The sequence below is a fragment of the Phaethon aethereus genome (genome assembly GCF_964289735.1).
Source record: "Phaethon aethereus genome assembly, chromosome: 3".
Taxonomy (NCBI): domain Eukaryota; kingdom Metazoa; phylum Chordata; class Aves; order Phaethontiformes; family Phaethontidae; genus Phaethon; species Phaethon aethereus.
The window spans coordinates 46,773,087-46,845,175 of record NC_138576.1 but is presented as its reverse complement, the minus strand read 5'-3'; the positions used below and the strand labels follow the sequence as shown (position 1 = coordinate 46,845,175).

The following is a 72,089-nucleotide window of genomic DNA, read 5'->3' as shown; positions in this document are numbered from 1 at the left end:
GTGGAAAAGGAATTATTTTTAAATGAAGCCTAGTTTTTCTTGTTTGGGAACAGCTAACATTTACTCCCACTTCCCTGTATTTCTCCCTGGCAATGCTGCACGGAGAACTTAGATGTAGATGTCCTGCCCATTACGATTCCTCTGCGTATTAGTATGACACTATGTTGCTTGATACTGCTGCCTGTTCACACTCTCTCTGTCAATATTACCTAGAATGCAAACCTACTTCATCAACTATGGAAACCAGTCAAATTCCTGCAAGAAAATGTAATTTCAAAAGTTAAAACATGCAAAATAGAAGGGAGCTAGCTAAATAAACTAAGACCCAAGGTTTGGAGAACTGCTTGTAACTAACAGCTCCCTGTTTTCTAACTGGCTATAAGATGCAAATAGAGCATTCAGCTCACTAAGGTAGAAACTCCAGTATACTTAGTAGATAAGAATGAAAAAAACCCTGGATTCTTGGCTTTTATATTCTGATTGTTTGAATGCCAACATGGTACCCATACTTCAGAAGTGACTTAGACCAGTTGTTATATCGCTGTAGCAAATTCATTCCTAAACAGGGAACGGTTGGGTCAGACATCTGGTTGTGTTGTTTTGTATTTGCACCGTATCCATACTTAACGGACTTTCACAAATTAAGGAGATCAAAACCACTTCCTGCAATGGGGGCAGGTTGTGGTGTGTACATAGGCATATTACAAATGTGCATACACAGTGTAACTTCTAGCTGTTGGTATAGCAGGGAAAGTAAGGTGGCTACAAGCTTCCTGTTAGAAGCTGAAGGTCATTAAGTCTTTCCTGAATTTGGCTGCTAAAAGCTTATATATTTAGGGAGGTGACAGTCTCTTTCCTCACACTTTATCTGCTGGAAACAAAAAGCAGAAAGAACACAACTAGAGACTTCTTGCAAGTTTTACACACCTGCCCTAGCAATATGAGCCCTCTTTCTCAACCCATTCTCCTAGTTTGCTCTATATTCTGGAAAAATGCTTGAACAAACAACTCAGCTGGATGACCTGAAGCCTTTATCCTCAACTCTGGGAGGACTGAGCTTCTGCTGATGAACAGACCTTATCTCTTTGAGAAGATAGGTTCCTTTTTTGTGCCCTTGCTTGCTGAAGAGGACTCATTAGGTTAACCAAGAGGTCATTAACTGCCCAAGTTATGGTAGATTTCCCATGACTTTTTAGGGCTTATATACACTCCCAGACTTTCCCTCACTAAAATTCAGGAATAATTTGTTTTAGAAGAAGCCAACAAAATAAGATGCTAAATTTCTAATAAGATTCTGAAAACTCTTCCATCACAGAATAAGCTTTGCAATGTGCTTTGTATGTTTCCTCTCCCTTTTTTTTTTAATGAAACACAAAAAGCAGTAAAGCCTCCTTAATTTTTTGGGGTAAATCTTCTTATACTGTCTTTTAATACATCACTTTTACTTCTTGTACTTGTATGATATCTTTAGGAGTGGAGAAAGGTACTAAATAAGCTTATGGTTTTACTGTTGGCATATTTACATGGCTGAAAGGTTTCCTGCATGCAGTGGATGCACATGCTATGTCTGAAAGAAAACTTTTGCACATCAGATCCATCGTGCTGGAAGCCTAAGACATCAGTTGCAAAGCATCACCAACAACTTCTCCACTCACTGTCATTGATAACAATGCTCATATTGATCTGATTGGAACAGTGATATGAACTTCACAGTACTTTTCATAGTTTTCCAGGTTTCTAACCCTTGGGTGGAATCATCTTACTGTTTAGCATCTGTAAGTCTTCAGCTCTGCTGAGCTCCGATTTGACTGATCATACTATTGTGAAATGTGGCAGCAGTGGATGAGCCACAGGCAGCTTTGTAGCCATGGAACACAACTGACCTATAAAAATATCTCTGGTCATATGAACATATTATAAAAGTTTTAAAATAGTTATGTGATGCTTGATGAGAGGCTAACAATGTCTTTTTGTGAGGCTAAATGACATATCTCTGTTGAAATCAATATGGCTCAGATCTGCAAACACTGAAGTACTGCACTGCAGCTGTATCTATTCCCTTGGGTTTGTGCTAAAAAATGCACAGTGTGGACATTACACGCATCTATCTCAAAACTACCAGTCATCTGCTCCTTGCTGCCAGTCAGTTCATACGGCCATTATGCAAGAAAATATGAAATGGCTGATATATTTCTAAAGAAAAAGTACTGTCATGACAAAGGAAACTGATTAACAATTACTACGAATCAACATTATAAGCCTGATAAAACACAGAGTCCCACTAATTATTAGAACTTTCCTTTCATCATGAAATTACAATAAGACCTTGTTCAAATGTACCTTGCAGCTCTCAAGCTGTTATGAAGAAGGAATCAATTGTCCCTGTTCCTTGAGCATACATGCCTGTGATACTCTTCTGCACTCCTAGCAGGCTGCAAGGAAAGCCTAGAGACTAGAAGCAGCCGACAGTGCACCAGAAGTGCACTTAGCTTTAGAAATCTGACATTCAGAATGTTAAAGCAATGGGTCTGGTTTGAAGAAAGTAAGTGCTTTGCCAGAACTGCCTCTGGGAAAGTTTTTATGGCATAGACACCTAGGGCATTTACTTGTCTGCTGGAATAGAAAAATGGCGGTAGCCCAAGGGCTAAGGGAATTTCCTACTTATTCTTTCAATTGTTATTCAGGTTTCAATGTTACTGTATATCTTGCTAAAATGTTATACAGGTTTTACATTCCCACTCCTAAATTTCAATTGAATGCAGTAACAAGCTGTGCACTGTCAACACAAAAGCTTAATAAGATTGTATCTATCTCTGTCTCTTTAGATCCCTATATGAAGCCTATTGCTGGTTAAAATAATTAGCATATTATCCTTACTGGATCCTACTGCTGCTGACAAAGGATTCTGATTTAAAACTTGTCTGAAGGCTCTTGCACAACAACCTCCTTGTATACAGTAGATTTTACTATCTCAGATTCCCTAATCCTCATTAAAAACCTCACGAAGACTTCAGTCAGCACATCCTTTCCAGGCTTTAGGATTATTGCTCATATTTCTGCAGAAGGACAAAAAGGAAAGAGGAAAGATTTTTAACAACGATATGTCCAGGTAATACTGTATTTTGATAAATGAGGATTTTCTCATTCTTTATGCTTTTTTCTTAAAGCTTAATTACAGATCATGCTGAATGCTTCCACAGTAAGGGCAGCGCTTAGCCATTCAAATGCTGAAACTGTTATTGTTATATAATTTGATCATGTATACTTGGTACTTCACAAGAGACACATCACCCTTGCTCCAGTGAGTCTATAGTCTACCTATAGAACCAGTGCCAAGCAGCAGAGACACAGATGAAATGATGCAGTAGTTTGTGTATAAAATTTAAGCACATACTTGTACTGTGGCACATTCTTCTCTTTTTCTTTTACTAAAAATACAGGAAAATAAAGATAAAATTTAGCAAATATGATTAACTATGCAATATGGCATTTTCATAGAGCACAGCAGAGAGAGGATGCCATGCAAAATATTGTTCCATGGAAAAAAACAAAAACCCAGAGGGAATAAAAAATTTCCTCCAGAGTTCAAGCTGACACAGAAACCAATGACTTGTTAGGCCTGGCTCATGGAAACACCTACAAACACGTTTAAATTTACTCAGTGAAGAGTCTCATTGACTTAGCGTACTTTCTCTTCCACTTCAAAGAATATATGTAATTTCACATATCAAAAAGCTGTAATGCTGGTCCAAGAGGCAGTGAGATGTTTCCCATGCCAGGTTAATATCCTGGGATGCAGAGGAAGCCAGAGAGAACAACTCACACCAATGACAATGGTGCTATGCGTACGCACTCGGTGCTGCTTTGCAGTTAACACTTGGCTAAGTTTGTTGTATTAAAAATAACTCACCGATTAAAATGATTTCATTATTTTTAAGGTTCAATTTAACACTTTAAAATACAAAGCTTTGCAAAGTGATAACAAAATTCAGATCAGTTTCCTGCTGGGAGCGGGAACTGGTGACTTATAAGCCAGGTAGTTTTTTGCATGATTTATTTACTTAAAAAATGTTTTCTCAACCTATATGTTAGAAATAGCAACACAGGCCTCTCTGTTTTTGCAAACTGAACTAAAGTGTTACCCTGTTTTCAGGAGGAGCTGTCTCCTAACTCTTTACCCAAGGCTGAGGTAAGCTTCATTGCTTAATGAGCAGATTCTTTGTTCTCGCTAAAAATCCCTTTGCTACACGTGCTTTCCCAAGGACCACCTTGCCTGGAAAAGTGGATCTGGACATCTTCTGGGAGTGCAGAACATAAAAGAGCAGTGGAGCTCCCACCACCACACACAATAGCTGATGTGGTGGGATCTTTACCTCCTCCTGTGGGAAGTTTCCCTCTGGACATTTTTATCAGTCACCACAATGGTCTCACTTGTGAGACAAGTGAGTTAAAGTACCTGACCGTGGATCCAAGACCCAGCCACATGTCTTGGGAGTCAAAAGTAATTGAAATGTCACCAGCCATATCATTCCCTTACGTGGCTTTGGTATAGACACAGACATAACTTGATCATATCTAACCACGCCAGTTATATGGTCTTTCCATTCTTTATAACTAATGTTGAAATAACAATATTCTTACTGACTTCAGTAAGATTTCCCCCTAATGAGCAAGCCATAGCACTGCTTACCCTATTGAGCAAAAGCTGAAAAAGCAGGATGCTGTTAAGACATGAATTTGGTGATTACAAACTTTGAACAACACACAGCAGGTAAGTCTCACTGTTACTTCACAAACAGGTTTCCTGTACTGTTCTACCAGTGTATTTCCTTTCAACACAGAGGATGATTTCTGGAACATTCTCTATGCCTACATTTACTGCTCATGTGTATATAGAAATTTGTATAAAGAGCTTATGTAGCATAGCTCAACGGAAATTACCTGTCCAGATGTGGATAACTGTCAAACAAAACCAGATCATCAACTGATTGTTACAAAGGCTATGGAATGACAATTTGACAGTGTCCTGGTTTCGGCCAGGATAGAGTTAATTTTATTCCTAGGATCTGGTACAATGCTGTGCTTCAGATTTAGTATGATAATAATGTTGATAACACACTAATGTTTTTAGTTGTTGCTAAGTAGTGCTAATACTAAGCCACGGACTTTTCAGCTTCCTATGTTCTGCCAGGGGTGAGGTAGGTGCACAAGAAGCTGGGAGGCTGCACAGCCAGGACAGCTGACCCAGACTGACCAAAGTGATATTCCATATCATATAACGTCATGCTAAGTATAAACTGGGGGGCGATTGATCGCTGCTCAGGGACAGGCTGGGCATCAGTCTTTTGGTGGTGAGCAATTGTTTTTCATTTGCATCACATGTCTTTCTTGGGTTTTATTTATCTCTCTTTTTTTTGTTATTTTCCTTTTCATAACAAGCTGTTGTTATTATTATTATTATTATTATTATACTGTGTTTTATTTCAATTATTAAACTGTCATCTCAACCCACAAGTTTTCTCATTTTTACTCTTCCGATTCTCTTGCCCATCCCACCGGGGGGGAGTGAGCGAGCAGCTGCATGGTGCTTAGCTCCCGGCTGGGGTTAAACCACGACAGACAGTAATTTGGAGCACATCTTGAATGCACATAGCTTGAATTTGAGACAGCAGCATAGACAAAGAGGACACTGTCACCCAATGTCCTCTGTCCCCTTCAATAAATACCAGTCTCTCTGCAGTTTTAAAATGCTACCTGCTGTTGGACAACCTCGGTGAATAACAATGAAGTAGTTCTGTAATTTGTCTACCTTGGTAAGGATGTGTTCGTACATAGCACATCATATTTGCTGTCTGAAAGCTTGGGTTGCTGTCTGTGCTAAGTGGAGAGATGTGTACCTCCAAATAGTGATATCTTCTGTGTATCTTAGGCATCTGTCATTGCAGTGAATGGGATAGGCTGGATCACCTGGAGGTATCCATGTCTCCCCATGGATTATAGAATAAGCCTAGCGGACTAGATCAAAGACATAACTTTTACAAACCTATATTTAAGTAAGATGAATCTGTGGTAATTCCAGCCTCTGTGAGCTGGCAGATGAGTGGACTGAGAGAAAAACTTTTCATATCTGTCTGTATTCTGCACTGATACAGAACTCAATCTCAATACAGTCTTAAAATAAACACAGGATAGGAATGATTTGGGCAAACATGGACCTCTGTACCGACATCTGAACTAGTTGCCTGCTTTTTCTTTGTAGCCAGTAGACAGAAATAGAAACATTTAGGTTCCTGTTCCTAGGTGATACATTTAGTGCTAAAGTAGAAGTCTTAAACAGGTTAGATAAATTGTGTCTTCCAAGCGCTCCCTTTCCCTTAATTTCATTCAGAGAGGATAGCATGATATGTACAAAACCTAAAATTAAAACAGTAACGTAAATAAAAGACAAAAATTCAGCTTCATGCCTAACCTATTTTCTGACTCACCAAACTTATTGACACAATATTTCTAATATTTTTTTGTATTAGGAATTCAAATTTTGAGTTGGCCACTGTCTGCAAAGGGGAGTATGGAAAGCACTTTTATAAGCACTCTGTAGCTAGCACCTGACTGCAGGGTAGGAGCAAGGCTAAATGACGCAGAAAGGCACACTACACTTCTGGCACTGGAACATGAAGAGCCTACCTTCCTCTTCTGTAGAAGTAATGCTTTAAAAGTTGGCACTTAAATTGATATTTTTAAATGGTACAATAGCATCTTACGTATATAAAATACGTATGCATGTATGTGCATTTACGTATGTGTGCATACACGTGTGTGCAGGTATGTGAATTGCCTATACGCTGGTCAACCTGGCATGTCTGCTTTTGTGGAAAGCAAGGCTGTGTATTGTAGGCCTGTCTGCCACTACAGTTAGCAGCAGAGAAGCACTCTATCCTAAATTTACAGATTTCTATATTTGGAATTTATGATAACTGTAGAGAATTTCTATTAAAGCTTTATATTAAAAAGTAGCTTAGATATCAAGTATTTTGAATATTTTCTGTATTTTTAGAAACTATATTTAGAACTATTTTTTGACTACCTAGTCAAAGTCAGCATCACTATGTTCTACGGTAACTGAACGGTCCCAGGTACCACGCGACGCGATGCATCTCCGGAGCCAGAAGGAGACTGGACGGGCTGACGGCAGTCTTGGCGGTGGTTGCAGCAGCTGGAATCTGAAGCGGCGGCTGAAGAGAGAAAGCGCAAGTGCTTGGGCATGCGTATCAAATTAAAGGATATGGAACCAAAACGTGACACTTCCTCCGCATTACGCCAGTTAGGGACCCGAGGGGCACTACAATTCGCTGGAGCAAGTACTCGTTAAGATCAGTTAAAATCAGGACTGCCCTTACGACACGCCGGGGAAACACAGCGCCGCGGTAAAAGCATGCCCCGGCTGGGCCGGGGCCGGCGCGAGGCTTACCAGCCGCCTGTTAAGGAGCTTTGGGAGAAACCAGGCTGGGCTTGCCACGGGCCGGCGGGCGCCCGCCTCACCGCGGCCTGTCGCGGCTGCAGAGGTCAAACGACAGAGCCAGAGAGGGCCTGAGTCACAAACCATAACAAGACAATAACCCTCCGCCGCCTTTTGCTTCATCTGGCGGTTAAAATAAAGGGACGCCGGGCCGAGCCTGCAGCTCTCCCCGGGGCCCGCCCCGCGCTGAGGCGCGGGCACGCGCACCTCGCCGCCCCGCAACGGCCCCTCACGGCCCGCCCCGCGCTGAGGCGCGTGCACGCGCAGCTCGCGGCCCCGCCCCCGCGGCCCCCCTCCTACCCCGCCGCCGCCGCGCCTCTTCCTCCGGCGCCCCGCCCCCGCCGCCACGCGGGGTTTCCGGCGGTGCCTGGCGCGGCGGCGGCGCGCGGCCCGGTCTGCTCCGCCCTCCGGACGGGGTAGGGTGACGGCTGCGCTCGGGCGGGGGGGCCGCGCTGCCGACCGGGGCCCCTCCCTCGGGACGCGGCCGGGGGAGGCGGGGGGGACTGCCTCGGCGGAGCGGCAGGTGCCAGACGCCCCCTTCCGCGCCCCCGCCCGGCCCGGCAGCGCCGCCAGCCCGCGGGGTAGCGCGGCGCCGGGCCCGGGAGCAGCCTGGTGCGGGTGCCGGTCCTGCGCGGCGGGTGCGGCCGGCCGCAGGTGTGTGCGTGGCCGCCCGGCGGAGGCGGGGGCCGGGCCGCACGGCTGCTCTCCGCGCGTCGGGGCGGGGAGTCGAGCGCCGTGGCGGCAGCAGGCGGCCCCGCCTGCTTCAGGGTGGGGGTGCCCCACCCGTGCCCGTGGGCCTCGGCGGGACCTACCCCCGGGGGAAGATCCCTGTTGGCAAAGAGCGGGGGTGCCCGAGGGCTTGCAGGGGCGAGGTGGAGGCCGGTGGGAGGAGCGGCGGCAGGAGTGGGCAGGACTGGGCACGGGCCGGGCACGGGCCGGGCACGGGCCGTGCGGCCGCTCTCCGCCGGCGCCTGGTCCCCGCCGCGTTACGCGGAGTTACGCCTTGTTACCCCGGCTGCGCGGTGACAGCGCAAGCGAAGCGGGGTGGGGGGGCCCAGCTAGCAATATGTGCTTTTTTATGCTTAGGTACGTGCTGCGGGGCGCTTCACGTGGCGTGGGGTGTTACTTAGTACCGGTGCAGGCCGGTGAACGGGCAGCGGGAGGTGGCCGCGTCGCTACGCTCAGTGCGGTGAGGAGGCAGCTGGCCAGCAAGTAGCTGACACGCTGAACGTGACATTGTGAAGAGAAAAACGTGCCTTGAATTGCTTATTGAGAGTAGCGCTGAACGGGGATTTTTTTTTTTATTATTTTTTTTTCCTCTGGCCTGAGGAGGAGAGTTTCACTGTAGCTGGAAGGGCAGTTGGTCAAAATGAAGTGGTGTAATGCTGGTGACTTTAGGCTTTTTGTAGAATGAGTCATTTTTAAAAGGGGATATTTGATAATTTACCCGTATTGAGAAACAGTATCTGTTACGTGTGAAGACAACCTCCAGAAGGCGGGGTGGTCACCTGGAGCATGTAATAGTTGCCTAAGGAACTTCTCTCTCCGTTTCACTGTGACACTAAAGCACGAAATGTGTTCTGGGCCTAGCAGGAAGCAACAGGCAATCAGTGAAGTAATCAAATTCTTGGGTTTTGCATGTTTTGATGCTCATGACAACAGCACAAGCAAGATTTTAAACAGATAGAATTGTTGTAATGTGCTGGTATTTTTCAAACTGTAAATTTATAAATTGCAAATGTATAAAATGGCTGTGTTTTTAGTGCCATAACACATTACAGGAAGAAACACAGCAAGTGGGGCCTGGGTTTAAAGTATGGTGTAAGAGCTTATTAATTTTTAATTAATATTAGCTTCTAGTTTCAACAAGTTGAGTGTAGTTGTTGGTATAATCTAGGTAATTAACAATGAGAGATGCTAACCTATGGTAAAAATACTCTGGTTTAGCCTGTAATGTCAGGATCCAGTATTCCCTCTGCGCATTAATGTACAAAGATAATTAAGAGATTTCCCACTTACCATCTTTTATCTAAGACGCGTATATTAAATAGCATTAATCTTTCTTCAGAGATAACACAATCTATTGGTTTTGTCATTTATAAGTTCTTTGCAATTTGTCAGTGTTCCTGTTTCTTTATAGTCAAATGGAAGAAAACTATACAGTAGTCCCAAGTGTGAGATTAGCAAAGCTGGTGTAAAAAGGAATTGTTATCTCTCCGGCTTTAAAAATCAAACCTGGTGTATACATGATTTTTATATAAAACATTTGCTTCTCTTGAAATAGTACAAACTCTTGTCTAACACATGCATTGCCAGGGATGACTAAGGGACAAAACATGCCATCTTTCATTTTTTTCTGTGTCTAATATCTGTTACATGTTGTGTTATGTTATACACACTTCCTTCACTTTGCAGCCCCTCCAAATCCCCAGTATTTCTCTGTAGATGTACCACCTTTTCTCAGCAGGTGAATTGTAACCATGTCCTGTTTCCGCTCTCCTGGGATGAAACTGTGAATACTAGGGAGCTGCATTTGCAAAACAACCAAAGTGAATAGGTACAGTAGTCTTTAACAGGATGTGTTCCTTGGAAGTTGGAAAATAGATTTGTGTACATAAACTCCCTGTAAAAAGAGGCAAAATAGACTGAAGAGATCTAGTGCTTTTGAATACTTTGGTTTAATTAGTGTCTGTTGCCATGAAATCTGTACAGAAACCTTAAGACGTTTTCCTCTGTCGAGGTTTGTTGTGTTCAAAAGAAGGAAATAGAAGGAATTACAGTCTTAGAAGGCTTTCTGCACGTATAGCACAAAGGGAGGAAGGGTTAATCATAAGGGAAAAGGGGAATTTGCCCATATAACTGAAATAGTTGCCAATTAAATAATGGTCCAAATAGGAGGGATTGTAAATAATGGGATGGGCTCTACTGTATTTTGAAAGAAGGTAGCATCTCTCTCTTAGGAAAGTTTTATTGCAGGAGGTATAGTCCAATCTGGTTCTCTGGAGTCCTGTCTGTCTTGTAAAACTAGAGGTAACGTTTCCATGGCCCTTTGAGCTGTTCTGACTTGGGGCTCTTGCAGTCTTACTGCCTCCTTGAGCCAGCACTGACTTCATGTTAGCTGGTGACGACTTGTTTCGGGCAGGTGAACAGACTGAAAACTACACTTGCTTGCAAGGGTGCTTGGTGTGTGGCTGGATGAGCCCCAGGACTCCTCTGGTTGCCCAGCAGTGCTGGCTGGAGAGGTGCCTGTGAAGCAGAAAGGGATGGGTCTGTGTGTAGCATGAGACTGGAGGGCAGAGCTCAGGCAGCCCTGAGAGAGACTGGGGATGGAATCCAGTCTGGAGTGCAAATTGGGCACATAGGCATAGGACAGCATCTCACAGTGTCGCCATGTGTTCGTAGCGGATTGCTTTTTGTTTCTAACCAGTTAACGCCCTAACTAGTTCTAACCAAACTAGTTAACGGTAGTCTGTGGTGGCCGCTGAAGGTCCTGGTATTTAATAGTGCCTTTTCAGTCCATTTAATGGTATCTTGACAGAAAAAAATTATGATACAAAAGAAACTAAATAAAAGAAAAGAAGGCGGCTGCTGCTTGGAAGGAGGACCTGTTGGAGAGGGTCCAGAGGAAGGCCACCAAAATGATCAGAGGGATGGAACACCTCTCCTGTGAGTACAGGCTGAGAGAATTGGACCTGTTCAGCCTGCAGAAGAGAAGGCTCCAGGCAGACCTTACTGCAGCCTTCCAGTACTTAAAGGGGGCTTTTACAAGAAAGACGGAGACAGGCTTCTTAGCAGGGCCTGTTGCAACAGGACAAGGAGTGATGGTTTTAAACTAAAAGAGGGTAGATTTAGACTAGACAGAAGGAAGAAATTTTTCACAACGGGGGTGCTGAAAGACTGGCACAGGTTGCCCAGAGAGGTGGTAGATGCCCCATCCCTGGGAACATTCAAGGTCAGGTTGGATGGGGCTCTGAGCAACACGATCAAGTTGAAGATGTCCCTGCTCATTGTGGGGGGGTTGAACTAGATGAGCTTTGAAGGTCCCTTCCAACCCAAATTATTCTATGATTCTAAGATAGGTGTAAAATAAACCTTTATTAAGCTTCAGTTTGGCATAACTATGCCTGTACAAGAGAAAATGAACAATATACAACAGGACAAAGAAGCTGCCAGAGATCAGAAGATACAGTTGCATAGGCCCAAGTGGATGTCTTAAAAATAATCAAGTAGTTTTGGGGGGAGGGCAGTTTGCATGCATATGAACTTCTCTCTTCCATAGCTGTTTATCTTGATGTTTTGCATAGGCCTGAGTCTGCATTTTTTATCTTTTTTTGCAAAGTTAGATCCCTTTAATTGGAAATTGGCTTGACCTGTGGTAGTTCCTGAAAGAAATCTCTCTATATCATCTGGCCCTAGTGATCTGTATTTAATGTAATTCTTTCACTAGCTTATTATCCTTCAACCTCCTGAGCAATTTTTCATTTGTCTTTAGCTACACACAATTGTTAATGCTTCTTTTAAAATGCCAAGGGTTTCTATTTCTATTGTAGTCCTAATGCTTGTTTATCCTATTATAATAGCTTTCTATTTCCTCTTTCTTGTTATAAACTACTAAATCCTGTATTACTCAATTCTTTGAAAGTAGTTTTCCTCCACTTGTATTGTTTTTAGACTAATATGTTTTTCTGAAAGCTGTATGCTCTGCCTTGTTTCTTCCTACTTACTGACTTGTGAGCTTGTTGACTGATGTCAGCCAGAATGGACAAAGTGTCATCAGTCTCAAGGATATCAAATTCTTACAGGTTTTATTGGTATGGGAGGAATGACCCAAATTAATGTTTCTGCTAATGAAAAATCTGCAGCATGATTTCAAGTTACCTGCTCCTTTAGATCTGACTTAAACTGGCCATCTAGTTGATGTGCAGCTCTGAACCTCCTCTTTGACAAACTGATAGGGAGCAGAGCTGGGTTTCACAACAGTGCTGTAAGAGCTCCGGGCTGTGGCTGGAGGAAGCCTGGAATTTGCAGATGCAGACGTGAAGTTGTGTAGAACGTGTATGTGAGATGTGATTCGCACCTGATCTTGAAGTATCCCAGCTGAGTGATTCTTAAAATTGAGCTCTGTAAAGCCATAATTTCTATGGAACAGCCTTCAAACCACATCAATGAGTAAAATTTTGAGTTAGAAGTGGGTCTGTGTGCTGGTCTACACATGATTCCAGGGCTTGACACCAGTAAGTTTATTGAAGTTTTATGTCTGTTGGCATATTCTGTAAATAGATTTTTCTTTTTAAGAGGGAAAAATCCAGAAGGAGAATGTATTTGTAATCTTCACTACATCTTACAGCAGCTCTACACTGAAAAGATAAAATAATTTTCAGTTTGGACTTGGGTTTCTTTGGGGCTTGGGGTGTGTTTTTTTTTTTTAAGGAGGAGAGATTGGGGGTTGTGCTGCTTTTTTTCCCGGTGCCTTTTCTGAAAGGCGGTTCAACAGGATGTTTGGGGGAAATGTGACATTATTGGGTTTTGGCATTCCAGGAGAGCTTGAAGTGGATCCAGCATATCGTCTTATGCATTCCCTTCTGCACCGAATGTCAGGAGTAATTCATGTTGTTGACAGCTATGTCAACATGTGAAACTGAATGAAGGACAGGAACTAAACAAAAAGCTAATAATAGAAGCAGCAGGAAAGTGAGAAGTGAACACTTCATTAGTAAACTTTCTTGCTGTCACAAGTAAAAGGGTCAAATAGTGCAGCCTGGCCTTATCTGTTACCACAAGCGCTTTCTTGTTGGCAACGTTCAAGCAGAAGAGAGCTGTTTGTACATCTGTGTGCGTTTTGTGAGTGTGGAAAACAAGCAGTTTACCCAAGAAACATGCACAGTGCATTTATATAGAGGCATGCAAAAGTCACTTTGATTCATCTCCATTTGTTTAATTATTTACCCTACTTTAAGCTTATGCTTCTGAAAACTATATAAAGTATGGTCTCACTTATACCCATTGCAAACATTAAATATGTGGTTTGTCTGCCAGGCAATGTGAGGCATCATGTTAGTTATTCTTTGATGCATCTTCTGCAATAGAAGAGTCACCTCTGTTGGTTCAGTGATTACCACAGTATGTATCTTGTGATAAACTAATCGGCAACTCCAGTACAGGCTGTTGAAGACACGTGTTCTATTTTGAGACATGCTTAGTCATCCCTGTCTTGGCCTCTAACAGGTTATGGGCATTACTCCTTATTCTTTCCTAGTAAAGCTGATGAACAAGTTAATCAGAAGGCCAGTTTGTGAGAATCAATTTGTGGTACTGGAAGATGTGAATTCTGGAGTGCTGTGTTATTGCCCAAGTGTGTTGTGTACTGTTAGCAGAAATCAGAAAATACGCTCCGTGTTTTGTTGTGTGTTGGTAAATCTAACAGTTTACATCACACAGGTATGGAGAGGCTGCTAAATATGGCACAAGCATTTGTAAGAGGATCTTTGTTAGCAGGCAATATGATATAGCCCTTGTGTATCATATTGTCCTGAAGACAATATTCAGCTATAAATATTTCTTCACTGTTGTAAATACAAAACTCTAGTAAAGAGACTTACCTTTAATTTGGCTTTTTGTAATAGTTAAACCTGCTTATTTATTTCTTTTACTTGTGATTTGGTGTAGGCTGTAGTAAAACACATCAGTATCTTTAATTATTAGTATGTTCTGTGTTGATTTTTTAGGTGGCCTGGCAGTATACACATGTACGTTTTGTTTTTAACTGAATTGTTACATAAATGAAAATATTTTCTCTTATCAGAAGTAAAATGCTTTCTATGGGGACTTCTGCTTCTGATGCCAGGACTCTTTTGAAGACTTACTTTGTTGCTTGGCTTAAAGGAAGATTATGTCATTAATGAATCCTGAGCATCTTTCAGGAGGCTGGTGACCCTTCTGTCATTGGTGAATGCTGGCATGGACAACTTCAAAGGGTAAAGATGTTATTTTTGTGAATCTGTTTCAGGCTAGTGCTCTGACAGACGAAGCAGTGGGTTAAGTTTTTGGTTTGGATTAACTGCCCAAAGCTCGCTCTTTTCATTCTTAAAACCATTCCCAAATTAGAGGAAACAGTTCGCTGGAGTAGCTGTCCAATTTTCTATGAGCCGTCTTTGAAGGATGTATTTATTCTCCAGGTTATATATTATATATATAATATATACTTGAGCTATCTTTATTTGAGCTAATTTGGATCTGAGAGCAGTCTTGCTGCAAAATATAAGCAGTGATGTAGCTTAGGTTTTGTTGAGCTGTATACTGCTGCAGCCTGACTAGGTACTTGAGTACTTTGTTTAAAAGTCAGTTTTAGTTTAAGTATTTCAAAATTATACTATGGGTAATTTTAGCTGTACCTTGAGATACTTTTCTGCAGTTATTTACTGCAAGGGCCTTATTTCGTTTCATACTTGATTTCATTTCCATAAGTCAGTGGAAGATTTGTTTTCTCTCAATAAATCCCTGAAAATAATGCTTAATTTAACCGTTAGTCTTTTTGTTGCTCGAGGGCTAGTTTTGGCGCACTTCTTCATAGTCTTCTCTTTTTTTAAACATGGTAAATGGGAAGCCACACTTTGTAGCCTCCAACTAAATAATTGTCTTAACATAAAATGTAATAGTTTATGAATGTTTTAGTAGCAGTACTTTTTTTAACAGGATATTTGAAAGAGTACAGTTTGCTTTCTAAGAATGTTTTACCTGCTTACTATGTCTATTCATTCTGTTTTATCAGCTCTTTTCCAAAACACCACAAGCAGTTAATGCACCTTCTAAAGGACTCCTGACCTTTCGCATCTTCCTAAGTCATATCTAGATGCCACCAGTGTTTCCCATGTTAACAGTTCTGAGCATGTTTTACTATATGTGCCTTCGGCGCCGAGCTAGGACAGCAACGAGAGGAGAAATGAACAGCCGGAGGGCTATTGAGTCAAACACCCGAGCCTTACCTATCAATGTTGAAATAGTTCAGTATGCCAAAGAAGTGTTGGATTTCAGCTCTCACTATGGTAGTGAAAACAGCATGTCGTACACCATGTGGAATTTAGCAGGTATTCCAAACGTGTACCCTAGTTCTGGTGACTTCACTCAGACTGCCGTCTTCCGAACTTACGGGACCTGGTGGGATCGTTGCCCTAGTGCACGGCTGCCGTTCAAGAGGACACCACCCACCTTCTGTAGCCAGGACTATGTGGAACTTGCTTTTGAGGAACCAGTTTATCCCACTGCAGTGCACGTTCTGGAAACATATCATCCTGGAGCTGTAGTCAGGATTTTGGCATGCTCTGCAAATCCTTACTCACAAAATCCACCAGCTGAAGTAAGGTAATTTTTTTTTCCTGCTTTATGCTTTCCCATAAGATGTTAAATGCTACAAATAATGCTGTTTAGCAAACTTTACTTTGTACTATTTCTGTGTTTTGTATCTGACCCAGTAACATTTTCTTTATTTCTACAAGTTTTTATAGCAACTTCAGAGATGTGGATTTTTTGGTAGGAATTAATGCAGATTCTACTATCAGTTTTGTGTAATGATAGTTGTTTTGTTGGAATTTTTATGAGCAATAATTATTATGGATATACAAAAATCACTTTTGAAATGGTAGTTCTGAGTTCTTCTCTTTCTCCAGTAAGAAAAGCAAATTCTGTAGAAGAGGCTGAGGATTTATGGTTGCTGTATCATCCTGCTTCAAGTAGCCATAAACTTTCTTCTCTCTGTGTGCTTTAGGTTATATGCATAGTACAATCAGGCACTAGAACTAGTCATATGGAAATGAGGCCAAAACCAGAAGCACAGAACAGATGGACAAAAGGTGATGCCATTTGTCTGATCTTTATTTTTGGCCTGATCAAAGGGTGTGAGCCGCACTTCACTTCTACACTTGCTTCGTAGACCAAAAGGAGCTGATTTGATGCTGTTGATTTTCCTCATAGTAGGAACTCCTGATGAAATTCCAGTGGCGGGGGCAGGAAGTTGGGGGCCTGGGGAATGGTAAGACGATAACGAAAAACATTGTGTATGAGATATGAAGCTCTTAGTGAGGAAGGTGTGGAAATAGAAGTGGAAGAACAGGTAAAAGCACATAGTGGGGAAAAACATTGGGAAAAGCTATCAGTATATGCAATCAAAGTACTCCGTATATGTCAAAAAGAGATTAAATGATACCAAACCCATAAAGGAAAAGAGAACTGATAGAAGAAAGACTTAACAAAATGTATGCTATAGAAAATAACATGCCAACAAATACAGTATTCCTTTAAAATGCACTCTGGCAGTATGAGCATGTTAGCATGGATGCTGCGTGTTCCCTAACTTGCCTTTTACAGATACAGCTAAAAAGTACGCTTTTAGGTCTAACTTAGTATCCTGTGCTTTCTAATACTAGGCCATTGTTGTTTATTCATAAACCCTAGAAAATCAGGTGTCATGTTATATATTATAAATTCCCAATTAATATATTGTGTGATTCTATAATCTATTGTTTAGTGAAGTTTGTTTTACAGCTCTCTAATATATACTGCATAGCTCTAAAGTAAACATCTGAATTCAAGGAATAGTGATAGGTCAAACTAATAGTAATAGGCTGCCTAACTTCGGAAGTAAGGGTGCGTTTGGTGCTGTAATGCAGAACTTATAGGATGGTATGTGGTAAAGGCAGCTTTTAAGACTTTTGAGCTTAGAACCTAATGTGAAATGACTTTTGTCCAATTACTCTGTCAACTTTCATTTTACGTTTTTATTTTATGATGTAGATTTTACTTCTTTATTTTATGATGTAGCGCAGATTTGTGTAGAGATTATTTCTGTAACTGTTGATAATACTGCATTTAGTAAGATAGTGTGCTGCAGAGCAATACAAGAATAATTCTGATCAATAAGCAAATGCTACTTTATAAAAATGTCTGTTTAGGTTTTGGTTCATAAAAGAATATACTTTTTTTAGTTTTGTGTAAAGACCAAGAAGTGTTGAAGGAAAGTTCAAGAAATGTTAACTGAAGGAGCTATTTAGTAAGGTGCGCTTAAAAAAAGAGAAAATTTTTCAGAGAGTTAAAAGAAAATGGAAGTGAAAATACTAATATACAACTTCTTGGAATGTGGTTTATGACTGTGCTTGGACTGTGGTCAGAGTGAGAGCTCAGACTTTCCCTTCATAAAAAAGGGATGAAGTTTCTGTAGGACCGTGCTTTTTAATTTTTAGGCAGGAGTATCTTCTGCCTACCTAGGTTAACAACATTTTTGTTTAGAAGAATGTTGCCTCAGGGGGCCTCAGAACCAGTTTTCTGTGCTGCATCTTCAGTACTTGCCAGTCTTGATGCTAGAGAAGGGCGAGGGACTTTTTCTTTTTTTTCTTTTTTTCTTTTTTTTTTTTCTTTTGGCTTACCTTTCCTCAGCCGGACTTGTCTGTTCAGAGCTGCACATTTGATTTGTATCCCTCTTTCTTCTGAAAGAGACGTGTCTTATGCACGGTATCTTGAAAGGAAGATGAAGGAACACTTTCTCTACATGAGGTATGCAGTATTTTTTCTCTGTCCGTTTGGTTTGCTCACCTTTATGAGGGGAATATGAGGAGTTACAAGAACATGGTCTCTTTTCTGCTTCAGTTCTTGGTGCCTTGTTTTCACTTCCAAAAATTCTCTGACATGTCAACTAAGAATAATTTTTTTGAAGGTGGAATGCTGCTGATAATCTCCAGTGATTCTGTGTTTAACTGATGTTTTGGACTTGAAGGACTGCCATACTATTTTCTTCCATTAAAAAAGGCTGTGTCCTAGTTACTCGAAGGGTACTTAGAACCTTGTTTGCCTCTTCTGACTATTTTGATACTTGATTTAAATCGCCTTATTACATCTTAATGTGTTGCTTTATCTGCTGACTCTGGATCTGTTTCCTTCCAAACACCAACGTTGAAAGGGCAGGTCGCTAGAAAGGTTCCTTTTCACCAGTTCTTACTTTGATATAAAAAGAAGGACAAATTAATGGTGGAATCAAGACTGTTGGGAGGAAAAAGTGTGTTGAGTCTTGTTTAAATGTTATGCTTCGTGGATTACACTAGTCCACATGAGTAATCTTTTTTTTCCTCTTTGTTTAATATTTAAAACATCAGCTCATCCATGACTTCGCTGTGTGCAAAAGCTTCTAACCTACATGAGGCTCTGTAAGGACTTGGTGTACAGCAGTCCTTGCTCAAGAGGACTTTATATATTCTTGTAGAAAAATAGCTATAGCCCACACAGTTGTCCAGTGTGCTGCTCTGTTGCTCACGTTATGCTTCAGTTGCATGAAAGAATGACTTATGCATTCTTTCATAAGAAAGACCTTTTAGGTCTTTAGTCATATTCCTCTGTTGCTGGTGCATTGAATACTGCTATCAGTTACAGCTTTGTATGACGCTGTCTCAAATCAGCTTTATTCAGAGTCTTTTTAGAGGTGGGATCAGCTGTTCATGGAATGGGAATAAGCATTTATTTTTCAGACTAGAATGTAATTATTCCTAAATAATTACAACACTTAAAACACGACAGTTCATTTGCAGTTTTTTCATTATGGTTTAACCAGCTTCCAGCACTTTGAGGATTCTCTGTCCTCTTATATCTTTTGCTGCTTTAAACACAGAAGATGTTACATCACTCTCCTCTGCATAAAACATTTTAAAAAAAATCATAAATGTCAGAGAAACTGCTGTCTTTACACATGGAGACCTTTTGTGCATTTCATTAGTGCCACTCACGCCTTGACTGGTGAGAAGCATTTGGTAATTTCCTAAACTATTCTAACATATGTTAGTATCCATGTACAAATTTGTATGTGAATTATCTGAGTGCAGAAAATCCATGCAAAATTTAATAATCTGATATTAAGGGAATATTGTGTCATAGAGTCTCAGTTTTTATGTGGTAAAGAAATGCCTCTCTTTTCTGTATTGTGTTATGCTATGATTATCATACTAGTGTAGCCTTGGGATTTTGTACTGTGGTGGACACTCGGTGTACTTAGGGTTTGGTCAGAATGGTGGGTCCCTCTTTGGCCAGTGGAAGAGGCAGAGCCGCACACAGGTGTGATGGGGACACTGCGCCTGATAGTGGCGTGAGCTGAACCCAACCAAGATTTTTTAAAATCTTCTTTGTTTCTCATAGTGTATTAGATTGATGGATAAGATATAGCTTGCTTCTGTCAGGAGGAAGAAGTTTTCTTTCCTGTTTCTTTTTCTTCATTTACCCAGAAAACTTACTCTTGGCAATTCCCTGATGGCTTCTTCGGTGTGAGCCCTTTTGAAACATTTTGATACTCCTAGTAGTTAGCTGCTGTCAGATAGGAAGAGTTTGTGTGTGTTTACATAGGAACTTTCAAGTCAGAAGTAATTTTTTCAGAAGTTTTTCAACTTTCTCCTTTTAGAAAAATAACTTTGCTTTTTAAATTTGGAATATAAAAGAAAAAAAATTGGTCCCTGTTCTTCTTCTGTCATGGTCTTTTTTTAACTTAATTTGACAGTTTCGCTTATCTCACATACGTTACAGTGACACCACATATTCATGTGCTTTTATAAAAGCTCAAAACCAGAGATTCCTAACTAGTCTGGGATGTGTGGCAGTGCTTGGGGTGATGTTTCATAGTATATGTCCTTGCTGCTCTGTGATGATTGCTTCTTTAGTAGATAGGAGATTGTTTCATGACTTTTTTTTCCTTGTTTTCAACAGATAAAGTGTAACACTGATGAGGTTGTTTCTCACAGGTTGAGATATCATGATCACTTGGCTGGCTGGGAGCAAGTTCCATTCTGCCTTGTGTGTTCCCACCATTTATTTCTATTTAATTTAATTTCTTTCACATCATTTAGAATTTTGCTAGATGATCTTTTGAGCAAAATTCCAAGTTTGATTTGCAAATGAATGGCTTGGCTCAATATTTCCTAGCTTAGCTGTGTTTGCATGCAAGGTTCTGTTCAAGGTCTTGAAGCCTGTAGAGGCAGAAGCAGCTGCAACCAGAGGAGCAGGCTAAGGAAGATGGACAAAGTAAAAGGCTCCCTCTCCTTCCATTCAGAAGTTCATTGTGTTTAAGCAATATGATGCTAATCCAGGTGGGAATGTTGCAAATTTGTTTGCTGGCAGCAGGTATAGGGATCAAAATGTTTGATGAAAAAAAAATCCCCCTATCTGGTAAAGGAAGTGAAACCAGAAAGACAATGTACTGAATGTAAAATATTGTGAGTCTCTTGCTTGTAGGGAATGGCATTCAGATGGTTCTTTTGCTCTACGTTTTGTTCCCTGTAAATCTCAGATGAAGGCACCCAAAACACTGCTGATACCATCAACACATTGGAGTGTGATAAGGGACCTTCAGGGCTGTATCTCACCTATGTGTAACACACAAGTTCTAGCTTTTTTCATCCTTACTTATGACTTGTTTTGACATCTTCCGGGAAACAGCTTTTTCTTGTCCGGATGACTGTCACAGAAGAATGAATTCTGGGTTCATGGGATACAGTAATTTTTGAGAAACCCATAAAAAGCTGACATGGACAGGGCAGTTATTTCAAATACCTTTTGCTATTTTAAATGCCCTGAGCGTTCTTGGAGTCCTGTCTGCTCTCTCTGGTATTTCAGAATTGAACTCTCAAACTAGAAATGAAAATCTGCTGCATATTCCTCCATAGGGATTAGACTGCTGTGAACTCTGCTTGTCACCTTGATCGGAGTGGTTCTAAAATTGTTCTCATGATGAGTCTTCCCTGCCTTTTGTATTGACAAACTCACAACTATGGCCAGGGGTGCGCTTTCCAGGTTATGTTGAACCTAGTGTGCTGAAGCATCCCTGGCATGTCAGCAGGCAGGAGACTATTTCTTGTAGGTAGCCTACAGATTACTTACAAGGGGCTTGCTTGGATAAGAGGAAATGGGATGTATTATAATCACATATTGATTGTAATTGTTGCAGAAGTTGCAATTTCAGCAAAGATGTGGTGATATTCCTTATGTTCTCCTTGTTGGTCTATCTGAAACTTTCCCTTCTTTTGGCTTTTAACACAGCTATAAGTTTTTTGGGACAGGAGATTTATTTTTTTGTGCTTGAATTGCATGTAGTGCTTTATTCACTTTCTATACCAATCTCAATTTTACAATGCAAGAAATCTCAGCAGACTGCAGGCAAAGTTTAATCTTGTCTCGCTAGAGAGAAATCTGATTACTTTTCCTTGGAGCCACTTTTCCAAAGAATCATTATATATTTTCTTCAGAAGTAACCAGGTCTACTCAGGCATCATCTTAGCCATGAAAAAGTTTTCCAACAGCATTAGGTCAACAAAAAATTAAGCAAGCATTAAATATGTGCTCTCTTTTGACATAAACCTTGTAAGTATGTTTCTCATCCTAAAAATCACGGGACTGTATTTTACTTCATGGTGAGGGAAGGAGAATGGGAATTTATTTTTACCATATAGGTGTATGGAGTCCTTAGTATCAGAGCAGATATGAGATTCCTGGCTGTCTTCATGAGGTAAAGAGAAATCTAATGGGAAAACAGAGTCCATTAAAGCTGAATGGAAAAACTTCACTTAAAGTCCTCATTTTCTTTGATCACTAGAGAAAATAATACAGATGTTACTGCCTCTCATTCAGGCTTTGCGTGGCAGTGTAAAGACTGAGGCTTTCTAGCACGCTGCTGGTGAAACCTTATCAAAGCACTCTTATTGCAACATCTTCGATCTGCTGTTACTGTGTATCTGCAAGAGTTGAGGACAAACAATGTCCTACCTTCAGTCATTTGATTCTGCTTGATTTTTTTGAGAGCTACCTAATTAATTCAAAGTGGGGAAGGAAGGAAAGTTCCTTTGTTGCGGGTTAAATAGTTCATTGAGCATCTTAAGCCTGGAACAAATGCAGATAACCTTATTAGGGAAGCTGATTTTGGTACACACCCTCAAACCAAGACTGACTGTCAAGGTGCCTTTCTTCTGAAGGATTTTGAAATGGATGACCATAGGAAAAAAAATACTCACCAGCAAGGAGGGGCTGGTGGGGAATGTGAAGCCAAGGGCAGCCTTGGCTGCAGTGACCATGAAATCGTGGAGTTGAAGATCCTTAGGGCAGTGAGGAGAGTGCATAGCAAGCTCACTCCCCTGGCCTTGAGGAGAGCAGACTTCAACTCTTCAGAGATCTGCTTGGTAGGGTACCATGGAATAAAATCCTGGAGGGAAGGGGGGACCAAGAGAGCTGGTTAATATTCAGGGATCACCTCCTCCAAGCTCAGGAGCAATGCATTTGAACAAAGAGGAAGTCAGGCAAAACCCCCAGAAGGCCTGCATGGATGAGCTAAGATGCTCCTGGACAAACTCAAACACAAAAAGGAAGCCTGCAGAGGGTGGAAGCAAGGGCAAGTAGCTTGGGAGGAATACAGAAACATTGTACAAGCAGCTGTGGATCAGGTTAGGAAAGCTAAAGCCCTGATAGAATTAAATCTGCCCAGGGATGTAAAGGGCCACAAGAAAACCTGCTGTAGGCATGTCGGTGATAAAAGGAAGACTAGGGAAAATTTTCTTCTCTGGAAGAAAATGGGACACCTGGTTACCTGCGATATGAAGAAGGCTGAGGTACTCAACAACGTTTTAGCCTCCGTGTTCACTGGCAGTTGCTCAAGCCACACTGCCCAAGTTGCAGAAGGCAAAAGCAGGGGCTGGGAGATTGAAGAACTGCCCACTGTAGGAGAAGATCAGGTTCAAGATCATATAAGGAAACTGAAGGTGCACAAGTCCATGGGACTCAATGAGTTGCATCTGCAGGTCCTGAGAGAACCAGTGGATGAAGTTGCTAAGCCACTATCCATCATATTTGAGAAGTCGTGGCAGTCTGGTGAAGTTCCCACTGACTGGAAAAGGGGAAACAACCCCCGTTTTTAAAAAGGGGGAAAAGGAGGACCCTGGAAATTACAGACCAGTCAATCTCACTTCTGTCCTGGCAAGATCATGGAGCAGATCCTCCCGGAAACTGTGCTAAGGCACATGGAAAATAAGGAGGACTTGGGGTCACTGGTGGGTGAAAAGCTGGACCCGAGCCAGCCATGTGTGCTCGCAGCCCAGAAGTCAAACTGTATCCTGGGCTGCATCAAGAGAAGCATGGCCAGCAGGTCGAGGGTGGTGATTCTGCCCCTCTACTCTGCTATGGTGAGAACCCACCTGGAGTCCTGCATCCAGCTCTGGAGCCCTCGCCACAGAAAGATGTGCACCTGTTGGAGCGGGTCTAGAGGAGGGCCACAGAGATGATCAGATGGTGGAACACCTCTCCTGTGAGGACAGGCTGAGAGAGTTGGGGTTGTTCAGCCTGGAGAAGATAAAGCTTCGGGGACACCTTATAGCAGCCTTCCAGTACCTGAAGGGGGCCTACAGGAAAGCTGGAGAGGGATTTTTACAAGGGCATGCAGTGATAGGACAAGGGGTAACAGCTTTAAACTGAGAAAGGGTAGATTTAGATTAGATCTAAGGAAGAAATTTTTCACTATGAGGGTGGTGAGGCACTGGAACAGGTTGTCCAGAGAAGTTGTGGATGCCCCATCCCTGGCAGTGTTTAAGGCCAGGTTGGAGGGTCTTTGAGCAACCTGGTCTAGTGGAAGGTGTCCCTGGCCATGGCAGGGGGTTGGAATTAGGTGATCTTTAAAGTCTGTTCCACTCCAAACCATTCTATGATTCTATGAACAGAAGAAATGGAGTTCTTGCCGAAGCCTCTTGGAAATTTAGACTTTTTTGATCCATTTCCAATTGTGGAGTCTTCACTCCCTTCAGATTACATGTAGCTCATTTAAGGGTCAAAGAGCTGATCCTAGATGAAGAGACCACCCCACTTGCAGTAACAGGTCTATTAAGAGTATGTCTATGCTCAGGAAGAATTTACCAACCCTGACTCAGAGCAATTGCTATGGCCTGTTCTTTTGTGTGGTGCCACCAAGGCAGAGAGGAACATCAAATTCAACCTGGTAGACTTGAGGTTTTCCACTTAAACCAACAGCTAACTCCTTTGAAGTTAGATTGGTGGGCTGTTGGTGGAAAGAAAACAGTATGACAAGGACAGTGGAAAATAGTCGCTGGTCTTGTTGTTCATCAGCACTTGGTATGTAATGTGGAGTTTCATAAGACTAAAGTCATGCTACATGTCTTTCCTTTTCTCTAGTTAATTACAAAGACTCGAAACCAGAGATGCTCCTTGCTGGAGGAGATTATTGCTCTGCAATTTGATAAACCTAGACCTCCAGATGCATTATTTTTTTCCAGAGCTCTGCTACTGCTGATCCTCTCTCCAGGGCACCAAAGGAGAAGTCAGTAACTGAGACACGTTCTCTTAAAAGTTGATGGTCCGGCATGTGCTAAATGAGTGGAAAAAAAAAAAAAAGCCTTCAGTTTCCTGAAGAACAGTTCGAGTGGGTATATGAAAGTGTTTAAGCAAAATGTCAGATGGTGATCTGGATGTGTTCAAGAAAGGTCATGTGCATTGCCAACATTAAGTATTTGCTTAGGGAATTGACCTATGTGAGAGGGCGTGACAGTGGGACTACATCTGTTACTTTTTGCCATGAGTTGACATTCCCTCACTAAATGAATGAAATCTTCTCTTAGTAATAAGTCTGTCTTATAAAAACTGTTAACTTCAGGGTAGAGTTTTCCACTCTCCTACGTTGGTACTTTCTGATGTGCCATATATTCACCAGTCCTGCATGTTTGTTTTTACTTCATGACTGTTGTTTTTTTTTCTTTTGACAGAAGACTTCTGCAGGCTTCTCATTCCACTGTAAGGTATTTGTGGAGAGTGGCATGATGTAGGATAGGAAAATTTATCTGTGCATACCTGAAAATGTCCATCGTGAATTGGAAGTTTCAGCCAATACAGATTAATTTTCCTATCCTTGAAATAGTAGCACACGGTATAAATAAGGCTTAGAAGCTTGATATTTGCTATGTTTTAATGAAAGTCCTTACATAGGTTTTACTTTCTGTCCTGAGCAAAGTTTAAGCATTTGGTTCTGGAAAGTAAAACATGTTTGATTTTTATTTTTTTTTTTTTCCCCTGTATGTTCTGCAGTACATGTCAGTGTTGAGCAATACTTGTAAGTTCAGAGCAGTGGTATCTGGTAGGGAAAGCTGAGCTGCTGAGGTGTTAGGGAGCAGATACAGCATTTCTGAGACTCGTGTGACCGGGCAAGTAGCCTGAGAGAAATCCTTGCAGCTGGGACTAGGGTGATCAGAAAGAGGTGGAGTAGATGTGGAAGTGGCTGGATTATGCATGTGGGATACAGAGATAGCTGTAAGTGTACTGTCAAAGCGAGTAGCAGCAGTGGCTTCTTTAGGAATTAACTAGATTTGAGGGAGGAAAAGATGGGCATCAATGACTGAAGGACCTCCAAAATCCATTCACTGGATGAGGACCCATGCAGATATAAACAGCATGTTTCTGTTTCCAGGCCTTTTGGCAAATTTGGGAGCACTGAAGACCTAATGAGTATAAGACTTGATTCTTCAGATTACTCAACTGGCAGCAGGCTTCACTTTCATTTACTGGAGCAGGTTTGAGGTCTGTGTGTGAAAGTAAGGATGTAGGTATGTAAGTTCTGTGCATGCCCTAAACCTCCTTCTGTCACTGGACCAAAGAGGAGAAAAAATTTTCAGTTTAGTAGTTTAGAAGTTCTAATATTTTTTGCAAAGGACCCTTTCAAAAATGACTTGAAGATTCTATTGTCTTTGGTAATTTGACAGTGAATTACTTTTAAAAGGAATAGTTTGCTTGCCTAGACAGATAAACAAAGTAAAAATTAGACTATGTATTTAGTATTTTGCAACGCTGCAGTTTGGGCAGGTTTGATGTTAAAGAGGCTGAGCTGGGGGGGAGGGGGTTGATTTTTTTGGTTTGATGTTTTGTTTTGTTTGGTTTTTGTGTGTGTGAAAACCTTTAGTGGGAAATATGAGAGGTGAGCTGACTGTATATTTGGGTTACATGACAAGATTGTTCCTGGCATACTTACACTAACATGCCATCATTTTGAAGATATCTGTAATCCATTTGTTACAATTACCTTACCTGTGAGGTGTTAGAAGAACTTGTGCATGAATAACAGTACTCTAACACAAGTGCGTGACTATGAGTATATAGCTTGTTTTGTTAGCAATGCAGAAAAATATGCTAAGGTCTTGAATTAGTGTGCCCTGTTGAATTCATCCTTAGGAGATCTACTAATTCTAGGGAAAACATAATTTTTGTTGTCTTTTCAACCATATTTCTCACTTGTTAAATGCTTCTGACAGAGAAGCAGTCTTACTGTGTTCAGGATTTGCTTTAGTAACTTTGATTTTAATCCCTGTACTGTCTGTGTGTGCAATTTTTCTTTCACAGATGGGAAATCCTTTGGTCCGAGGCACCTACAAAGGTGAATGGTCCTCAGGCTCGACAGTTCACACCTTGTATCAAACAGATAAACTTTCCCACAAACTTAATCCGACTGGAAGTGAACAGCTCTCTTCTGGATTATTACACTGAATTGGATGCAGTAGTACTACACGGTGTGAAAGAGAGACCTGTGCTTTCGCTTAAGACTTCCATGATTGATATGAATGATATTGATGAAGATGAGGATGAAGAAAAGTATGGCTGTGGAATGGACACCCTTAATAAACAGTTCAGCATTGTTAACCTCAGGGAATGGCCGACTAATGGATATTTTGATAAACTGCCTTACGAGGTAAGAAAAGCATGTTTATACTCAGTGTATTTGTCTTGATCATTAAGGGTGCAAAGGTGCTTTATAGGGTAATCGTCAAGATTGTTGTTTTTCCAAGTTAGTTTTCCTTGCATTCTTTTGTGAATCTCCTGCAGTTCTTGTATAGTTATGCCTGAATTATGCAAGTCTGCCTACTTCCATGGATGGATATTAGCAAACCACTGTTCTGGTATTTACATAGTTATTGCACTTCTTATTTCTCAAGAACCTGTCCACTCACACGCAGTTTCTACATCAGTTATTGTAGCCTTGACTTTCTAGCTCTTGAACTTAGAAGCTTCTGGCAGTTTTCCAGTAGTCTTAGTCCTCATGCATGATGAAGAAGATATATAAAACAGGTATGAAAAGATCGAATCAGTGGATTTGAAAGTGGAAATAGTTTGTAATAGACTAGAAGTTTCTTTCCCTGTTGTCTCTCTTGCAAAAACACAGAACTTTGTTCTTGAAACTGCCATAATATTTTCATATGATTATGAAATAAGCTTCTTCCATCCAGCTAAGTTTTGAATTGTGGTGCAGGTAAAGAGTCTTATAGCTGGACTTCTGTACACAGTCTTGTTTTGATGTTTGCTACTTTATATTCTAGCATTAGCACAGAAAACAGTTGTGAAGAAACTAGGCCTTTCAGATCCCCTGGCAGTGGGACAGTTGCAAGTGTGCTCAGAATCAGTGTAGATAAATATTTTCTTTCCTGTAATTTTCAGTATAATGAGGTTGTGAAGTATGATTGCTGGGTCTCGTGTGCAGGCCAGGAAGTTCTCAGTGAGATGTAGCCGTTCATGGAGGACAGTACCGTAATTAGAGTAACAATTGAGAGATGAAATAATTGTCTTCACCTCTCCTGAAATAAACTGGATTTACACATAGTGGAAAGGAGCCTTTACTTGCTGGTCAGACCTCTGAACTTTAGCAGAGACATGATTGTTCCTGCTCTTCGGTGTACTGCAAAAGAAGCAAGTGTTTGTTTACTGCGATAACTCATCAAATCCTCAGAGTGCTTGTGGCTTGAAACAGCCTCGCTTTTGAAAGTGAAGGGAGAATGGTGAGAGATGCTGTCACGGATTGCAGGGCACTTTCAGAAATAGGTGATCTAATCAAATAGTATTTTGGTTTTGTCACATTTTTTATCTCTAAGTACCCCAGTTCGGCAGGTGAAGGCCATGGTTGTGTGACCATGTGTTGGTTTTTTTTCCCCAGAGTTCATGTAGTGTTTATTATATTTTACTGTCGGTGTTTGTATATCAGTACTGAAGTAAAGAAAGTACCTTGCATATGCAAAGGTGCAGTTGATTCCAGAACATCTTAAAATGTATAACTGAAAGTTTGAGAATGTGTTGGGTTTAGTCATTCAGAGAAATTAATTGTAGCGAAAACTTAAGTCTGGCAAGTCTTGTTTAAAAAGGCTGTATAAATTGGTTTGTAGTATAGTAGACTACCAAAGAGATTGGTTAATCTCTCTTCTGTTCCACATATTAAGATTATAATTTAGGAAGTATTTGTGTTGTCCTGTTACTCCTATGAACTTCTGCCTCCATGTACTTACTGTACTTTTCTGCTTTCCTGTTTGTATACCAGCTTCCTTTTTTATCCATTTTTTAACATACTTCGTTTCATGAATGCATTTATATGGTCTATCAATACCAAGCACATTTTTTTTTTCTTCTGCTTTGATTTAAAGAAACTGAAAATATGAGTGGAATATTTATCGGAAAACTACAAAAGGCTATTTCTGGACTGGTTTTCTGACAGCAGAAATCCTACTCTCCTACTTTCTCGGTTTAGCTTGAAGGTTTGGTTATCAGAACAGAAAAAATGTTGTACTTTGTAGTATGACAGGTTTTTTTATCACATCAGATACAGGAACAGTACTCTGCATGCTGTCCCCAAGACTGACAAGTATCAGATTTTTCTGGAAAGTGTTTGAACCTTGTAATGATGAAGTAAAGCAACCATCGACTCCTTCCAGTTTTGACTGATACATTATGTGAAAAAATGTATCTTTTTATATGTTCATGTTGACTGTAAATGTGTAACTATCCTAAGCCTTCATACATAGATGCTTATTCCTTATTTGAGCTGTTTCAGGCTTTTTCATGCCACCTTCCATAAATCACAAAATACATAGGCTGAATGGTCTTCTGTGCTAATCTTAAAGTAGGCAATAGTTCTTCCAGCCTTTGTTTTGCCTTCGTTGTCTTTTTGAAACTTCCGTAGACTATCCTTTCATAGACTGTGGTGTTCATCAAAATGGCACTAGGAAGGGCTTGCTGCAGTGTGAGCTCTTAAAACATTTTAAGAGTCTAGATTGCTCCTGCCAACAAAAGGAAAAAATGGTTGAATCCTGGGGCACAGACTTTCTTAGGAGAAAGTGAAATCTTGGATGAACCAGGTGAGAATTTTCCTTCCCTGCTCACCGACAGTGTTAACCAGCCTTTAGTAGCTGTGAAGTACTTGTACTATCTGTTCTCCAGAATTACTTTAAAATTGAGGGAGGATTTTCTAGGAGACACTTCACGTCCTTCTTTTTCTTCCCAGTTATCTTTGGCTAACTTGTACTGCTTGTAAAGTGGAAGGAGTAAAGCCTTAGTCTTAGTTGGCTTTGCAGGAATGCTTGAGATCTGAAGGCCTGAACAAACTAAAAGCCTTTGATAAAGGTGAGGAATACCTGCCACAGCATACCTGTTGTGCAGTTTGAGACAAGATGTGCCAGGTACCAAGAACCTAACTTTTGTTTTCCAGAGAGGAGAGTCAGGGGAAATCCTGCATGCTGCAGTCCTAAAGATATTTTTAATATAAATTTTGATATAAAAAGATATAAATGACATCTTTGTCATTCCTTGAAGCTGATTTTTTTTTAAAGTTGCCTACAGGATTTATGAGCTCTTCATGTCTACTGGGAAAGTGAATTTCACTGCTAAATGTGGATTTGGTGCCTATGTTCCAGGAAAACGGGTCTTGAATATAAGATCTGCATCCCTTAAATGATACTTATAGGAGTTGGAGCAATAAGCAGGAGCATTTTTAAGTGTCATATACTTTTTTCCCTCAACAGTAGACTTCTTGCATCTTTCCAAAATAAATATTTTTAGCCTTTCAGATAATCAGTAAGATTTTGTGCCTTTCTTTGGAAAGAGAAACTCATGAGGGTCTTAAAAGTTGTCTTAACCGCTAATAACTATATGGCACAAGGTTCCATTCAGTCAATGGCCAATATACTGTCAGTTGCTATAGCAGACTAGGCTCTGTGGAATGGCATATGGTGATTGCTTTAGGACTCCAGCTTTAGTCCTCCTGGAGCCTTGACTGTTTGATTGTGCAGTCTGTCAGGAAGATCCTTTTCTGTTCTTTGAATCAAGAAGGGGCTTAAAACCTTCACAGCCTTTCACTGCTGTGAGAAGACAGAGCCTATAGCCTGGCGAGCCTGCTCCCCCAAAGCATGTTATGTGAGTAGAATAAAGAGAGACTGAAGTGGTTGTGTTTTGTGAAACAGTTGCAAGATCCACTTTTCATGTGTTTCACGTGCTGTTAAATGTGTATGCGTTTGCTGGTGGAAGCTACAGGATGGTGGACTAAGGGACTGTGTTTTCTTCAACTATGTTGAGAAATGTCAAAAGCCCTAGAACACCACTTTCTCCTTCCTGCCTTCTTTCTTTGCCTTTTTGTGCACATCTCCTTTGTCCTTTATCTAAGCATGCCTTAGTATCAGTTCTAATTAATTAGAGTCTAAGCTGTGGCAGCTCTAGCTGCAGAATGAAAAAACTGCAAGTCATGCATTTGCATGTTTCTGAATGTGTGGTTTGCATAGACCAATGTATTTTCATATTGGAGGGACTCACATTGAAGAACTGAAAGAAGTTTGTAGAAAGTGCAGATATTCTAGGTTTGACCAGCATGCAAGCGTTATTTTCTGACCAAATCAAGTTCTGCATTATTGTGCTCTAGCCACGGAAAGTATTTTATGGGGTACAAATGGTTACTGCTTGCTGTTATTCAGCAAAAAAGCTTTAAAAAGCTGGAGAAACTTTTGGGTGGGTAAGTACTACTAGGAGCTACACCATTGGTAAAGTTTCACCCCATGTGTTGAAGAGTGTAATGGAGATCCTGTCTGAGCTTATAAGTGAACTTTGCAGTGGGCAAGATGTCTCTTTTTTTAAGAGGTTCTATTTTTTTAATTGAGAATTTGCTATATATGCATATGTGTAAGACGCTGCAGTCGGGGCCTGTGAGGATGATAAAACCCACAAGGATCAAGTATGAATCGGGATTTTTTTGTGCTCAAACAGCTCACAAAATTTGTATACTGCGGTTTGTTGAGTTGTTGTTGCAAATTATGCTTTGGAAACCTCCAGTTTTTGGACATTCTCTCTGTGGTGGGTGTTGATGTCACCACATCTCTAAAGCTGGCATGTGCCATGTTTGCCCTGGAAATGGGAGAGAAAGTATTTTTGTACTTTTGGTCCATTGTAGCCTAAAAAGGCAATCAGTGTTGTATATTTTTTATTTTGTTTTCTTCTTTATACTCCTTTGTATTGTTTTTCCGATAATCTTTGCTTTTACTGATTGATTTGTAAGAAGGTGTGAAACAATAACGGTTGCCATAATTCTGCATAAATGCGGAGTAAAAACAGTTGTTTGTGAGAAACTGTGTTACAAAATTAGCGTATACTCAATTCTGCAGCATTCTTGGAATCACCACGAACACGGTGTAGTACAATACAGCACATCATGTCACATACTCATTATGGTATCAAATTGTACTTGATGCTAGGATACACATACATAAAAAGCAAATTTCTGACAGACACCAGACTAACGGTGATTAATGGTTATAATGGTTATTAGCCTGTAGGTTTGGAACATGTTATCTTTGTTTAATCGAAAGCCAGAAAAAAAGTACTTTATATCTTAATGTCATAGTAGTGACATTTCACTATATTTTTTCATTCTATATATTAGGAAATAGCATAATTTCAGTAAAAAATAAGTAAGGATTATTTAGGCTGATTAAGACATTCATTGTGGTAAGAGATTTCATCTCAGGTGTGGAAAGATTGCAAGATCCTCTATGTTATGAAATACTCATTGAAGTCATCAGTGTAAAGGGACATTGAGGCATTTATAATTTCATTCACCATTATCTTTACTGCTCAGAAGTTACAAAATAACTTTTTCTCCCATTGAATTAAATTTGTGTTACTTTGTTTTTATTAGATATTATTACGCCACATTAGTAGTAGACATAAATTTAGCTAACTGTGCAGCCTTTGAGTGGTCTGCTCTAGAAAACTTACATGGGGAAAATCTGAGGGAAAAGACATTAATAAAATGGATATTTACGTGGCTTACAGAGTGTGCAATAGCTGAAAGATTGCAAAATAGTTTGAAGGTGTCTTTCAGAATATTGAAAATTATTGAAAATGAATTGATGATCTTAGAAAAATAGGTGTATATTTAGGTGTCTACCAGGAGAATGACAAACAAAACTGGGTTAAGCAACTTTATAAGCTTAAGTATGGGTCTGAGCCAAGCAAAAATCAAGATGCTAATTTGGGATTATAGGTATGTAAGCTTCTAGTTTTTTTTTTTTCTTTCTCGGATACCAAAATGCCAACAACCTAGATGTCAGATGGGAGCAAACTTTGTTGATTATAATATATTAACTGCACTTATCATATATGCATATATGTTTTATATATGTATATATTGCTGTCACATTGAAATGTCTACACAGATCCTCTGCATCAAGGTGAGGTGAGAGTTCCAGAGAAGTTCCAGAGTCTCCTGCAGAGACAAGAAGGCTGGGCTGGTTTAGGGGAAAGGAGGAGTGAGGAGGAGGGAAGAGGGAAGGCTTGAAATCAAGCTTGAGAAAAACTGGAGTATATGAAAACACTGTATTTTGGCATCAGAGTTGAAGTTAAATTTTTTGGAGAGTTGTAGATCGTGTTTGAAATACAAATACTAAATCTGGAGCTGAGTAGGTAGTAACATTTTTCATTTTGCAGGAAGTTGGATTGTTATCTTATTTCTTCCCTTCCAGAAATGAAGGGGGAAGGAGGGGAGGCGGAAGCTAGCTGCATAATAAACTGGTACATTGGAAGTACAATCTGTTTGCATCTCACAAAAAGCTTCATTTTCATTTTATGTCAAGCATTTTATTCTGATTTTTGGGGGTTTTGTCTTAGGAATCCTTATGAGACATTAAAAGGAAACATCATGGTATTTTGAAAGGGCCACAGGACTCTTTTCAGTTTAAGATGATTTGTGGGTGGTTTGGTGGTTTTTTTTAATTTACACTGATTCATTTCAGTGAGTTGTTTCCCACTCTGCTTGAAAACACTTAGTCAATTTTAGTTACATAAATTGAGTGCAGGTCCTTGTAGCTGTTAAAGGCAGCACTGGTAAAGTAAACAATAATTTTTTAGATGTAATTTTTCTCTTAGTTTCGAAGCTAAAGGAGGGTTTTTTGGGGTTTTTTTATTTCCTGAAGGAAGTATTTATGTGTCTGTGTGTAATCTTCCTTTAGAAAGCAAAACAGCATGATAGGAGATTGGGGATATTTCTTAATTTCTGAGTGAGATAAGTCATTAAAAAATCATGTATAGTGGTGCTAGTTAGAAGGGCTGGTGATTATTCTGAAGCTGAGATGATTCAATTTGATAAAGGTAAAAAGGGGTTTTGCCTTTTAGATTTGACTCTGACATAGAACAAAAATGCTGTCAAAGTATGACAGCAAGGAAGAGATTACTTTGTAAAAGAAGATCTAAATAAGTTTAATTTTGTGCCTAATTGCATAGTCCAGCATGGATACGAGAGGCTATAAGTAGAAGGCAAAACACTGATTTTTAAAGCAGGGAGCAGAGGAATAAATCTGAAAACAGTTCAAGGTGTGGGGAAACTGGGACATGGTATGTTTTTTCCATGTAGTCTGCAAATATGCTAGCATCTTAAAAAACAAATCCAGAGAAGAAAGAGGATGCTAATTCAGTGTTCTGATCAACGGTAGCGCAGACATTGAGAAGGAGAATACGTAAACATAGTGTTTACATAGATATCACTGTTTAAATTAGCATGGGTAAAACAACTTCTAATCTGAAAGCTTCTTGCCACTTTCATATACTGATCTCTTTTTCCTTTCTTGTTTAATATGTTGTCAAATTGAGAAGGCAGTGCAGTCGTATTTAATAGTTAATCAATGATTTATTCGAGAAGTTACTTTTAAGTAAAAGGATTTACTTTTCTTTGAAGTTAGAACATCTTTTCTTATTCCTTTGCAGTTTTCCCTTAACATTTCAAGTGGTATATGACCATCTGTGACTTTTTTTCTGTTTTTAATATAGCTCATCCAGTTGATTTTGAGTCACCTTACAGTACCAGACCTGTGTAGACTAGCGCAAACTTGTAAGCTACTATATCAACATTGCTGTGATCCTCTACAGTACATTCATCTCAGTTTACAACCTTACTGGGCAAGGATTAATGACACATCTCTGGAATACCTACAGTCTCGCTGCACTCTCATCCAGTGGCTGAATTTATCTTGGACTGGAAACAGGGGAGCCATCTCTGTTTCTGGATTTAGCAGGTCAGTGCTAAATGTACAGAAATATTTTGATAAGCTCTGTTTGCAGAGCTACTGCACGGTAGTTTCACTAAGTATTTGAAGCCTTATTAAAAGACGAGAAGTATCTTTGATTTATATAAAGGGTGTGATTGTTATGATGCAGAAAAAAACAACAGCTAAAACAGTAAGAGATACTAGATCTAGCAGCAGAAGTCTGTTTCAATATGTAGAGTCTGCATGTGCCAAACTGCCTGTGACTGAAAGGCTTCTTCCAGGGGGAGCGGTGCTTTGCTTTCTCCTGGGCTTCTAAAAGACTCCACTAAAACCAAGCTGTCAAAAGTCCGTCTCACCAAGAAAATGTTTGTTCTTTGTACAGATGAATCATCAGTAGGACTGTATTAGAATGGCTGCAGTAATAAACTGATTACAGTGCATGCTTACAAGGTGTGGGTCCTAAGCAATCACTGGAGTGCAATGTAAATGCAAATATTTTCATAAAAATGATTTAAAACATTAGCCCTGTTGGGAAACGGGGTTTGCATGTGCATCTTCCACTGAGCTGAAAATATGACTGTACTGTAGGTCATTAAAATAGCAAATTCTCAGGGATTCTTCTCTATATAAGAGCCGTGTTCTCTGCTTTCTTAACATATCATTTCTTGCTTCTTTGCTCATTTGCATTAGTTAAAGAGCATCTATCAATGCATTTCATTTAAGCAAAAATTGCTGCTTCAACTAAGAGGTAATCAGCAATGGCAGGTGAAAGCAGAACTTGACTGATATGAAACAGAAATGTTTATTATATCTAAAAAAAAAAAATCTCTTAACTCTTACGTGTTTTCTGAATAAAAAGGTTAAATCAAGTGTTCAAACTTTTTTTTTCCTTTGGTGCCTGGGTGCCTTCCCTAGGGAAGTAAAATAATTTGAAGAAATACTTTCTGAAGATGAGAATGTCGCTTTCTTTTTTTCTGACCTTCCAGTATAATCCAAGATCCCCATGCTGTTTTGTGCTTGTTGGTAGAAAAGGAGATAGACATTACCTAGTTGTTGAATGGGGTACAAACATTCCTCCTAAATTTGGATTTCATATTAGGTACATTATGCAGAGGATAAATATGCAAGCTTTAATTGAGAATTCAACTCTGAAATCATGAAGTGCTTACTTTCCGAGGCTTAGCTGTTAAATCTGTCTTTTGAAAACTTAAAGTATGTGCATCTTCACGGCATTTTTTTTTTTTATTTTCATGGGTTTTTTTGAACATGCAGTACTGCTAAAAATTTTTGTAGTCTTGAAAGAAATGAATGTCCAAATTCAGAGAATTATAAACTTGCAGTTCTGGCATTTCTGACTTACAATTATTTGAAAATGACTTTATTGTTAATGACTTTTTTTTTTTACTTCAGTGCTGAACTAATAGCAGCACTTATGTGTGGTCAGCATTTCTAAAATAATCATTTTTTGACTCTTAATCTGTGAATAAACATGGTCAATTTATATTCATTATAATGGGTGATACTTATTTGTAAAAAGGCGGAAAAGTGTTCTTAGACATCGATACAATTGGGAAGCTATCTGTATTTCTAGGAAAAAAATATTTCTTGGAAGAGATTCCTGCAGTTCAGTCGTAAATTTTTGAAACCAAGTTGTAAGCTAAATAATTTTCAGGTGTGACTTCTCAGAATTTTCACTTCTGAATCAAAAATTCTCCACTGTAACTAGATCTGGTTTTGAAAGTTTTTTCCTTTTCCTAATACAGAAATAATTTTGCAACTCTTTGTTCTGTAGAAGTGTCTTTTCTAGTAAAATTTCAAACACAAATTTTCCTTTTGATATTCTTCATCAACATGTTTGTCAAATTTGCTGGCCTCCAGGAAAGGAAAACTTGCTGCTCATTTGCTATGGAAGTATCCATTAATACAGGAGACTTACTAGAGCAACACTTGCTTTTCAAAAGCATTGACATAACTTTCTTAAAAAAAAGTAGTTTCCTGGTAAGAGATACTGTTGTTGAGATACTACCACCATCTGGATATTGCAGCATGTAGGACCCGTAGTCATGAACTTCCACAGTTTTCCCCCTTGAACTCTTAGGTGTTCCTCACCGAGCCTGACTTTTGGGAGACATTATGCAAAACTGAGTTTCCAAAGAATGGAGGTACTTTGACTTTCCTAGGAATTCCATTTCTCACTTAAATTTTCTTTCCAGTTTATTCTTCAGATAATGAGTATTGCAGAGGGGGTTCCCAGTTGGCTGGGGAGAGTGCATTGCTGCTTTTATCAGTTACCTGCTGATGTTAACTGTTACTAAAAACTTAAGCAGATTTTCAGACTGTGATTGTCCTTTGCAGAAATTAAACACATATTTCTGTCTGTCTCTGTACATAACAGTAGAAGACATGTACCACTACATTTATTAGTGTAAAATCTTCTCTTGATGCTTACTGAGAATGTTTCTGAATGAGTTTGTGGGTTTCTCTTTATCCTGCTCTCTTTGGCTCCCTCTCTGATCTTGGTATTCTCCATTTCTTTCTGCAAAGGAAATTTTAAAATAAGGCAATGAAGTGTGCCTATAGAGTACCAAGCAGCATCTATTATTTTGGTTTAATTGGTGAAAAAGTCTTGTAACTTAAGATTGAATTGAAACAAGCCTAAATTCCTTATTCCAATACTTCAGGTTTATAAATTTTGTCATAAGTTGCTGCATAAGTGACCAGGAATGGCTGTCAAGCCAGCTACTTGGGGGTGTAGAGAATTCAGCCTAAAAGTTGTAACAATTTGAAGGACTCTGTTATACTGTTTTTAAAAGGCCAACCTGTATTTGGCAATTCAAGGAGAAAAAACATTATTTGCTAAATGAAATTTGTAAATAGCTTTACAAACGCTACAAGTTGCTGCGGTATAGAAGTGGCAAAATGCTAAAACCAAAATACCTTATCCTCATAAAAAAATCCAGCATTTTTCTTTTACAAGGCCTGTTTTTTTTTTCCTTTATTTTTGCACTTTTCTCAGCATTTGGTGTTACAGTTTGGCACTATTGAGTTCAAAACTGGTGGAGTTAGTTTTATTCTTACAACTCTACAGTTTAGGTTATGATTTCTGCAAGTCAGGGCATGTTTAAATGCTGTTGTTGCTTGAATTTTATTTTGGCAAATATCTTTTAAAAATGTTTTTAACTGTGGTTTCTTACTACAGTCTTAAAAAGTAGCTTGTGTAAATTTGTGTGTTGCTTTAAAAGGTTCATATGGACATGATTGTAAGAAATAATTGAAAATACATATTTCCTTGCAAAAATATATTAAAGTAGAAAACTTTTAAAAAGTAATTTGAAAAAGTGACTGAAGCAAATACGGTATTATCATGAGAAGATAGAATGCTTCAGGCATATGAACATCCCGAGGCAAAACTGAAAGTATTTTAACTTATTGATAATATCTACTCCTTAGGGCTAAAAATTACTATCATAAAGTTTAGTTAATTTATATTATGAAAAATTTATCGTTTAGATTGAACTAAAAGTGTATGGAAAAGTGAAAGACAAATGAAATGAGTGTCTGAGCAGTCTCAAGTGTCTGGGGTGCAAAGCGACAGGGAATAAAGGAAGATTTCACAGCAAGCTTTACATAAGCAGCGCTGCGTTTCTCTTGGCGTTAGAGATGTGCTGAATTTCTTCATGCCAGGGGAATATCAGCGTGGGAGGGTAAGACCTATATAGGAAAAGCGAGGCAAGTTGACTGGAGGTATACTAAATATCGAGATGCTGAATAAATGCTCTGAGGTTTAAACAGCTCAAGGACGATGACAGTCTAAAAACGGAGTTCTGCGTGGAGATTTCTTTGTACTACTGATAATGTCATTAGCTTGTTTAAACTATTTTGCTTTAAATATCTGAGGTATTGGGATTTTTATTTACTTCCAGCATTTTATACTGTGAACATGAATTAATAGTGTTTTACTTTCAGGTTAGTGGTGTGGTGTTTACATGTCAAGCACGTCCAGGAATATGTCTTTAACAATTTGTTGTTAAAATTTGAAGGCTTTAGTTCCTATTTAATAAAGGTGTATTTTGACAATATTTAACTTGGTGAGGCTTTGCTATGAATCATACTATCAGGAAGGTCAGAGAAATTACTGAAACATACAGCAAATACCCAGCCACAGAAAACAGGAGTAATGTGTGACTTGACAGTCATTCTCAATTTAAAAATCATGTCTGTCTCTTGCTTTAATTTCCACAGTTTTTAGTAAAACCTAGGGTTGGTGTAACTGAGATTAAGCAATAATGTTTGTTTTGCATGTTTTTTATTGAAATAGTTCAATCTGTGTGGAGAAAAGCACCTGATCTTGTGCTTAATATTCTCTCTACTTGCATGCAGTGTTTTCAGGTTTGCTGACAAACAAAAGTGTAATACATGCTACGTTAGAAAATAGCATTGTAACAATTAGAATAGCTTAGAGGAAGGGAAGATGACTTCCATTTAAAAACCAAATTATTTTACTCAGTCTCACTCTCACATGGGCATATTAAATGACCGAGATGGTGTCCAAAGTAATTTTTCCAGCAAGTAGTCTCTCCATCCTGTGCCACCTCTGTCCTTCATCTCCCAATATGTATGTTCCAGGATCTTGATGACCTGCTAATCTGACTTCCACCAACACACACCACTCTACCAGCCCTCATATTGCCATTTGTTCTTTCTCGCGCTTCTATACCTGTATGTACCCATTTGTTCTCCAGTCATACCAATCTTAATACTTTCATTACCGTCCTCTGTACTAGATGCTGCTGCTGTTGTGTAACACAGCAGTCCTGAAAGGAACAGCATTGTGGATATAACAGGACTTTGAGAAGTATATTAAAATGTAATTCCACAAGCCATTGGATTAAATGCAAGACTGTAACCTCAAAACAGTCCTCTGCCAAGTTTGTGCAAGTAATAATGTAGATAGAACTACAGCAGGAAAGAGAAGACCTCAAGATCTTAGAAATGAAGAATAAAATCCAAGTGGGTTTTTTTGACATTATTGTCTCCTGGCAGGCTCTGGAAAGCAGGAGACCTGAGTAGCTGGAGGGAGTGTGTCGTTGGCTTGAAGCAAACTGAAACGGTTGTTTTCATGAAATACTGGTTCTAGGAGGGAAATACCAAGGAGGGCTAGGCAAATGTGGGAGTGTTACATCTGCCAAGTAATGGAGGTAATGTCCCTCATCTGGATGCTGGCATAAGGTAACACTACAAGGGAAAGTGCTAATGGAAAAAATCTCTCCAACCAATGTTGTTCATAAATGGAAGTTGGGGAGGGTAGAGGGGCCCACCACTCTTGGACATGAAATTCAGTGGTTTATGTCAATGACTACAAAGTGAGTACCGAAGATTTTAATTGAAAATATATTTGGTAAAATCAGCGTGATTGAAACCTGTTGGGAAACTTGTACTGAAGAAATATAAATCGAGGTAGCTGTTTGTGCTTAGGAAGTGTGAGTAGATGAAAAAACTGGACTGTGATCCTTGCTTCTTGCAGAGTTTTCAGCAACTTTGGACTGTGGGATATGGAGTAAGTGAGGATCATTATGCTAACATTGAGGTTTAGGCTTTGGATCCAGTGCAGTTCCATTAGAAACCACTGGAGCAGTGTGGTATATTCAGTCCCCTCTTAAGCGTATGTCTAAAGGTATTTTGAGGATTTTGTTTGGCAGGCCTTATGCAGCCAGCTCTTACACGAAGGGTGCTGTACCTTGATATTTTAATTTTGGATCTTTTTTGGCTTATGGGGTATGCTTATGATACAAACATTAATTGCAAGACTGGAAGTTGTTAATAGACTGTGACCCTGTGATCATGATAAGTTTAACATCAACATGAGCAAATAGTGTCCTAAGTGCTATTAGATTTATTTTGATGTTTCACAAGGATTTCACTAGGACTAACTCACTTCTCAAAAGTTGAAGAAGGGGAAAATAAGCAGGAATTGTTGAAAACAGGCAGAAAATGATGGAAAGTGAGGTTTCTGCTTTTAATTAAAACCGAACAGAACAAAACAAAACAGCCAACAAACCAAAGAAACCCCTAAAATACTGCAGTCTAGAATGAGGATGAACTTAGAGGGAAAGGCCCAATCCAGTGCCTAGCAAAGTAAATGTGAACATGTACATTTTGCGAGGTTATTTAGTCAGTCATATTTCATAGCCAATATGAAGGGATGAAGGGAAATTACTTCAGAAATTCTGGTTATAAAATATTGATAATAACAGCAAAACTAAAGGGATGTATGGCTGTGCAGAAAGGATGAGAGACTAAAAACAGAAACCAGTCAATCCTCAGTGATTAAAGGAGAGGTATGTGAAGAAGCATTGATTTGGGTAGCAGGTGCTTTTTGGGGGGGTTGTTTGTTTTCAAATGAGCTAAGTTAGAGCCAGGTATCCAGTGTCTGTTAAGTCTCGGAAGTATGAAGGTAATGCCATGTTTGTTCTGAAAGCATGAGAACCCATGTTCTACCTTGCCATATGGCTTTGGAGATCCTTGTAGAAAGACGTTAGCAAAAACCTCCATCCTGAGCATCCTGTGAAGTGCAAGCAAAGATTGGGGTGTCTTGGTCGTTCAGAGAATTCTGCAGTTCTGCCAATGTTCTCTGCCCTGTGCTGGCTGGCAACTTCCTCAAATTCCTCTTCTGTTTCTGTTCGTGTCTCTACTTCATGCCTGTCGGCTCATTCTTGTACCCTGATGCATGCCCCTTATCCATCTTGCCTTTCTGTTTAATGTCTCCTAAATAACCTTTTCCAAAATGGCAGCAAAGCCATGAAATGCAGTGCTCTTTGCTATGGCTGTGTTTGCTCTGCCTGTGTGGTTCAAGTGTCATGAATTTAAATAAAATGTTATGGGAATAATAACTCCTCAAGCTGGTGAACTTGGAGTTCTTCTCCCAGGTCTAGGAGGTTAAATGAGTGTTTCCCTGACCAGGTAATGTTAACTTTTAATAGTCCTAGAAGGAGGAAAGCATTGATCTGTACCAACATTTGGTACATTGCCAAGCCCTGTTAAATTATATGGCCGTTAACCTAACATCCATTATTGTAATGGAGTAATTCATAAAATATTTATCTGTTAGCAGATTAAAAGCTAGAGGTATAATAAGTAGCGATTTACAAGGTTTTATTGAAAATATCACCATTCAAACAAACCTGGTAATTTGTTGATGAAGGAAGCCGTGTGAATGGATTGTTAAAGTAAGCATTAAGTAGAGGAATTGGCTAATTGGCAGTCAGCAATGAATCCATATGTTTGTACTCTGATTTCCAGGGGATTTCAGTCCTGTGTTTCTCCATGTCAGTGTTGAACTGTATTGCTGGTCTAAAACAGCAGTTTAAATACCTGATGTTAATTGTGAATTGGAGTGTCAGAGCTGAAATGACATGACTTTAAGAAGGCTTACCAGTCTAGGTGAATTCACGATATCCAATATGAAAACAGCAAATAAGTGCTTTGTGTTCAATAAATTCTGATTTTACAAGCTAAATAGACAGACTAAAGAGAGTCTTCTAAAGAGAGACTGCAGAGTTAGACAAAAATAGTGGAAGAGCGTATTTGAAGGCCATACTTAGCAGAACCCCTGTGGCTCCCCTTTCATGTCTCAGACCCTCTCTTTTGTTTCTGTTTGCATAGGCTTATACATATGTTGCATGTTAGGGACCTCTGAAGGTCATCTATTCCAAGCTCCCACTTGAAGTGCCAGTGTTCCTAGTGCTAGATCAGGTCAGTCAAGGTTTCAGGTGACTCTTGGGAACCTCCAGGGATGGAGATGCCACCCTGGAATCTTCTTTCCTCTCTGTATTGCATAGGATCTGCATAATCAAACTAAGGCTGCGTAATGTGCAAGGTGAAAGGAATAAAGAAATGTGATGATGAATGGCAAGTTTGACTTGAGTGAGTAATGGAAAAATAAAGAAAGGAGAAGGTTTGAAAACTTGGATCTTGAAAGATGGACTTCAAGTCCTGTGCTGGTGTCATTGAGGAATGCCTCCCTGAATGGGTCTGCTTTTAAGACCAGTAGCTATTTCATCCTAAGTTTCAGCAGGAGCAAAGGCTAATACCTGTTTAGTTGTAGCAATAGGAGTTTTTGTGCAAGCAGAAGCCTCATGTTTCTCTGGCATTTCTATTGTATCAGTTAAGCACAAGAAGTAATACTAACTTTGCGGTGAAAGTGTCAGAAGCTAAAGCTGCTTTGTCTGCATGAAGTTTTTTGTAGCATAGCACTGGTAATAGAGCAGATCAGAATATTTATTATAAGAAACTAATTCATGCTGTCTCACAAATAGCTCCATTATTCTAGAAAGTAACAAAGGGAACTCATTGCAGCCCATGGGTTAGGAACTTAGTTTTTTTTACTGGAGAGTCTATTGAAATGTAACAAAACTATGGCAAATGTGTGTGGTTGTCTTTTTTTTGCTATTAAACATCAAACTTAAAAGGCTAGTGGTTGATTTACGATTTGAAGGTTATCTTTGCAATAAAAAGGGACATAAGCTTATGTATTTTTAATTAAAGCATGGACTAGATATAATAGAGCATGAATTTCTGACACAATATCTCTGACAGAAGATGTAATTCATGCAGAGACTATCAAGGTTTATAAATTTTGGATATTTTGTCTTCTAATATCTTAATTTTTTATAATTCCAATGGAAGTCATGGGAAATAGACCTTAGGAATCTGTGTTCTAGAATACCTACAAAGTGTTGATTCTGACTTATTTGTTAATGAGAGGAATGAGATGTTTTTCTGAAAGTCTTAAAATACTTCTGAATATTTCATCCATTTAAAAGTATTCATTTAACCTCATTTTTACATTTGCCGATTTTTTCTGAGATAAAAAGAAAGCTGAAATTATTGGTGGAAACTTGTAGGCCACTGTCAAAATTGCTTTGGGGACTGTTTAAAAGCACTTCAAACATTATCTGTCCATTGTTTCAGAGTAAATGGCAAGAAGGAAAATTGTTACAACTTTCTAAACCAAAACAGATTTTTCAAAACTAATGTTAATTTAATAAAAAACCCTCACTATACTGTTCTCACCCCCAGTGATTCTTTTGCAATTCATTTTCAAGGTAGAATTGCTTTTTAAGGCTGCTTTAGTGACATTAGCCTCCTTATGCCAGGTACAGCATTATATAGCCTTCCATGTGTCTTAAAATGTAGTCAAGTATTCCTTTGTACAAAACATTGTATAATATCTAGGTTATGTACAGTATGAAGTTAATGTTGATGAAACACCCTTGACACTCAGACTACTTTTGGTTTTTGAATATTACTCTCTAACTCAACACCAAATTGGTTTGGTCTCTTCTGGACTTGTACAGATTTGATTCAGAAGTAACTTCTTCAGAGTGGTTATGTTAATTTACTTTAACCTAATTATGTTTTATGTGAGTTAACGGAGGTGACATAAGAGCTGTGGTCTGTAGGTTTTTCATTGATGAAAGGAAGTATTTCCTGGTTTACATGCTTAAGGTTTTGACAGTATGCAGGCTCTCATCTGAAAGTATGTTTATTTTTCATTTAAAATCTGGTTTTTTTACAGGTTCTTGAAAGTTTGTGGCTCTGAACTAGTACGCCTTGAGTTGTCTTGTGGCCATTTCCTCAATGAAACATGCTTGGAGGTCATTACTGAAACATGTCCAAATCTTCAGGAATTAAATCTCTCATCATGTGATAAAATACCACCTCAGGCTTTCAACCACATAGCCAAAGTGGGCAGCCTAAAGCGTCTCATTCTTTACCGAACAAAAGTGGAGGTAGGAAGAAGTATTTTTAACCTTTGCAATAAATATTTTCAATCTTGGTAAAGTTGTATTTTTCTTCCATTAATGAAAAAGTGAATTAGAATTTTGCATATAAATTCAAAAATAAATTAAGAAAATTCAAAGGTAGTTTCAAAAACCATAGAATTTTTTTAAATTTTGGAAATAACTTCTAAATTTAACAAAAATAAATAAAAAGCCTGCATGTTTTAAGTTGCATGGAAGATTGGGATTTTTCACCAGCTGTTTTAAGCAATGTAGTGAAATCACAAATGTGAAAGTGTTTCTCTTGTTTTGAAGTATACTCCAGACAGGCTGTATTTGGCAATATAATTGGGAAATTACCCTGTTCAGTAACTTACTGTACTTATCAACATTCTCTCCTTTAGAATGACTCATTAATTACTAGATTCCTACTGTCTTTGTGTATTAGCAGTATTTGAGACGTGCAACACAAATTTTTTTAAAATACTTTTAATTTACAGTTTAAAATTACTACTTTACACAATTGCTCAACTGCCTGAATCAGGATTATTATCATTTGCTGCAACATATTTCCTAAGGTGGAATGTTTTGCATATTACAGTTGGGAAGACTGTTGTAGTTTACTACATTTTACAAATGTTGTATCCTAGTAAACTCAGTAATTCGGATTGGAAGCAATTCCATTCATTCTCACTAGCTGCATTATTCATGTATTACAGCCTTACTACTCTCTTTTACATGAAAGCTCTCATACTTGTTGTGCTACTCTTGTGGTAAAAGCTACTGCTTAGTAGAGCTCCAAAATGGGGGAAAACCATAGCTCTTCAGTTCAGGTTCTAGGTTAAATATTTTAAGAAGGATTTGCTTGTATTTGTTACATCTGCTTACGCTTTTGGTACGCAGAAGTGAGGTTACAACACTGGATTGTGAATAAGAAGAACTGAAGCTGGCACAGTAGGTTCTGTCTCTACTTAGATGGCTAAGGGGAAACTGAAGTTACAGTATCTTATTTATAAGCAGTTCACGCCTAATGAAGTTAGTTGCGTTGTATTGTCCTTTTCTTTGGTAAATCGTACGTATATTTGTGTCCAGGGTCTAGCTAGCTGTCTGTAACAGTGGTTTGGTAATGCAAGGTAGTTAGATGAAAGGGTAGGCTACCTGGAGTGATTGGCATTTGCTGTGGGGTATGCAGGCAGTCACCATGAAGCCAGCGCCCCTCAGTAACTTCTTACTTTGTGGTAGTTGCTCTGTGTATTGAAGCAATTATTATATTCTTCAAACTGAAAAATAAATTGGTGAGCCCTGCTTTGAAGTGCCTTTTGTATAGAGCTCCAAATTAGTACCTCAAGGGTATCTGTTCTGTTTATATCTACTAGACTTTCTGTAAATCTTGGGTAAATCGCCTTACCTCACTTTGAGCATGGGCTCTGTACTTCACAAGGCTTTGTCAGATCCAAAAAAGATCATTGTATCAGAGGTAAAGATTGTATAACTTTTTTTTCTACTGTTGATTGATCATAACCCTCTTGATTCTACTCAGGTAACTTCTGAAGTTTGAGACTTCATGTTTGTAATAGTGCAGCAGCTGAGGTATACTCTGAAAACGATTAGTAACTGTCATTTCTCATCTATCACTTTGTTGAACAGAACTTGAAATTAGGTTGGATGTAGGTGGTAAAGATTTCCTGACTTTGAAGCCCATAAGTTGTGAAGACTCATTTCTGCCTTTCATGTGGATGGACATGCATCTACTTGTAGCTGACAAGAACATTCATTCATAATCAAGCTTGCTTAAGATTGTGCTTACGTTTTACACAAAAGTATAAACAAAAGGCACTGTTCCTAACAAACTGTAGAAGAGAAATTTCTAGAAATTTAAATAGTTAAATTGGAGAGGATGCTTTTGTGTTACTTGTTAATTTGAAGCCACTTAAAACACACTGTGCATCACAGGTGGAAAACTGGAAGAGAAAGAATGAAGATGTAGCACAGGATTTGAATTGGAGGATTAGAGTTACAGAAGCCACAGATTTCTGGAAATAATGTTACTTTTCTTGCCATTAGTTTCTCTTAATGCAAATCTTTGTTTTTCTATGCAAAATAGGCTGCTGGTCCTTCTGTACTTCTCAGCTGGTGTGGAGATGTTAAGTATTGACTAATATCTAGATGTAAAAAAGACAGAATAGTTAAATCCATCAAGCATGCTTTGGAGTGATTTAGACTTCTCTAAAACTTATCAAAGAACTGTAATATAGTAGTGTTCTTGATTTTTGTGTAATTTCTGCTACAACTGCTTTTTCATTGTTGGAGCTTCTAAGGAGCAATCAAGGGAACAAAGCTAATGTTTAATCAAGAGCTTGGCATTGTGTTGTTGCCAACTGGACCTGCTTAGAGAAGAATTTGAGGCTGTGAATCAGCTAAGGAAAACTGCTGACCGATAACAAGTATGTGATTATTAAGAGAAAGTGAAAAAAAAAAAGGTGAGAAGAACAGAGCTGATGTGTACATTATTGGTCCTCTGTAAAAGTTTTGTCTTAAAATCCCCCCTCCCCCAAAAGAAACCAAAAGAAAAATCCATTCGTTCCATTTAGCCCACTGTTTTTCTAAATAAATCAGTGGTTTGCTTTTGTTCATAAAAAAAAAACCAAAGAACAAACAAAATAAAGCACCAAGTCTCTGATCTAAATTTTCTTCTCTCATTGTATTCTCGAATGGCAAAGGCATAGGTCCTACCATAATTATCAGTGTGGTGTCTTTTTTTTTTTTTGTGACAGAAGGGTAGCATCTCTGTTCATCTTGTGTTAACCTCCTTGATGTAAAATTGGGATGATATGCTTCTGATGTTACTGAAGATTTTGAGGTGGGTGAGTGACAAAATGTGAAGAGAGAATGAATATGCAGAGAACAAATAGGCAAAAAGTTGACCAAAAGGAGTTCTCCAATGGAGTGTCATAATTTTTCTTTGCACGTATCTTACTGCACAATTAGAGGCAGTCACTGGAGTTGAACCATAATAAAATTAGATCAAATGAGGAGGGGGGCTACTTTTTATGCTTGTAAACAGTCTGATGAATTTATTCTTATGGCTGAACAAGGTAAACACTTCAGTTGAATTATTTAAGGGAAGTGATCATATTTTTTAAAAAGAGCACCACTAAGGAGAACAAGAAAGGCGAAATAGTGCTTAAGTTTCTAATTGACTTTTAAAGGAGGGTCCCTCTCTGCATGTTATTTGTGATGCCAGTGAAAGCGGTCTTTTTCCTGTTCCACAGCTGTCAATCTCTGTTGAAAACGCAGTGTTGTGTTAGAGCACATCTGGGTAAACAGCATAACTTGTTCTTTTGGTTGTGAATTCGGGCATGTGATTAAATAACATAGGGTATGGGATGAAGATTCTCCCTCCTTTTTGTCAGTATGTGATAAAGCTGTTTCTGTTTTTGCATGATGCTTTATAAAATACAGCATTAACGTTTTAATAAAATAAATTGTATTTTTGATTGAAAACAATCGCCCACGCACCTACCTAGGTGTGGGATCTCCTTACCTGAGACTGTTTTGCAGTACTGTTTTCTTTTTTTATTAATGCTTTTAAAAAAATTGCTTTTAACATTTACGTTTTAAGTATTTAAAACTTGTTGGTTTTTGTTTACTTGTCCTTTTCTGTTTATATGATTACTATGACACTAATGGATGAATTCTGAGAAAGTTGACTACTGTTAATGATTTTTTTGTTAGGTACAGAAAAACAGATTCTGAGGAAAACAAACAATAAAATTGTGACAACATATTACGTAATCATCTCAGCAATAGTTATGACAATTTCTTGTTATTTTAGCTGTTTTCTTCCAGGTTTCATATTTAAAAGTATTCCCATTGTCTCTGTAATCAAAGTTCCAATTTTTAAGTGTATGTTTTTAGTTAAATGGGTAATTCTGGTGTTCTGCTACTTACTGCACTGCATTGATATTTTGGAAGGTAGACGTACCATCTGGAAGAGTTTATGGTCTTTAGTCCTAAACCTGCCGATTCTTAAGGCCATATATGTTATTCCCTTGACTTACTGAGTGCAAGTTTCTGTGTACAAAATCAGTTTCAAACCTCTGAATTGAAGCTTCCAACACAATTGAATTCTTCGAACCTCTCTGTTACAAGAAGGAAAGTCCAGTGACTTTCAGTAACTTGTTCCAGGCCAAACAAGAAAAAAAATAATTGTCCTGAATCTCTATACTTCGTCCCACTAAATGCAGCTCATTTTTTCTAGTGCTTTAGGTTCATTATTAAAGGTTTCATTCTTAAAGCTTGTTCAATTATGTATATGCTTGAAATAATTTGTAACTTGCTTTGAGAAACTAATCCCAACATTTTTATAAATGTAGTTTCTGCTAGATCAAGACCACTATTATACTTGTGAGATTTTTGTGCTGGTGGTTTTGGTATTTGCTGATACATGACTCCTTAATATTTATTCATTGAGAGCATATTCACAGCATAATTTAAGCACTTGTTGGCATCGATACATTTGAAGAATACAATGAACAATGAAGGCATTATTGTATACAGTAATTGGCAATGCACATCTTTATGGTTTGAGTATGAATATTATCTTGATTTAATGCATATCATGAAATATTCCATCCATATAAATAATGCAGCCAAAATTGTATTTTAAAGGAACCAAAGCCACAATTACAGTAGAACTTGACAGTCTCCTTATTGCTGGGTGTAAATTTTAATGTAAGATTATATGTTTCATGTTGCATGATATTCTGGATTCTTTGTGATGTGGGAAGAAAAAGTTTTTAAAATTTCGATTACAATTATAATTTACATACAAAATGAACTAAATTTAAATCAATTTATAATGGACTTTGCACACATTTTAAAGCAAATGTTGTATTTATAAATTGTATCTCCAATACCTTTGACCAAGAGAAAATTTGGAACTTGAGCAGCTGTAAGAGAGGACATTGGAAATTTTAGAAACCAAGAAGTGGCATAAGAATCCTAGCAGTAAGTGTAACAGCTCTTATTTTCTTATGCCATGAGCAATGAAAGAGTTAATGCTGCCATAAAGCTCTTCTACAGCACTTTCAGAAATAACCTGTTATGGGTCCTGTTATACTCCTGAGAGCTATTGTCTGAGGTTTTCAGCTTGGATGAAACTTGGCTTGGGTGCAAATCTTTAGGATTAAGAGCTGCAAGCAAATAGTGGGGAAAAAAGTGAAAGCCTCTAGCTAGAAAGTGGATTCTTGGAAGGAGGTTGAGCCGGTGACAAATAATCATGCAATACAGGGCCTTGATGGTGCTTTCTGATCCCATGTCAGGCTCAGGGGGCTGAATTTGGTCATTTGAGCCTGTAATGTGAAGAGCGCGGGGGAAGAACGAAGGTGTAAAACAGATTTGCAGACATAAGGGAGGGTATAATTTGACCAATTGAAGCAAACCAAAATACAGTGATTGAATTAACTACAGAGACTATTACTTTCATTGAATTAATTCAGTAATTACCATGTTGCTGTGTCCCTGGCACTGCCAAGTGCTGTAGAGAACAAAAAGGTGCCCCTGTACATCCTGAATCTTATCCTGCAAATTACACTGCACCTAATTGTGAGGCGGCAAGTGTTTTGACTTTTGAAAGGCCACATCTGCACTCAGTGAGGTTCATTCCACCTTCATTTCCATGTAGTCTCATTCTTCTCTTACCTGATGCTCACAGTATCAGTGGTAGCATCTGTTTTTAAACAGGTGTAGTAAAATTTTGGGGGCAAAAGTTTTATCACTGTCCAGTTCTTCATCTCAAAAATGGTCTAATAATGCAAAGTGGGGGTGGGGGAAGGAAAGGAAGGGGAACCTGATTTTTAACAAATGTTCCGATTCTCACCCTTTTCATCATGTTTCTTTCTGTGTTGTGTCTTAAAAGATGATAGCTCATGGATGCTCGAGGGAGAATAGACTCCTTGTTCTAATGCCAGCTTATACTGTGGAGGAAAATGTTTTTGCAGACATATTTATTTTGAATCTGTAAATGAAAATTGTCTGTGTTAATGTCTCTATCCAGAAGGCATTACTTAAATTCACTTGTGATTGTGGTAATAAAGGGCGAGGCAGGGTTCCCCTTCTGCAAACATCAGTTGAGAAGGTGTGAAAGGGGCTGGCTCCTACATCTGTTGAGAGCTTTTTTCAGTCTGGATGGAGGGCTGAGTTGGGCTGAGCCAGGTGGGCTAAACAGTCTCCAGAAGTCCCTTCCAGAAGTCCTTCCCTCGATGCTGATGCCACTAATTGATGACTTAACCCATGAGCTTTGTTCTCCTGATGTGTGACCAGGACAATGACCAGTTGTGAGATGCACTGTTTCTGTATGCCACACTTTTCCCATGAGTAAAATTTGCATAACAGCAGCTTTCTCATTTTGTACCTGTGGTATGAGGATAAATATACAACACACTTTGAGATTCTCTGATACGCGTGGTACTGTATAGGGTACACTACATATGGATGTGTAATATGGACTTGAAATACTGTCACTTGATAACACACTCCTCTAAGTTGCAGGAATCTCCATTAGTTGCAAAGCTCAGCCTTTTTGCTCTGGAAAAAATGAGGAAAGGATTGCTAAAGAACGCTTGCTTAAGAAGTGTAAGCATTTCTGTGAACTAAATGACTGGAGACTTTCAGTGGTTATCTCTGTCTGGGACTACACAGGTATCCCATTCTTCCTAAACGCCACAAAAACTACCTTGTAAAGGATGAGGTGACCTCTTCTATTTGCGTCCTCGTGAAATGGCACAAGTTAGCTCAGGGAACTGAATGACTGAAGCGTTAAACAAATTTGGCCACAATTTAGTTCTAATTTGGCATATGATTCCCTGCCATTTTCAGCTTGTAGCATGAATAACTGAAAACTGACATAGAGAAAAGTGAAAATAGATGAAACCAAAAGAAGACGAACAACTTAAATAGCTTTGTAGACCTCTAGATCCAATTTTTGTTTCCAGAAACAGTATCTTATTTCATGTTATTGGCTGTTCATGTACTATCCCAAGACGTGTTCTTTCTGTCAAAAATAGGATACCACGGATAGGTATCCTTAGAACTCAAAATCTTGGAAGTAGTCTGAAAATGAGTGTTTTCTGGGAAGCCAACAAGTGTGAAAACTTTTCCTGAAAACTAAAGCTAGCACTGTATAAGTATGTGAAATTCATTTTGTGTTCTTTTTTCAATGGGTTAAACCAATGATTCTCATGTGTTTATTAGCACACATCATCTCTAAACTTCTCAAATTCCCTCATATCTTTAACATAGTTGTTTCAAAGTATCATGGTACCAACAAGTACATAACTTGGAAATTATCTTGATGCCTTGAAATATGGGGGGGGGGGACACGGGACTTTTCATCTGATGTGTTTTTTAAATTACTGTATTAAAATGCCAATTAATTTCTGACATAGTTCTTTTACAGACTGTGCCAATAAAAACCTCACCCCCAAAGAAGTTGATTTTTTTTTTCTTTCTTCTTGTGTTATGTAATGCCAAAAGGAGAGGAAAAAAGTGTTCTGAATTCATATAGATTTTTAATTGCTTTTAACAATCTTAACAAGATTACCTTTTACGTTTTCTTGAAGTGTTTGTAATTACAAATATTTATAGCAATAGCAGCACTCAGCTTGGAATAAAATTGTCTGCTTTCATCTTCTGTTTTTCTTGTTTGGTTGGTTGGGTTTTTTACCACAGGTAGTTCTAGTATGGTAAAACTTTATTCGGTGTGGTACCTATGAAGTAGAACTTCACTGGCATAAGGTAAAGACTGTGATAAATTATAACTGTATGTTTTTGAATAGTTGATGGAAAACACAATACCAATGTTCCTGCAGTATTTTTGCTCCTAGAAGCCAAAACTAGATGGAAGAAGTTTGTTGCTGAGCTGAATTATTGAGTGGGGGATTGATTGTTGTTGTTTTATTTTTCAAGGAGTCTTACTAGAGCCTCCTTTGATCCCGTTTTACATAAGGAAATGAGTTGCCATTCCAAAGATACCTTAGTCACATATGGTAATAGCTGTAGTTTAAAAAATGAATCCAGTGATGTGCTGCCATCAAGATTACTTGTCTGTCTGCAGGAACACATAGCCGTTGCTGTTCACTGAAGTATTTCTGGAAATCCTAAAGCTGAATTAACATTTAGTTAAGTGTCTCACTTATTTTCCCTGAAATTAGAAATAATTTGGGTCGTTTTCTGAAATACTTTGGTAGAAGTTGTACATGTCAATTTGTAGTAAAGAGAGGGGGAGCTGCCATACGGAAGAGGACAATTCAGGATGTTTCCTTTGGTTGGCCTTTTGAGGGGCTGTTCCTCAGAGGCTCAGCAGTAGACCACAACAGCCTTTTTCTGTCTGAAGGTTTCGTGTTGAGAGATGTGGGGCTCGACAGGAAAACTCCTCCTGCCAGCCCTTGTGTGAGAGTGCCTGCCCCGAGGGAGGTGAACTGGCTTCAGGAAAGCTTGCTTTCTGGGTGTTGGGGCCGTGCCCAGCTACAGCAGTGCTCTGATATCTGCTGCTTCTCTGGTCATTGCTTGAGTTCTGCTGCCAGTCGCCTGGTATTTGGCTCTGCTAGCCGTTTGTTATTACCCCGTTGTATCATTCTTCACCCCTGATTGTTTGTCTGACTGGGAGGAATCTGAGGAGGATAGTGCTAATGATGGAGATGTAACTGCCCCGAAAGAGGCAGTGCGGGTGTTTCCCTCCGGAGGTTTCTGTTAGGTGTTCCATCTTGCAGATGAAGCAGCTGAATTTGGTTGGTGATGGAGCAGTATTTCTTGTAAGAATTTGGAGTGCGTGCATGTACATAGGGACTTAATGCACACCATTGAAATACCCAGAGACCACGTATGACGTGGATGATGTTTTAAAGCCAGCTTAAAAGCCATCACATCTTTCAGGTGATGATCACATCATATGTGTTACCTGTCTGTATTAAACCACAGTGTATTTCATAGGTCCCTGCATGTGTCCTGTCTGTTACGTTAATTCTTACGGGGGAAAACTACTTTGCTGCCGATGGAATCACTAACCGTTGCACTCTTTGGAAACACATCCTTGGTGAAAAGCAGGATATGGCTCTTGTTAAGTAGGATGGGTCTTAGCAAAGGCGGTTTGAACAGTTGGTGTGAAACTGGGAAGAGGATAAGCTTGTAGTTCCTAGTCTGGCCTTCCAAAAAGTTTGGCCTTGATTCTGGTAGTCAGGCTGTTCTGTAAAATCTTCCAGATACCATTTTGATTCAGATTACTTGTTCCCAATAAATAACCTATGTGAGACTATTATCTCAATGTCAAGTGGTAAATACCACACATGTGATTTTTCTTCTTGATTTGCCAAGAGTTTGACTGTAGTTTTCTTAAAGCAAGTGGTGGTTTCCTTCCTCTCTGCTTTCCCATTGACTTGATAGTCAGCTTTTTGTTTCACGAGGGGTTCTTCATGCATGTATGTTCAGCATTAAGTTTGGTTTTACTTGTGATAACTTGGCCAATCTTTTTTATTATTATTTTGATGAAGGAGTTCTTAACCTGTTTGGCATATTAACTTGCTAATTTCTGTATCATCTTTACTTTGTGACTGCATGCAGAAAGATGTGACTCAGACTTCTCATGTTTTTTGTATGTGTGGTATGTCTCACTTGGTTTTCCAACAGGATAGTTCTAAGCGTGCTGGAGGCCTTGCGTTACCTATAAGGAGAATTCCCAAAGTCATTTTGTACACAGTAATGTGTGTGTAGTAATACTTGCGTGCAGATTAAGGTAGTTACGCAGGAAGGGGGTTTGTCTCTGCAGCAGTAGAAGTAGCACTCATGATGTGTGTGCTGAAGTTCGAGATGTTTAGATCTAATCTGTTCTTACAGTTGTGTGTTTGGCTGAGTCAGCTGGCCCCAACCTCCCTTGCTGTAAATTAAAACCTTTGGGGAACAAAAGGGAAGCTCCTGCCCAGATCATGAACAGAGGAACCTTTCTGTGCAGTTCTGAGAATATTTTGATTTCTCTGCTGAAGGATCAGCTTCTGAGAATATGGATGTGATTGATGGCCTGAGAGAGATATGGAAGATTTCATTGGCCTGGCCTTAGTCTGTAGTTCTCCAGTTCTCCTTTCTGTCTGCTCAGATTCCAAGAATTTTAAGGATTGCATTCAAAAGTAACTGACTGTGACTTTTATTAGGAAGACAGAATACTTAAGAGTACCCCTCAGAGTTACCTCTTCACTACCACATTTACCCCTCCTCATTCAGGCAAGGTTGAATTTTCTGTCTTGGATTTTCACTCAGATTATTAGTTGTTACTAAATGGAATAATATTGTCAGGTGTTCTGTCAGATAAACAGGCCCCCAAAATATAACCCCATAGTATCAAATGTGTACTAACTGTGTGATGTCTTATAGTAATTGCCTAATTGCTGTATCAACTTCTATCTAAATGTGTTGAGGAATCTAAATTTGATTTGTACACAAACAGCATGTGACAAGTGGTGATTGGGTACTTGATATTCGGGGTTCCACAATTCTTTACTAGCCGTCTGATCAAATCTTTTGATGCTTTTCCTGTTGTCTTACGAAAAGGTGACTATTTGTGGAATAAGCTTGTCTAAATATGTTACCCAGAACAATTGGCTAATAGAGTCCTAAAGACTCTGATTCTAACCTAAGAGCAAATTTTTTTTTTTACAATATTTTAACATAGATCTGTAGACTAAGATGAAAATGCTACCTAGAAACATGGGTAAATACTGTGATAGAACCTATTATATAACAACCTCATAAATTCGTATGCAAAGGCAACTCACTGCAGACTTTTCAAGATGCATTTTTTGATGGAGAGATAAATAACTGAAATATGAAATAGAACTTACGGTCTTTAGGATCATTATTATATTAATTCTTTGATATTGTGGAAAAATGCAATATTCTTGTTGTGGTGAGCTTGCAAATGTAGGAATGTTATCTGATATCTGCCTGCAAATAACATTGTAGAAGTATTTGAAAGTGGAGACAACGGGATTTGGGGAGGGATGGTGCAGGGAGGGATAGCTGTGAGGTTGTCATTTGGAAATGATAAAAAAAAATAATATAACTTTGGTTGTCCTCTCATATAATGTAATTGGGGGGGGATTTTTTCTACCCCTAACATAAATTTTTAATGTTTAAAACCCAAAATTTAAGTCTGTGATTAAGCTGTGATTAAAAGCTTAGGAAGCAAGGGAAGCCATATTTAAAGAAGGGAGGAAGCAGTCTTTAATGAGACTTCTAAGATTACTTTCTCTCAGCATTCACTTCACTGAAAAATTTTAAGAAAAAAATTGCAGGATAATAAAAGTCTTGTAACAAGATTTAGGCTCTCAAGTTGTTTCATTGAGGGGCTGGAAGAATTCCCAATTTATGGCAGATACAGTTCTGAGGAGTGGAAAAAACAGCCCATTGTTTGTTCCCAGCATAAAAAGTAACAATTTTAAAAGTAGTTTTTAAGATTTCTCTATAAAAAGAAAATTTATAAAAAGGTACAGACTGTTTCTTCCCTATCCCAACCCTAAAAGTAAAACTTTGTTGTTTTGCTTAAGCTCTTCCTTTAATCTTCCAGAGGCACACTGTGGTACATTTGTTTTCATGCCTTTTATTATAGTGCAGCCATTATGTGATAGCCGTATTATAGTGCATCATTTGTATTTTTTTTAAAACCTTTTGGGTTTTCTGTTTTTTTAAATCTCAGGCTGCTTGACAGTGAAATGGCAATGAGTAAATGGTCAAATATTCAAAGTGTGTATTTCACAGGTGAGCCACATCTGCTACAAACAGAAGGGCTTTCTGTTTGAACGCATATTGAGCTCAGGCTATCTGTTGGATGCTTTCCTTATCGTACTAGCATCAGAAATTATTTGCACTTCCTGCTGGATCGTGAATGCAAAAAATCCTGAAAAAAATCAAGCAAGATTCAGTCTTGCTACGTGTATTACTCTCGCACCAGTATTTGGTTTCTCCACTGATGGGTTGTCTGTTCAAACCAGCAACGCTCTTGCAACATCAAAGCCAAAACTTGAGTGTGATGTCTAAGGTCTTTGACAAAGACAGGTAGGATACAAATTAGTCCAGTATCAGCTATTTAGTTGAAGAATACACAACACATAAATGTCTTCCAGGCTGGCCTATATTACAGAGTGGATGTTTGGACAGACCTCTCACCTGTCTCTTGTGGAGTAAGTTAGGATTTCAAGGTGTAATCTCATCTCTTCTCTTGTCCAAGGCAGGATCAACTCTGTTGAGGTCCTTTCTGACAGATGTTTGTCTGACCTGTTCATAAAGACTTTGTAGAGACTCTTCAGGCAGTCTGTTTCCCTTTTCTGAGGTTTAGGACTAACTGCTGTGCCCTAAAGTACTTCTGTAATCTGCTCTGTAAGGTTGTGTTTAGCAGCAGTATCACATCCTTCTGATCAGTTTGATGTCTCCTCTCTTAAGGCAACTCCTGCACTGTATGTTTTCCTCATCTGAAAACACCTTTCCTGGGAATGGAGGATAGGGTAGACCATTTTACTTGGTCCCTTTGGACTCTTCCTGTTTGTGCTATCTTACAAAAATTTATTATTTTAGTAGGTTTTGTTTTGGCTTGGATGGCAGAAGAAATGTAGACCGCTGAAGCCATGCCATACATTACTCCACAAAGAAAAAGTAATTCTTACCCTAAGTTTGTTTCCAGAGTGTTTTTGGTTTTGTTTTGGTGGGTTTTGGTGGGGTTTTTTTATCATCCACTCTTCTCTTTTCTCAATCTCAGTAAAGGGGACCAGGTGTGAAGCCAAACCTTACCTTTTGTTCAGGGAAAACTCAGAAAAATCTCTGAACTATACATGTCTTGGCTACTAGGCTCAAGAATGGTATTACATGGGTAGTCTTTGATCTGACTGTCTGTGCTTGGCTGAGAAAGTGAAATTAGACCCTCTCCAAGTTAAAGCTTGCTGATCCAGAATTTAGGTGGCCTCTTAGCTCCTTTTGTAAAGCACTCTAATATCTAAAGTTTAGCCTGTGTTACAGCTGCAGGGTCGGGTGATTGCCTTGCTCTTCTCTTTTGCTTAAATAGGAGTGTTATCACTCATCTTGTATTACAAGTCAGAGAGATGAATTGTACAGACAGATGGCTTGAAACAGACAGGTTATTACAGTGATAGTCCTTCTATATGTAGTGCATATAGATTTTGCAAGCTGCCATTCTCTCCTGCTATTTTATGTCCTTTGCCACCTGGATTCTCAATTGACTGAGGCACAGCTAGGCATGCACAAAGGGTTTTTTCTTCTTTCTTGACATATGCAAACCCCACCTCAGTCACAGAGAACAGACACTGCTTCTGAAAGAAATCTGATTTGTTGTGTGTGGATGTGTATGTGCCCCAGAAGAGGAATTAATATAGTCGGTATAAGGAATGTTGAGTAAGTAATTGTTTACTCTTGGGCTTGACTTGGCATGATTTGTGATGGTATGACACGGTGTTCTTCTAAGCTCCCTTCTATTATCCACATTCCACATGCTTTTTTCTTTTTTTTTTTTGTTTTTTTATAGTAATTGGTTAAAATCTTTAGGTTTTATAGGTTGTGAAAAGACCTTTGAAAATGTGGACTCAGTGCATGTCAATACAGGAGGACCCTCTCTAATTAGAGAGGGACTAAAAAAGGTATTCTGAGAGATGCATCAAGTTGCTGTCCAAGTTAACAAAAGTAGCTCAGCTACCTAATCAAGATAAGTATGAATATGAGTCTTCCTACCTATTTCACCCCTCTGAAGAAGAGAAAGCATGGAATTGAACTTGTATCCTACAAGCTGTTCAGAGTGACTGTTCACTTTGTGTCAGTTAAAGACATTGCTGCTTCCCATCCTTTCAGGCCAGTGTTTAATTTCCAGTCTGGACGCCAGTACTAAAAAAACATGGTGGAATGCAGCAAGGTATTCAGCTTTCCTATGGATTCACCTGAATACCTGCAGAAGCCCTGTTTAGAACTATGTGTGCAGTCAGAAACTGATTTGTTTAGCTCTGATATTTAAGGTTTGTAGAGAGGGGTTTTGGTATTTCGCTTTTAACTTCTGCACCTGAGAAGGTTCTAAAGCTCATAGCTTTCACTGAGTTAAGTAGTAAAGACTGTGTCTCTTTCTCTGGGAGTTACTTGTTTATTCAGGTTTAATGATCCAAATGAAGCATCTGCTTAATGAGTATGTTATTTAAAACATATTGGATATTTACACATTTACTAGCTTTAAAGTGTTCTTAAGTGTTACCTCTTTAATAATGACTTTTTAATGCTCTTGTGTATAATTCCCTAGCTACCTTTTTCTTTAAAAACATGAATGAAAGTAAAGCGAGCATGCAGGCAGTGGTTTTTTAAGACCTCTGCAAAGACATATGTGAGGAAGGCTTACTCATAGTGTCTACTTGTAGGCTGCTGTTGGGAAATCAAACCTTAGAAGGCCAAGTTGGAAGCTGAGGTTCCATACATGTCAAGTGTTGGATGTTTCTAATTGCTCCCTGGAGACATCTAAATTAGGTGTCTGAAATGGTCCCCATGAATACCCCACGCTATGTCCCTGTTCTGTGTCTGCTTGCCTTGCAGTGCAAGGCAGCAGAGATTTCTTCACAGTGGTATGACAAAAGGATCATGTTCCTGCCAAGTTTCATTAGACTATAACAAACTGAGGAAACTAAGTAAAGCATTTAACTGTAAACTTTCTGAAAACCCGTAAATTTATATTTGAAAAACCCTGTATAAATTATACTACCCATGCATACAAATATTATTGACTAGTGTCCTTATAGGCATTCTGCTTATTAGCAGTACATTATTTTGCCCCTTGTATATTGCTTTTTTTTTCTGTTAGAAACTGTTGTATGTCCTGCAGAATTTTCAAGCTCATACAGATTACAAAGTCCTAACAAAGTGACGAATGTTTTAAGTACGATGCAGAGCTATTTGTGATGTGAATCCCAGACTACGTTCTTTTTTGCACTGTGTGTTTTTCCAACTGCAAAACAAACTAGGGCTACGGACAGTGCAGTGTCTGCAAATAAAAACCCGTGAAGTTTCCCTTGTTGTGGAACAGAACAGCCACGTACTTTACATTTTGTAAGATGCATCTGATGTTCCAGTCCAATTTCAGGCTGAGCGATGTGCAGTACTTTCCGAAAAGAACAGCCACGTTAAATGGCAGGAACATGGCTGTAAAATACAGGTTATATCTGTTTCGGTCTGCATGCTAGTAGTGACAGGTGCTCGATGGTTGTCAGCATCCTTGTCAGCACGGAGACTCCTTTGACATTAAAGTCAGCGGCTCGGCCCTGGTGCTGCACAGCTCTATTGGCAGTTCCATCAGGCTGCAGCTGACCAGCGAATGTTGGAGCCGCCGCTGTTCTTCTGCTGTGTCGCCAGCCCTCTGTGGTTTTGAGCTGGCCTTGCCTGTTATTTGAACTTGCCACGCTTCCGCAGCAGCTTTCCTGTGGGGAATGAGCGGATAGGTCATGGCTATGCAGGTATCTCCAGGGCAATGCAAAACCACGTCCAAAGTGGCTTGCATAAAGGTTTGTAACGATTACCCTTGCTTTAAGCCAATCAATGGGTGGAGTACCCAGGGACTCATTAAGTGGCATTTGTGGTGTCTGTAACAGAGTTTTGAGCTGTATCTCAGGAAATGCAGTGACAGCTTTTAATGTCTAATTGACCTCTTCTCTTTGTTTCACTTTCCATATTTCCTTCTGATGTGTTCCCCCGTGGCAGCAAACGGCCCTGCTCAGTATTCTGAACTTCTGCTCGGAGCTGCAGCACCTCAGCCTGGGCAGCTGCGTCATGGTGCGTCCTTACACCACGCGGGGCGTGGGGTGGGGGGCTATGTGTGTGCGCACACGCTTGCTTTGGAACTCAGCCTGGGTTTGCTTCAGCGGCGTGTTACATGCTAGGTTGATATTATACTGTCCCCTCTTGAAAGGTACAAGACGAATGCAGCTTAGTCATACTCAACGGTTAACGTGCTGGTTTAGTAGGCCTGAAACATAGCTTGTAGGCTTCCTCATAGTTCTTCAGCCTCTTCCTAAATTTTTGGACATTCTTTATATGCATAATCACTTTTTCTTTCCAAAACTATATAATTGAGACTTACGTCTTTTTATTCAGACTTAGCAGATTAATGCTTGTGTCTGATCCTACTGTAATAACCACGAGAGGAATGTTTTTAGCAAAAGCGATTTGAGTCGTAGACTTGCTGGGCACACTCATTGATTTAAAGAAAGATAATACAAAGGCTGCAGCAATTCCTGCAGGACACGCATCTGAGCTGTATTGTGTGTGCATACCAGAGCTGTGTGTAGAGGAATTCTGGCTTGCTGCTGTCTCTGGTGGTAGACATGCCAGATCACTCATCAGGGGGACTTAACTGACTTTCCTCATAGTTCAAGAAGCAGGTGACATAGCAGAATTGGCTCAGCTTTCCCTGCTTTGGCTTATGGACAGAAGAGGAAGGCAACACGACTATGTTTTTCCAACAGTCCTTGTGTTCCTATGTTTTTTGATAGTTGGATTTCATTCCTTTTGCCTGTGTAGTGGAACCCTGTTTCAGTCCTTTTGGCTTGTCCAAGGTAACTAGTAAGACTTCCATAAGGACATGCAGCAACTGATCAACCTAGAATGGAAATAAGCTCATTCTTCAATCTGCATGTGCTTATGGTTGCAGTGCCTATGGTCATAAAACCAGTTTTAATAATCTTTTAAAGTAAAAACCGATTGGGCGGGGGGGGAAAGGGCCTTTCAAAGAAAATAAACTTTGTACTGCATTTTCACTGATCCTTAGTATTAAGTGAATTTAAAAGCACCTATGTCTGGGGGCTGATAGGAAATTTATTTTATTTTTCTCTTTTGTAAAAGTAGACCTCACTGTATGCTACAGTGAATAATTTTCAGAGCTCTTTAGAAATGATAAATGCTTAATACAGATCTCCAGGTGCGTTAGCAAGCAACTCTTGAAACACCTATGTGTATCTGGAAAGATGGTATACATGACAAAGTGTTTGCTTTCCTTGCAGATTGAAGACTATGATCTTATAGCAAGCATGATGGGAGCAAAATGCAAAAAGCTTCGCAGTCTGGATTTGTGGAGATGTAAAAACATAACTGAAAGTGGAATAGCAGAATTAGCTTCAGGCTGTCATCTTTTGGAAGAACTTGATCTTGGCTGGTGCCCTACGTTGCAGAGCAGTACAGGCTGTTTCACAAACCTTGCACGTAAACTCCCGAACCTGCAAAAGCTCTTTCTTACGGCCAACAGGTCTGTGTGTGACACAGACATTGAGGAGCTTGCTGCTAACTGTACGCATTTACGGCAGCTGGATATATTGGGTAAGAAAATGTGGGAATATTGGTATTTATCTTATTGTGTCTCAGAAGCCTTGCAGTTAAAAAGGAGTCCTTAAGACAAAACTGTCTTCCAGACATATTTTTAAATAAATATTCCTTAAAATTATGGTTTAGCATATGAAAAAAAAAGAGGGAAGTTTTACTCACTGCAATGAGTTTCTGACTCAGAATCCAGTGGATTTATACCAACCATGTAATTTGCTTACTATGAATTGCTTAAACTGAGATTTAAGTGCAAAATTTTTCCAATAACTTTTAGTTTCATGACCATTACTTTAACTGAAATCTTTCTCTTTTGACTATCAGAAGATCCAATTTCTTATCCTTCTTTCTGCTTTTGTTTGTTGTTTTATTTCTGTGAAGTGTGACAAAGTATATTTATACTGTGAGTCTGTGGTCAATAAATAGATTTCTGCTTTTGCGCAATACAGATACACCAAATAATATTGAATTTCATTGTCACTTGTACTAGGAAGCGAATTTGACTCATTAAAGAGGAAAATTTAATTAACAGCAAAACTTAAAATGGTCTTTCTAGTAAGGTGGGAAGGAAGTGATGAGGGGCAAAAAGCATAGCAAATCTTAAATTTCTAATCCTCTGCAGCTTCTGTAGTTAAAAATAATTTTAGAAATCTAAAGTAAATATACTTTGGATATAAGGACTTTGAGAAATGTAGTTTTGCACGATACTGGATTTATTCTTTTTATGGTGGAATATGAGGAGTTTTTTTTAAAAATAATGTAGGACAGTGGGGATATTTGTGACATCAATGTGGGAGATGCTTTTACTGACTTATTTTCACAGGGTTAGTTGAAAAAGGAAGATATAAATGAAAGGGAATAAAGTATCTGCACTGTGTGTTTTTAATATTTAATAGTTTTAATAAAAATACTACATTTACGTTGAGAGAGATGCTGGAAAGAATGGAGAACCCTCAAATAATGTTCCAAGCAAGTTTAAGGCTATCAGCATTTTTCATTACAAAAAATTTGCCATATGTATGGCTTCAAATTGTCACTCCAGTATAGCTAGTACACTCTTCTATCATGAAATAGGGTTTTACTCATCTCTGACTGAGGAAGTTTCCTTCTGACCAACATGGGAAGGGAGGATGAACATAAAAAACCAAACTGCACCTAGTACAAATTGTAGAGACTTGATGTGTATGTCCACAGGAGGCAATGTCTTTTCCGTATCCTTAAGCAAATCCATTTTGTAGCTAGATTATCAAGGGCACATTTCCCTATTCAGACGTGAAAAATTTTCAAACAGCATAGTGAATAAAGTCTTTCATAAACACGTATGTTCTCCTGACCACCCACTTCCATGCACTTCTATTACAATGGCATTGTGTCTGCCCACAAAGTGGTCTGACCTTTTCAGTACACCAGAGACTGCCTAGGGAATAGTTCATCTGTGTTAAGCCTATGGATAGCCTGCTACTTCTGTTCCCTCTCTGCCAGTAGTGAAGGTTTGTGGCCACACTTTTTTGGAATTCACGTTTGATTTTGGCTTGAGATCTTATTGATGATTTTGTGGAAAAATAAAACATGAACATGGAGAAGTGATTTGTTCTGTTCCCTGGGTGCTTACTAGTATTCCTGAGTCAAGTGGATTTGTAGTCAACCTTTCCCAGTGAGACTTCCATGTTGGGTTCAGATGGTCTCCAGGGGACATTCGGTTGAATTATCTGCAAGTAGTTACTAAAAACCTTAATATCCACCTTCCAGACCTTGCTTTCTTCCTTCAGAGCAATATTTAGTAGGGTGGGAAAAAAGGTTGCCTTCTACTGTACAATATATGTGAAGGAGTTACCGAGCTTTTTTTGCAACAGCAAGGAAACTGTGTTCATTTCTTTGTCTGAACATGGGAACCATTACAGTTGGTGATTAAAAGAAAAAATTGTCAAGTAGAACCACATCAGGTCATCTGGACGTAGAGTTGCCAGGTGTTCCCATGTAAGTGCAAAAGTCTCTGTTGTCTGAACTAAAGAGCTGGTCTTTCAAAGTGCAGAATACCAAGAAAGTCATAAATCTCTGTATGTGCTCTAACTTTTGGTGGCTGAGGTAGGGCCGTCCTGTTACTATAAGCTATATAAATGATTAATATGTTTTTGTCCTTTTGAAGGAGTGTGACAACAGGTCTGAAGCTGTTAGAGGCCTCAGGTCAGTGCTCAGCTTTACAAGAGCGACCTCGAACAGTGGGTCTTCTCTGTGATGTGAATGAACGAGAGGTATTCTCGTTATATCCTTTGTCATCTCCCAAGTACAGAAATATCTGGCTTGTACATGCGTTGTGAAGGGTGTAGAGGTATTGCCGCTAGGTTAGCGGTGCGTGCTGTAAGGGAACTTCTTTTGCTTCAACAAAGCTGTGTAAAAGCTTGAGGGTGTTTTGCTGTATACAGGCACTTACCTAAGTAGGGATCAGGATGTCTTGCACTGTAGTCACCAGCATTGACAGTACTATACAGGTTTCTCTCTGCAGTTGTTAGAACTTACAGACTTGTCATGGAAAACTTCTTGTTTCAGTTGCAGATTATTTATCACCACAATAGCTTCAGGACTAGAGGAGTCTAAGCCTCTGACAGAAATCTTGTTGAACTGTGTGCCATTAGTTTGTTACAAAATGAATGTTATATACACCCTGGATGCTGTTTTCAGGTGATAGGTCCTGCAGCTGGCTACCCATCTGTCCTTTCCTTAGTCTCTCCATTATTATGTGGCAATTCCCTTCTTAAAAATCAGAGGACTCCATAGAAGATGAAAATTGCCAGGTTTCAAGGGCTCCATAAAATTATTGGCCCATGTAAAGCATTTTTTGATGGGTGGCTGTGTTTGTGGTAAGACATACTTCAGAAAGTAAATTTCTGTTTAAAAAAAAATTAAATCATGGCTTGGATCCATATCTGCTGTATTACAATACAGTTTCAAAGAGAAAGTATGATGTAAGTGTATCACTGAGTATATGAACGTGTGCTGCTTTGAAGTTTTGAGTTCTGAGTTTTCTTTTACCCATTACATTCTGAGCTGCCTGCTTACAAGTGTCATTTCCTTCTCTGCCCACATCTTTTTACACTGACTGATGTGGTGGGTTTCCACCCTGCAGTAGAATGATCCAGCTGTGATCATCTGACAGTTTTGTAGTGATGGAGTACATCATCCAGTGCTATCAAAAGTTAAGTGGACACCTCTAGACCTGTGGTTAAAAACTAGTCTTCAAACTGATCATCAGCACTGAGCAATGTGACAAGTCAGATGACAACATGAATTGGCAGTGCCAAAAGCTTTTCTTGTACATCATATCAGCTGCTTAGTTATGTTGCTGTGGAGCTACCAGCTGCTGTCAAGGATGAAGAATAAATCATCTTAACCTTGCTTCCCAAAAGTCCTGACTGCCTCTGTCCTGCACAAAAAGAGTAATGAAAAGTAGACACCCTTGTTATCGCAAAATTCATGGATTCCTATCTACACACCAACACCTCCTACACCTTCCTGAGCAACAGAAAACCTAACTGCCCCCTTGCCAGCTGTCAAAATTTCCAGCTTTATCTTAAGAGCATCAACACGTAGTTAGTCAATTCAAACATGAAAATGTGTAGCACGTTAAAATTTAGAATTTGTGTTGTGTGCAATAGATTGAATAAAATGTAAAGCATAAAAGGCTAATCTGGCTGGTCTGGGAGAGGAAAGGAGAAGTAAGAATAGTTGAGGGAATAGTTCTAGTTATTTTCAGGGTCTCTATTCTTTTATTTGGTCTGTAGTAGTATCCCTTGCCCTAGAAATTTGGGCTCTTGCAATTTTTATAACCATCATACACAGGTCTCCTGAACAGCTCTAGAATTTGAAGACTTGGATATATGACAGATATAAATGAAATAATTTACAGCTAATAAAAGTAGTTGTCCTAGGAAATAAATCATTACTCAGAAATGCCTTTTACAAGGGTGATAACAGAGGATTTTTCCAGGGAATAAACTGAACAACAAAATTATATAGCAGATTTTAATATACTGGTTATGTACTTATTCTGAGAAACGTCCTATTAGTCCATTAGGAGGAGAAGTTGCAGCAAGTAGCAAAGCGTCCAAACTCTAGAAAAATGCACTACATAGGTAACTAGCAGGATATGTTGTCAGCCTTTCAAGGGCAAAGGAAAATGTGCTGTATTACACTTCCGAAATGCTTTTGAATGTGCTTTTAAGAAATATGTGTCATTAATTGTACATTGTATAAATAACAGTAAGACTGCAGATGATGTTTGCTTATCCCATGATGTGAATAAACCCCAGGTAGATTGCTGGTCTTTTTAGCTTTTAGAAAGAGATACTTCCTAACATAAAATTTTAAGTCTGAGGAGGAAAAAAGAAACAGGTGCAGTAAAGCATGCAATTTAGGGTGGCCTATTTACTTACAAATCTGTTAAAAATCTTAGTCTTAGATGAAATGGTAGGAGAACTGTCAAAGCTCAGGTAGGAAGGAATGAAGAACATCTTACACACACAAAAAAAAAATCTGTGACTAGGCACCTAGACCTAGCATTTTTGTAGAAACGCACGTTTGAATCTTGAAGCGTAAAAGCTGTGATGCGTAAACGAGACTGATTTTAAATGAAGGTGCTGATGGCAGTAACGACTTTCAGGCTTGGTGGAAAAAAGATGAGTAGCATAATCTGATGTTCCTGGAGTTTCAGTTTGAACAGTAGAGCAGATCCTGCTGGTGGGACAGTGGTACTATGGTAAAATTATGGTCAAATGAAGTAAATAAAGCGTATTACAGAGTCTCTGTGTATGGCCATAGGGACTGTTACATCAACCACCAGACAGTTGTGGTGACAGTGATCATATAATAAGGGAGTTAAAAATCGCAGTAATAACAATGACAAGCTTTGATTACCTCTGTGTAGATGAGGTAAGATTTGGGTGTATGATAGCAAAGGCTGTTTTTAGGTGACGTTAACTGATATCTCAAAGCAACTCATCTGAGAGCCTACCATAGAAGGCCACCACACTTGGATACCCCCTTGCTTATGCAGAAGAGTACAGGAGACTACTAATCACAGAGGTAACTTTCTGGAAATGAATCCTGTTGAGAGAAGGAAAAATAGGAAGATGAACTCTAGAAAGTGAAAAAAAATCACAGTAGGGCAGAATGAGATATTAAGGAACCATTGGGTAAAGGCAAATGCTAAAATTGTGTTTCAGGTATGTTAGAAGAAGTTTACAGGAGAGTTACTGAGGCTGGTAGATACTCCAGATGTAAAGGATTGCTCAGATACGAGAAGGCTGTTGCAGGAGAATGGTTGTCTGTCCATTAGTGTTCATGGCAAGGGAGGTTGCTACATCAGAGCCATTCTTCCAGGAGATTAGCCTGGAAAGCTGCCTTAAATTGGAATGCCAATATGGAAAGCTTTTGAACAAATCAATACATTGAGCAACAATAAATTGTTAGGACTAAATTATATTTATGCAGCAGTTCTAAATGAGCTCTAATACAGGGCTGTGGAAATCTTATTTCTGGTGTGTGATCTGTCACTTAAATCAGCCTCAGCACTAGAGGAATGAAGAGTTACAAACATGGCAGAGTCTTCTGTGAAGGGTGCAGGTTAGAAGCTACAAAACAGTAAGATTGTGTTCTGCTCTGTGTAAAACAACTGCAATGGTAGGAAAGAAAGAGTCAGTGGACATGAAGGCCATTAGATATTTTGAAGGAGAGCTGCATCCCTGTGAGGATAGCTATCCCTCTCCAATCTTTGAGAATTCCTTGAAGTTCTTTGTGAAGGTGAGCACTGATCCAGTCTATAGGGGACTGGATTTTCAAAAGCTTTAAGCAGGGTTGTTCTGCTTTTGTAACTTAGCTGTCTTCTCCTGGATTGTAATTAGTGTTTCAAAGATAGATGACAGAGAATAAGAACGTATCATTTCTTTTGACAATGAAGTTGCATCACTACTGAGGTCATCGAGGGTCTGTACTGAGCTGTTTATAAGTATTCCAGGCAAAGGGGTGAATAATGCTATGCCAGAGGGTAACACATAGGTATTCAGGGTAGAAAAATCTTAAGCTGAAGAACTTAACGCTGAGAAATTGCAGAATGATCTTATGATACTTAGTGAACAGATGATAAAGCAGGAGGAAAACTGTTCCATCGATTGCAAAGTAATCGCATGAAGCAAAATAACATTAAGCATATGGGGGTGGCTTTTATTAGTTACTGTTAGTTACTGTTTTGTAGGAAGGAGATCCTGTGGACAATTTTTGGAAAACATCAGCTCCTTGCCCAGCAGCATTCTAATAGACAAACAGCAGGTTAGGATTGCTTTGGAAAGAAATGGAGAAAACACCATAAGACCTTATACAGTTACTGACTTTGTGCTCAGTGCACTGTATGGTTCTGGTCATCCAATCTCAAAAGTACTAAATTAGTGCAGAAACAAGACAACAAGCATATAAAATACAAAAGAGTCTCGAAAACAGCCTTGAAGGAACAGAAGAAATGTCCATAGGATTATGAAAGATGTGGAAATAGTGAACTGGGAGTGATGTCTCACTGCTGCTTTATGATTCATTGCCCCTTAATTATTGCAATTAATAGGCAGTAGGTTTTTTCTTTTAACATTATATGGTTAAACTGTAGCAGTCAAGCAAAGGGGCCCGTAAGTATAAAGCTGTTCAGAAAAATAGTAGCATTCATGAAAGGTAGCTTAAGGTAGCTTCAGAAATCCCTAAACTGATAATTTTTGGCAGTTGAGAGGATGCACCAGTGAAAAGCAGCTTTAAAAAAAATCTGCTTCTGCTTTTTTTTTTTTTGTAAGCATTATTGGCCTTGGCCATAGACAAGATCCTGGACTAGATTGCTCTTTGGAGTGCAGTTCAGTTCAAGGTGGAGCTGTGTAAGTTGAAGTGTCTACCAGCAGGTGTTTGCAGTCAGGTTGGATGTATGAACTCTTTTTAGAGCCAGGAGTGCTTGATGAGCAATTTAGTCCACTGTAGACATCCAGGCTTGGTTCACTTGCCCAGAATAACCTGTCTGACTTCCAGCCATTCCAGTAAGCCTTGAGGGTAGGAAGACTCTGCAGAGGGATCTGGACAGACTGGATCAATGGGCCGAGGCCAACCATATGAGGTTCAACAAGGTCAAGTGCCGGGTCCTGCACTTGGGTCACAACAACCTCATGCAACACTACAGGCTTGGGGAAGGGTGGCTGGAAAGCTGCCCAGAGGAGAAGGATTTGGGGGTGTTGGTCAACAGCCGGCTGAATATGAGCCAGCAGTGTGTCCAGGTGACCAAGAAGGCCAACAGCATCCTGGTCTGTATCAGAACTAGTGTGGCCAGCAGGAGTAGGGAAGTGATCGTGTCCCTGTACTCGGCACTGGTGACGGTGCATCTTGAACACTCTGTTCAGTTTTGGGCCCCTCACTACAAGAAGGATGTTGAGGTGCTGGAGCGTGTCCAGAGAAGGGCAATGAAGCTGGTGAAGGGTCTGGAGCACAAGTATTATGAGGAGTGGCTGAGGGAACTGGGGTTTGTTTACAGCCTGGAGAAAAGGAGGCTGAGGGGAGACCTTATTGCTCTCTACAACTACCTGAAACAGGGTTGTAGTGAGGTGGGTGTTGGTCTCTTCTCCCAAGTAACAAGCAATAGGAGAAAAGGAAATGGCCCCAAGTTGTCCCAAGGAAGGTTTAGACTAGATATTAGGAAAAATTTCTTCACCAAAAGGGTTGTCAAGTGTTGGAACAGGCTGCCCAGGGAGGTGGTTGAGTCCTCATCCCTGGAGGTATTTAAAAAATGTATTGATGTGGTGTTTAGGGACATGGTTTATTGGTGGACTTGTCGGTGTTGGTTTGACAGTTGGACTTGATGATCTTAAAGGTATTCTCCAACCTTAGTAATTCTGTGGTTCTATGATCTCCTCCTCCGGGTCCAGTGTGCTGTCTGCCAGCTCTGTGTGGGTGTCCTACATGGTATAAGGATGCTCAAGGGGCACTAGGCACTTCAGGCCACTGAATCATACCTCAGTGCCCAGTCAGCTGAGTCACATGCTGAGCACTGCTGACTGTACCGACTAGATTTCCATCAGCTATAATGGGTGTGTGGATACCTGCTTGTAAACACCTATTTATTTGATTTCTGTCTCAATTCCATGCTTGATCAGAGCCTGTGTGACACTTAGGAGTTCAGTCACTGTGGTCACGTTTTTAGCGGGGGTAAATAGTGTGTTTTCTATTACAGTTAGTGCATATATAGATTTGATTGCTAGTGTTTGGAACAACTGCCCCTGCATGTGCATAATACCTATGCTCACTCTAGAGTCCTGGAAGACTTGCTGATTTATTTGGAATTGGAGTAGCCCATAATAGCTCATGTGCTGTGCTGGTCATTGCAGTCAGCAGGAGAGTCATGAGGGCATGAGTGTAGCATACTGTGTTGCTTGTTGCCAACAAGCCCATCATCTAGTCACTGGGAGGTCTTATAGCTGTGGGTACTTGGGGTCAGCTTCTATAGTTAGAAATTCCCCTTAAAGTTGTAAAGTTGCCTCCCAATAGAAAATGATGGAATTACTTAAGCAGTTGGGTTAGGAAAATATAACAGGCTTCTCAGAGAGTGCAGAATTTTTGCCTTTAAGAAGCTTTTAATTTTAAACCTAATTGAAATAATCTAAATAAAAATTGCATTGTAGTAGCTTTTTTTTAATGACACAGTATTAGCAGCTTTGAAAAAAAGACTATTCTCCATAACCTTACAATTTGTTTTGGTTTTGTTTTGTTTTTGAACAGGGACGAGGATGGTAAGCCCTGCATCTTTAAGAAAATTGCTGGAGTCTTGTAAAGATCTTTCTTTACTCGATGTGTCCTTCTGTTCACAGATTGATAATAGAGTTGTCCTAGAACTGAATGCCAACTTTCCTAATGTGTTCATAAAAAAGAGTTTCACCCAGTGACTCACTACATATGCTGCTGTGGGAATTCGTTTGACAGAGTTGTTTCCTGTGAATTTGTGCGGACTTTTTTTAAGAAGAATATAAATCCCCTGTGAAATAGTGGAAATACCTACACAAATGGGTAAAATACATTTAAATATATTACTCATTTCTTTAAGAGTTGATATTGTACCTAAGAATTGGTTTAATCTATGTTAATTGGTGGAGCTGCATGTTTTTAAAATACGAACCATATGTGTGGCTTCAATGAGAAGAAAATGAATAACATCTTCTTAAATGTCCCTTTATAGGGTGTCACACACGATAAACTATGTTAATATCCAGGTGAAAGCAGAAGTTCAGTATTTAGCAGTAAGAAAAAGAAGGGTGCTTCCTTTTTGTGTATATGTGTTTGTGTGTGTATATATAAAGGTATACAGATGTGTTTGTGTATACATACACAGATACTGTAGCATTCTAGCTTGGCCTGCAGCATAAGATGTTATGATCTGGCCTATAATTAGTTGTTTGAAAACCTGTTTAAGCTTTTATAAGAATGGATTGAAAAGACACTTTGTCATCTTCATTTTTTTGGCAATGAATTGTATCTGATACATTTTTATCCCTTCCTCCACCTGAAATAGATGTAGTGATGTTTTACAGTCCAGCCTAAGCGACACAACAGATAAATGCAAGAACTTTCCACCTGAACTTAGAGCAGAAATGAAAGAGAAAATTGCCAGCTGCTTCTTGGTATTGAATATAAAGTTTGAGCCAGGTACTTAGTGTCGTAACTGGTAATGTGTAGAAAACTCCAGAGCAATTTTGTTTTCAAATTTCTGTTATTGTCAAGACTTGATTTGTGATACATCTGGTTATCATGCAAAGTACCATAAAAAAATAGGACTTAACATAATGTATTAGCAACTGTCCTTTACACTGGCATCAAATCCACTGTCAAGTGTAAAAACAAACTTTTTGTTCAGTAAAACATCAATGAAAATATAGCGAGTTTGAAACAAGGGCAATATGACTTGGTGATTTAATAGTCACCAAACCTTAGTAGTGGATTTGTTTTGGTTTTTTTGTTTTGCTTTTCCAAGAGGTGATCCCTCAAAGTACTGTTGCA

General features: G+C 39.2%; 1 protein-coding gene across 1 annotated transcript; it reads left to right on the top strand.

Annotated features, from left to right (window-relative positions):
* Nucleotides 1-15,365: 15,365 nt before the first annotated feature.
* FBXL4 (F-box and leucine rich repeat protein 4) lies at nt 15,366-70,981 on the top strand (the record flags this gene model as incomplete). The annotated part of the gene is made up of 7 exons (XM_081997255.1): nt 15,366-15,874; nt 26,915-27,260; nt 34,637-34,881; nt 44,432-44,645; nt 60,417-60,488; nt 61,715-62,027; nt 70,818-70,981. The coding sequence occupies 7 exons, from the start codon at nt 15,366-15,368 to the stop codon at nt 70,979-70,981; spliced, it is 1,863 nt and encodes a 620-aa protein (XP_081853381.1).
* Nucleotides 70,982-72,089: the final 1,108 nt, after the last annotated feature.